Here is a 72,089-nt window from a genome sequence, read left to right as displayed (position 1 = left end):
AACTTATTACTAGAAATAGTCTTTTGCTACTTAACGACTGTAATTCAGCACCAACATTTAAAACATCAAGAGCAAAAGGATGGATCGACCTAACAATAACGAATCAGGCATTGCACCAGAAGATTTCTAAATGGGAAGTATTAAAAGAAGTAAATTATAGTGACCATAGATATATTCGAACATCCATTGCAAATGTGAAACAAGTAATATCATATCATATAACTTTGAAGGCAAACCAGAAAATCCTAGACAGATTAAGTAAAGATCCATGGTTCAAAGGACCATTCAGTCTCACAACGTCTGAGATAGACGAAAACAGAAAAATTTTACGAAAAAATCGAAACATTACAAGAAAAACATAAAACAAAATTGAAGGAGAGTAAACACAAGTTGAACTCATGGTGGTGCACGGACTTAGAAGTTGAACGGAAAAGAGTACGAGCAATGCGAAAAAGATACCAAAAGGCGACAGGAGAAATAAGGCAAACATTCAAAAAGCTGTACTGTGAGGAACGCACAGTGTACAATAACATGTTGAGCACAGCCAAAAAGAAGAGTTGGGACAGATTATGCGAAAAAGTGGAGAAAAATCCATTTTCGCTTCCATATAAAATTGTAAAGAAACAATTAAAAATACCAGGCATAATATCAAGTTTAACAAAACAAGATGGTGAACAAACACAAGATGTAGAGGAAACCATACATTACATCTTAAACGCACTCTTTGAGACGGAGAAAGTCACGGAAGCGGAATCACAAACAAACATTCAAAACAACTTCACAACACAAAACAGCACAACAGACACAAACACAAGGAACAATAGCAGACGAATCAGAACATTACGGAACAGTAGTAGACGATACACCATTCACAGAAACCGTGATAGACGAAATAGTTCAAACATTAAGGAAAGATGTAGCTCCCGGCCCAGACAAACTTAACACGCTATTTGTACAACATATATATAAAGCACACAAGAAATACTTTATCACATTATTTAATGCGTGCCTGTCGATTGGATACTTTCCAGAAAAATGGAAAATTTCTAGAATAATATTGATACCAAAAGCGGACAGCAAACTCAGAAAAGGAGTAGAGAAATACCGTGCATTCGCGATAAACTCAATATTAGGAATAGTATTAGAAAAAGTATTAAAAGACAGAATATATCACTTTCTCCATAAGAACAACTTATTCAGGAAACATCAATATGGTTTTAAACACAGCACATCCACAACAATAGCATTAACAGAAATTAAAAGAAGAATAACACATGCAAAGCTAGATCAGTTTGGAATGGCAGTAATATCCCTAGACATTAAAAATGCTTTTAACTCTATAAAACCTGAAATAGTAGTTAACAAATTGAAAACCTACCAGTGTCATCGAAACTCAGTGAAAATAACAGACAACATATTAAGGAACAGAACAATCCAATATGATACACAAACAGGACAAATACAAAAGAAACTAAGCACCGGGTCCCCTCAGGGATCACCATTAAGTCCACTATACTGGAACACAACCATAGCCGACATCTTTACAATACCAACACAAGACACACATTCAAGCATTTGCTGACGACATTATAATTCTAATAAAATTTAAATCAAGAAAAGAATTAGAAGAAAAAGCAAACAACATTTTACATAACATATATCATTGGCGAAACACACAAGGCCTTAATTTTAATCCTGAAAAATCGAAATTATTAACAATTGGAAAAGAATATGGAAGTCGCCCACCAACAATAAAAATGAATAACAATAGAATTAAAGTAACACAAGAACGTCAGATATTAGGAGTAATATTCGGTTCGAAACTTTCATTTATCCCTCACTTAAAGTACATTAAAGACAAAATACAAACAGTAACAAACAACTTAAGCAGATATTCTAGTGCCCAACGTGGAATAAAACCAGAATCATTAAAACAGGCCGCCATTGGAAACTGAACCTGGCAACGTTTAACGCAAGAACCTTATCAAGTGAGGCTAGCTTAGCAGTGCTATTGGAGGAATTAGCAGGTATTAAATGGGATGTCATAGGGCTTAGTGAAGTTAGGAGGACAGATGAGGCGTATACAGTACTAAAGGGCGGGCATGTACTGTGCTATCGTGGATTAGCAGATAGGCGAGAACTACTCGTAGGTGTGGGATTCCTCATTAATCAGGATATAGCTGGCAACATCGAGGAGTTTTACAGTATTAACGAGAGAGTGGCAGCTATCGTAATTAGGCTTAATAAGAGGTACAAGCTGAATGTGGTGCAGGCCTACGCGCCTATATCAAGCCATGATGACCAGATAGTTGAAAGCTTCTATGAGGATGTGGAATCGGCAATGACCGAAGTGAAATCACAGTACACTGTACTGATGGGCGACTTTAATGCAAAGGTAGGTAAAAAGCAGGCTGGAGACAAGGCGGTAGGTGACTATGGCATAGGTTCTAGGAACAGTAGGGGAGAGTTATTAGTAGAGTTCGCAGATAGAAATAATTTACGGATTATGAATACCTTCTTCCGCAAACGAGCAAACAGGAAGTGGACGTGGAAGAGCCCCAATGGTGAGACTAAAAATGAAATAGACTTCATACTGTGTGTACACCCTGGCATCGTAGAGAATGTGGAGGTCCTCGGTAAGGTCCGTTGTAGCGACCACAGAATGGTAAGGTCTCGTGTTAGCTTAGATTTGAAGAGGGAACGGAGGAAACTGGTGAAGAGAAAGGCTGTTAACGAGTTAGCATTAAGAGGGAAGGTAGAGGAATTCAGAATGTGGCTGCAAAACAGATTTTCCGCTTTAACTGAAGAATATGACCGTAGTGTTGAAACAATGAATGATAATCTTACAGCTATCATTACAGAGTGCGCCGCAGAAGTAGGTGCTAGGATTGTTCGACATGATACCAGCAAGCTATCTCAGGAGACTAAAGATCTGATTAAGAAACGTCAAAGCATGAGGACGTCTAACTCCACAGACAGGATAGAACTAGCAGAGCTATCGAAGTTAATAAATAAGAGCAAGGTAGCCGACATAAGAAAGTTTAACATGGAGAAAATCGAGCATGCTCTAAGGAATGGAGGTAGCCTAAAATCAGTGAGGAGAAAACTAGGCATAGGTAAAAACCAGATGTATGCGCTAAAAGACAAACAGTGCAATGTCATCAGCAATATGGATAAGATAGTTGAATTAGCCGAAGAGTTCTACAAACATCTATACAGTAGCAAATCTAATTATCAAGTTACTGAGGGAGACAGTCGAGCACAGCAATGGGACATCCTGCCAGTTACGAAGGAGGAAGTAAAGAAAGCCTTAGGAGCAATGCAAAGAGGGAAAGCAGCTCGTGAGGATCAAGTAACAGCAGATTTGTTGAAGGACGGAGGAGAGATTGTGCTACAGAAACTAGCCACCCTGTATACGCAATGCCTTGTGACCTCGAGAATACCTGAAGCTTGGAAGAACGCTAACATTATCTTAATTCATAAGAAAGGAGACGTCAAGGACTTGAAGAATTACAGACCAATCAGCTTATTGTCCGTTGCCTACAAGGTATTTACTAAGGTAATCGCTAATAGAGTCAGGACAACCTTGGACTTTAGTCAACCAAATGATCAGGCAGGCTTTCGTAAAGGATACTCGACAATAGATCACATTCACTCTATCAATCAGGTGATAGAGAAATGCGCAGAATATAACCAACCCCTATTATAGCCTTCATTGATTACGAGAAAGCATTTGACTCAGTGGAAACCTCAGCTGTCATGCAGGCATTGCGGAATCAGGGTGTAGAAGAGTGCTATGTGAAAATATTGGAAGATATTTATAACGATTGCACAGCTACTATAGTTCTCCATAAAGTCAGCAATAAAATTCCAATACGGAAAGGTGTCAGGCAGGGAAACACGATCTCGCCAATGCTCTTCACTGCCTGCTTACAGGAGGTATTACGGGGACTGGAATGGGAACAGTTGGGGATAAGAGTTAATGGAGAATACCTGAGTAATTTGCAATTCGCTGATGACATTGCCTTGCTAAGCCACTCAGGACAAGAACTGCAAAGCATGATCAATCAGTTAGACAGGCAGAACAGAACGGTGGGGCTAAGAATTAACATGCAGAAAACCAAAGTAATGTTCAACAGCCTAGCTAGGGAACAGCAGTTCGCCATTGGTAGCGAGGTACTGGAAGTAGTAAGAGAATATGTCTACTTAGGGCAGGTAGTGAGCGCAGATCCGGATCATGAGAGGGAAATAACTAGAAGAATAAAAATGGGGTGGAGCGCATATGACAGGTTCTCTCAGATCATGAATGGTAGCTTACCAATATCCCTAAAGAGAAAAGTATACAACAGCTGTATCCTACCGGTACTCACCTATGGGGCAGAAACGTGGAGGCTAACAAAGAGGGTTCAGCTTAAGTTAAGAACAACGCAGCGAGCTATGGAAAGGAAAATGATAGGTGTAACGTTAAGAGATCGAAAGCGGGCGGAGTGGGTGAGGGAACAAACGCGGGTTAATGACATCTTAGTTGAAATCAAGAGGAAGAAATGGGCTTGGGCAGGGCATGTAATGCGAAGGCAAGATAACCGCTGGTCCTTAAGGGTAACGGAGTGGATTCTAAGAGAAAGCAAACGTAGCAGGGGACGGCAGAAAGTTAGGTGGGCGGATGAGATTAAGTTTGCGGGGATACAGTGGCGGCAACTTACAAAGGACAGGGTTAATTGGAGAGACATGGGAGAGGCCTTTGCCCTGCAGTGGGTGTAGTCAGGCTGATGATGATGATGATGATTAAAACAAATTTACACACGCGGAATAGAAAGACAAATTGTATATGCCGCTCCTGTTTGGTACGAAAACAAAGTAATAATTAAAAATAAACTGAAATCAATACAAAGAATACCATTAGTTTTAGTAACAAAAGCATACAGAACACCAAACAGCACTAAACGTATTGGCAGATATCCCACCAGTATTTTTAAAAATTGAACAAGAAAACGAATTGTATCACATTTTTAATACTAGCAGAACATTTATATGGAAGGACAAAACATTTACACAAGAACAAATAGGGGACAAATATGACTTATGGAAATATCACCCCAGCAAAAAACCAAAATATGAATATCTAGAGAAAATAGAGAAACAATGCGACTATAATATTTACACAGATGGATCAAAAGACAAGAAAAAAACGGGAGCAGCATTTGCCGTATATGACAAAGAAGGCAGCTTAGTCTATTACAAACAATTCAAACTTCCAAGTTACAGTAATAACTTCGAGGCAGAGGTAATTGCTATAAAGAAGGCAGTAGAATACATATCACAGGGAACACACACACACATATCAAATTCTTACATATAGTCTGAGTAGATTGAAAGCCTTAAACAATTCAAATAAAAGAAATCCATTCGTACAACAGGTAAAAAACAAATTATTATCATGTAAACAGCACAACATAACATTTACATATGTAAAAGGTCACAGCGGAGAAACAGGAAATGAAAAAGCCGATCAACTGGCAAAAACAGCTTGGAAAACAGGAGAGGAAGTCGAATTACCAATCACCAACCAATTCATAAAACAACATGTGAAGAAAGAAATATTGGAGAAATGGAACAATGAATGGAGAGAACATGGAAAAGACACATACACATACCAATGGAATAAAAGCATTAAACACATTCCAAAACATTTTCCAACAAATCACTACACCTCACAAGATATTTCAGGACACGGAAGATTTCCATTTTACCTAACACGTTTTAACATCACAAACAATTCAAAATGCACATGTGCAATAGAAACAATAGACTTTGACCATTACCTACACAACTGTACATTGACACAAAAACATCGAAAGGAATTGGAAAAAATACTGGGCAATGAATTAACAACGAGGAAACCAGAAATAATTAAAAAAACAGAAACAATTCCAATCTTAACTGAAATGATAAAAGTAATTTTAGAAAAATCGTATGACTAATCCTCTATCCTGCCCCCCGAAGTATAACACCAAAGCCGGGAGGCTGGTGGCGCAAAGACTTTCAGGGGGGCAAGACATAATAATGTAATCAAGTTCCACAACAGCACGAATGCCAATTACAAAAGGAATAATGAAAGAATGTCCATTCCAAGTGCATTTTTTTAGTAGTTTTGCAGATCCAGGACTTGCAGAAGCATCAAGTGGGCCACACGGGAAAAAGCGTACGCAGCTTGGAGCAGCGGAGCCAGAAGTCACGAGTCAATCAATGAAGGTCCAGTGGCTGAGATCAAGTCAAGGACGAGGCGACTAATACAGCGGCGGCAACCGTTATTGAAACCTACAGCAGTTCCAGAACTTGCAAGAACAGTCCAGAAGAGGGCGAAAAAAAAGGAAAAAAAGAAAAAAAAGAAAATAAACGCCGCTGAGCTCGGCCGGTCCCCTTGGCTGAGGGGTCGCTGATGGTAGATCTTCTCCCCCCCCCCTTTTTTTCTTTTTTCACTTTCTTTCTATACATCCTTCTTTTCTTTCGGAACAAATCCGTTTTATTTTAATGTACTTTTCTTTTCAATTTCCTTCTACCCGCGGTACTTTAGTGGAGCGGGCGAGGTTACTTTCAACCTGAATCTACTACTTTATGTCCCTATCTACTGAGGGGGAAATCCGACTGTGCGGCCTGCCCGTGCCCCCCCCCCCCCTTCGCCACCAAACGCGGACCGGTGCGGTTTCGGCTGCTAGGTTTTGGTTTTGGTGCAACGCACAGCGGTGGGTGGATCCGCCGGAATCCACTCTTGGGGTTGCGAATCCCCAGGAGGGGTGCAGCAGACTTTCCGCGACATTGTGACCGTGTCGCGCCCACGATGCCCAATGCCTCGGTGGGAGGGCAGGTCCGAGAAGGGAGACGGACTCGGTACGTGGAATCCGGCTTAAAAGCAGAACTGGTGACTAGAACGACTGTTTGCTTTTGGCTTGGTCGCCGCAGTAGACGCGGTCGGGACTTTGTCGTTTTGCCGTTGATGCTGGCGCCTCGGCAGACGCGGTTCCGACTTAGCTGTTTTGCCGAGCGACGAGATTGCCTGGGCAGACGCGGTCGTTCCAAAATTCGCAAAATTTGAAAGTCACACGGTTCCCTCTCGGTACGAGGGCGTACCACCCAGCCGCGGACGCGTTGGTTTCCGATCACGAAGAGCTCGGTGCCTCGCGGGGGTATGCGGCTGGGCGATCCAAGCTTATGTTTTGGGGAAGTCGCCTTTGGCCTGAAAACACGAAAAGAGATGGAGTAAGTAGGAGCAAACTCCGAGGCCAGTAAGCTCCGAAACGCGGGAAATCCCGGCGGCTATCTGAGTAACGGTTAGTAGACTGGCGAAATCGCAGCGAGCATCAAGCCTTGCCGCGGACCCGTGCAGATATACCTTGTGGTAGCACGTGATGTTACTTCGGACATCAACCGTTACTTCAACCATGACAGTGTGGGTGTATGGATTGAAGTTTCACATACTATGCCAGGGCGATCGCTAGGGCTCCCGATCGCCGCGAAAACCGTGAAAGGATGGCTGCAGCGTGTGCGAGTACTGCTGGAGTAAGAGCCGAAGTACCGAACGAGTGCTGCGAAATATCCGTCTTGTTAGTACTGTGGGATGGTCGGGGGGGGGGGGGGGGCGAAACCTGGGTTGGGGGAGGGGATCCTAGTCGAGCCCCTGTAGGATTTTCCCTGTCTCGGACGGTCGGAGATCGCCGGCAAAACGTTCTCTGCGGTGTGTGAGTGCGCTCGACGCCGAGGGCTCACTATTGGTGCACTGAGTGCTCGCCCTTCAAGGAGGCCTGAAAAGGAACTCGGGATCAAATCAAGCCAAATCTGGTCAAAATCCCTGCTGTCCCCAATCCCACCTAATTCCCACAACCCAAACCAATTTCCAACTTCCCATTTCCAAAAGCCCATCCCATCCCACTACTTCCCAGGGGAGATCAGGGGAGTCCCCTGGGCCCACTCCCCGGGACGTGGGTCGCTAGAGTTTTCCCCATTGATTTCTTTCCATCTTCGGGTGGCAAAATCACAATTGCCCTCGGGCCAAATCTTTTATTTTGCTATTGGGCTTATACCCGCGATACATTAGTGGTGCGGGAGAGGCAAATTTTCTTATTCATTTTTTACGCCTCAACTACCATTTGTCCCTATCTACTCCCGCGATACATCAGTGGTGCGGGAGAGACCCAATCTAGGGTCTCAATCTACTCTGTCCCTATCTACTATGGTAAGGAGCCAGTCAAACGGCCGCAGAGCAAAAAGAAGAAACTTAGAAGCAACGAATCACATCAATCAACCTGTGGATCAGACACAGAGATTGAATCCATCGGCTCGGAAGAGGAGAGACAAGTTCAGCAAAGACAGAACCTCTCAAGAAACAAGCAGCCTTCAAGAGGGCCCCAGCAGGATGAAGGCAGCGACAAGGAGGAGCCTGAGTCGATGCTGACTAGACTGTCTAGGATTGACAGGAACATCTTCAGCAGTCTTGTCAAAGTTTCACAGATGACAGCGACAGATGAGAAGGTTGGAGAACTCATTGATAAAATTCTCAATGAAGTTTGCAGGCTCAACGCATTAACAATGGAAGCCACACATGAGAACGAGTTTCTCAGAAGCGAACTTGCAGAGCGTAAGGCTCAGACGCAGTTCCCCACCTTTTCTGAAGTGGTGAGGAACTCGAGGCCATAAAATCCGGATCTGGAGACGAAACCCGAACACGAGACAAAAGCCATCATAGTGACGTCAAAGAGAAGGAAGAAGGAAAAAATCCTTGAAGAGCTCAAGAAGAGTATGGACCCTATGGAGATGGATCTTAAAGGGACGACAATGAGACCCGGGAAGGAGGGCGTGGTGATCGTCTCTTCTGATCCCCCTCTCTGGAAAAAGTAGCCGAGAAGATAAGGAACGAAAGTAGTCTTCATGACCTGGAGATCCAGCACCCCAAAGGACGACTCCTCTCTTCTTCCGGTCCAAATCAAACTGCAAATTTGCTATGCGTTGTTCGCTTCATATCTTAACTATTGTAGCCTAGTTTGGCTCACAACAACTAAACAAAATATGAATAGAATAAATGTTCTGCAAAAGAAAATCGTTCCTATAATCGCAAACATTCCATATTCCGCGTCCACATATGCTTTATTTCAAAAATACGGGCTAATAAAGACTGAACACCAACTCACATATCGCATTCTAGCACCTTTTCATTCCACGTCTACAGCACTAAAAGGCTTTTTAATGAATACTGCTTGTCTTACAGCTGGTGCGAATGATGCGCGTACACGTAGCACAGAACCATGGTTCGTGCCTCATTTTCGCACTAACTACAAGCTGCAAACACTGCACTACTCTCTTCCTACCATTCTTAACAAGCATCAGGACACAGAACTTCTCACAATGAAACATTTGCAGCAGTATTTTGTAAATATGTAATGTTTTTTTCTTACTGTGTCTTATGATTTCCTGTGTTTTTTTGTTTTTTTTTATGTGATGTTAATCAGAGTACGACATCGTTCAATCTATTATGTGTTGTCAGAATAGGTTCTTCAATGTTAAAAATCTATCTCATTATAAACAGTGATTCAAATCATCTGCTTATCAGTTATATATTGTATTGTATTATATCTGCTATTGTTTTTGTGATCTATTTATTGCGTTTCCACTGTTTGTCGTTTTGTAAAAGCCAAGTGAAGGTGTCAGTGGCCACGTCAAGCTGCCCAGAGCAGCTTTTAGCCCTGAAAGCCTTCCAGTGTAAACTGGAAAATAAACCTTGAGTTGAATTGAATTGAATTGAATGGAGATGAAGATCGTCGGGGTAGACCAGGACATGGTAGATGAAGAGATAGTCACAAGAGTCATCTGCCAAAACAACTTGCAATGCTAAGAAGAGGACATTGAGATCAAAACTAAGTACAGAGGACGCTATGGCAAGAACGTCATCATCGCAATTAGCAAGCAGGCGTATGAAGGTTAGAAGGACAGAACGCACATAAACATCGGCTGGGAGAGGTGTGCCCTGTACGACAATGTTTTTGTTACAAGATGCACCAAGTGTCCCTCTCTTGATCATTCGGGAAAATTCTGCAGAGCACCAGAAAGGTGCGTCAACTGTTCAAAAGTTGGGCACTCGGCTACAGAATGTGACAACGAGGCATTCTGTTCGGCGTGCAAAAACGAGGGACGTTCAGAGGAAGAGGTCAACCACCCTTTGCTTTCAGTCTACTGTGAGCTACTGCTAAAGGAAGGTTCAAGAAGAAAAGAAGAGAATTCTGCAGAGAATGTTCTAATCGTCATCACCATGGCGGGATCTACTTCCTATGTGTGGAAACACCAAGACGGTGCAAACGGCAGACCGAACAGGAGAGGAAGTGATGAAAGTAATTCAGGTTAATTTGGGGCGGGCCTTTAAGGCCAACCAGTCACTTAGAGATTATTTTGAAGACCAGCAACATGATGTGTCTTTAGTACAGGAGCCATATAGTCTAAATGATAAAATAATCCCATTTCAATCAAGCATAAAATAATTGCAAGTAAGAAAAACCTAAAAACAGCAATTTTAGTGCATAAAGATAATATACAAATATTTCCCATAAAGGTTGAGGACAAACTGATTATTGCAAGAATAACAAAAGGCGATAAAAAATCTGTAGCTGTAAATGTTTATTGTCCTCCTAGCGAAGACGTAACAAGGTTATTGTTGAAAATAGAGATGGCGATAGCACAATTTTCAACAGAAAATATTCTAGTTATAGGAGACTTCAGCGCCAAGAATGTATTGTGGGGCAGCAAAGACACGGATCAAAGAGGAGATGATGTGTGTGAATTGGCCATAAGAAATAACCTCAGAATTTTGAATGACTCAAATTCTCCACCAACGTTCAAAACTGTAAGAGCACAAGGGTGGATAGATTTAACAATGGTAAATGAGGCATTGAAAGCTAGTGTTCAAAATTGGGAGGTATTAAATGAAGCAAATGATAGCGTTCATAGATATATTGAAATCTTAATAGGCAAAGTGAAAAAATCGACAAGATATCATATAACTTTAAAGGGGGAACAGGAAATACTTAAAAAATTAAAAGAGGATGAATGGTTTGAGGCAGAACATGACCTCAATACATCAGAGGAAGTAGAAAAACTTGTAGAACAATTTTACCAAAAAATTACGAAATAAATTTTCAAGCAGATGGAAAGAAAGCAAGCATAAATTAAACACTTGGTGGAATGTAGAATTGGAATTAGAACGAAAGAAAGTACGTGCGATGAGAACTAGATATCAGAGAGCCCAAGGAGATTTAAGGCAGCTGTATAAAACACAATATTATAAAGAACACACAATTTATAACAATATGTTGAGTGAAGGTTGGGAAAAAAGTTGTTACAAATTATGCAGTAGTGCATCAAAAAATCCATTTACGCTACCATACGAAATTGCCAGGGGGCAGTTAAAAACTGCTCAGATTTTAGAGAGCATCACGAAACCGACGGAGAAAACACAACTTCAGTAGAAGAAACAGTCAAGTATATTTTGGAGTCTCTGTACGAAAGCAAAATCGAGGAAGAACAGCCAGCTGATTCACCCGGAGAAAGTGAATTAGAACCAGACAAGCTGTTTACAGAAAAAGAAATTTAAAACGTGGCCAGGAATCTCAGGAAGGATGTGGCCGTCGGGCCGGACCAATTAAGAACAACCTTCATTCAAGAACTTTTTGCTGCTCATAAACTTTTCTTTGTGAGGTTATTCAATGCCTGCTTAAGAGTAGGGTATATGCCTAGTCATTGGAAACAATCAAGAGTACTTCTAATACCTAAAGTTGGAGCTAAGGAAAAGCCGGGAAAAGGAAAATTCTGACCAATTGCAAGCAACTCAATTTTAGGGAAAATTCTACAAAAATAATAAAGGACAGATTATATATCTTTCTTAATAGCAGGAATTTATACCCAAAACATCAATATGGGTTTCAGCATATACGTCAACAACAAATGCATTGTTAGAATTAAAGAAAAGAATTGAACATGCGTCATTAGACAAGCCAGGAACTGTAATAATCTCGTTGGATATAAAAAATGCATTTAATTCAATTAAACGTACAATGATTGTAGAGAAACAAACAACTTAAATGCCATTCAAATTTAGTGAGAACAACAAATTCGATATTGTCTCAGAGGAAAATTATTTATGAGGATCAAGGAGTAAGGGTCACAAAAAATTTGGCATCGGGCTCTCCTCAGGGCTCGCCGTTAAGCCCACGTTACTGGAATTTATTGATTTCAGGGATATTTGAATTGAAATTGCCAGGGGAGGTGCACCTACAGGCGTTTGCCGATGATTTGATTGTGGCAATTAAGTTCAGATCCCGTCAACAAGCAGAACATTTGGCTAATTTAACGCTTAAAGTTATAGGAGAATGGGGGAAAAAGTAAATTTGGAATTCAATCCTGAGAAGTCACAAATTATGCTTATTAAGGAAAACTATGGAAGCCGACCTCCAATAATTAAATTAAACAACGAAAAACTTAAAATTACAAACGAATTAAAACTCTTAGGAGTAATTTTTGATGAGCAATGTCATTTTACCACATCTAAAATATGTGAAAGAAAACGTCCAGTCACTAACGGCCAATTTAGCAAAATTTTTAAGAGCAAATAAAGGGATGAAAGGGCAGCACTTAAGGAAGTTATATATTCTAGGAATTGAAAGAATGATAGTATACGGAGCCCCTGTATGGTACAGTAATAAAGTGGCTATTAATGGTAAATTAAAATCAATACAACGAAGTCCGCTAATTCTCATAACCAAGGCATATAAGACTACAGCAAATGTAGCTCTTAATGCGATGGCTACCATACCTCCAGTCCAATTAAAAATTCAATTAGAAAAGGAAATGTACGAAATAATGCAAGGAAACAAAACATTTCAGCTCAAGGAGCAGACTTTTCGAAGAAAAGATATAGAAAATAAGTTTGATTTATGGACATATCATCCAGCAGAAAGCTAGCTTACAAATATACGGCGAACATTAACTCTGAAGTTGATAAAAAATTTACACAGATGGCTCACAAATGGAAGAAAATATAGGGGCAGCATTTGTCGTCTTTAATTCCACAGGGGTACAGATTGAAGCTAAGCAATTTAAGCTTCCTCAGTATGCCAATAATTTTGATGCAGAAGTAGTGGCAGTAAGAAAGGCTATTGATTACATAAAGGACGATAATACAAGCAATATCCAAATACTTACGGATAGCCTTCCTACACTGAAGGGAATTAAAAATGGAAATAATACTAATCCGGCAATACAAGAGATTAAAGCAGAACTTAGTAAAAAGCAAAATAAGAACATCATTTTAACCTACATTAAAGGACACAGCGGGCACAGAGGAAATGAAATAGCAGATACATTGGCCAAAAGTGCGGCAAAGATTGGAGAGGAGATAAAAGTACCAATTTCCAAGCAGTACATCAAAAAGCATTTAACGAAGGGTATGCATGATACATGGAATCAAACATGGAATCAGGAGGGAAAAAATAGCTATGCTTTTCAGTGGATCAGAAGTACCAAGAATTTGCCACAGCATTTTCCAACTAATCATCGCACATCGCAGGCAATCTCCGCACATGGGAGATTCCCTTTTTATTTATGTAGGTTTGAGATTTCGAATTCACTAAAATGTACATGCGGAGAAAATGCTATAAGCTTTGATCATTATCTTGAAAATTGCTCGATCACAAGAAAGGAGAGAGAACAACTGATTAGTAAATTAGGCCCTAACTTAGCACTTAGGAAACCAGAAATAATTAAACAATTGGATACTTATAATATACTTAATATCATGGTAAAACTAATATTAGAAAAATCATACGAATCATAAATGAGAATGAAGAAAATTGCTAAAAAAAAAGTAAATTAATAAACAATCAATTATTCCGTGTACTTCAACGTAGACGTACCACTTAAATAAACAGTATAAGATTTAAAATGTAAGGAAACTGTAGGAACAGTAAGGTGTTGACTGGTTGGTCTGTTAATTGGCGAAGAGGGCTAAGGTTGAAATGGACAAAAGAATTTGGGACAACACAAGAAACAATGTGTGTGTGAAGTGTTCATCATAATGAAGGTCGGCAACAGGCAGCTGTGCGACAGTATGTGTTTCGTGTTTGGTGTTTGTGTGTGCGAAACAAAAACAGGCATCAGGAAAGTATCATCATAATGAAGGTCGGCAACAAGCCAGTGTGCGACTGTGTATGTCCTTGGTGCTTGTGTGTGCGAAACAAAAACAGGCACCAGGAAATCAGCCCAAGAAGTCGGCAACAAGCAAATGTGCGACTGTGTATGTGTTTGGTGTTTGGGTGTACGAAACATAAACAGGCATCAGGACAGTATCATCATAATGAAGGTCGGCAACAAGCAAGTGTGCGACTGTGTATTTTGTGTTTGGTGTTTGTGTGAGCGAAACAAAAACTGGCATCAGGAAAGAAGTCCAAGAAGTGACAAGGACAGATCAGGAAGAATTCAACTTGGAATACAGTGAAATATCGGAATGTAAAAAAAAGAAATAAGAATAAAAACAGCTGGAGGCCGGGCTTGCTCTCTTGGCTCGGGTTCGCTGATGATGGTATCTACTTCTCTCCCTTTCCTTCTCTCTTTTATACCACCACTTTTCCATTCCACCTTTTATTTCATTTATAATTACAAAATAAAAATTTTGGAACTAGACCGATTTTTTTTAAAGTCTATTGGCTTCTTCATCACCCGCGATACATCAGTGGTGCGGGAGAGACCAAATCTAGGGCCTCAATCTAGTCTGTCCCTATCAACTGGGGGGGGGGGGGGGGGAATCCGACTGTGCGGCTTGCCCGTGCCCCCCCCCCGCCACCAAATACGGACCGGTGCGGTTTCGGCTTGCTAGGTTTTGTTTTGGTGCAACGCACAGCGGTGGGTGGATCCGCCGGAATCCACTCTTGGGGTTGCGAATCCCCAGGAAAGGTGCAGCAGACTTTCCGCGACATTCTGAGCGTGTCGCGCCTACGATGCCCAATGCCTCGGTGGGAGGGCAGGTCCGAGAAGGCAGACGGACTCGGCACGTGGAATCCGGCTTAAAAGCAGAACAGGTGACTAGAACGACTGTTTGCTTTTGGCCTGGTCGCCCCGGGAGACGCGGTTCCGACTTAGCTGTTTTGCCGAGCGAGGAGATCGCCCGGGGAGACGCGGTCGTTCCAAAATTCGCAAAATTGAAAGTCACACGGTTCCCTCTCGGTACGAGGGCGTACCACCCAGCCGCGGACGCGTTGGTTTCCGATCACGAAGAGCTCGGTGCCTCGCGGGGGCATGCGGCTGGGCGATCCAAGCTTAGGTTTTGGGGAAGTAACCTTTGGCCTGAAAACACGAAAAGAGATGGAGTAAGTAGCAGCAAACTCCGAGGCCAGTAAGCTCCGAAACGCGGGAAAGCCCGGCGGCTATCTGAGTAACGGTTAGTAGACTGGCGAAATCGCAGCGAGCATCAAGCCTTGCCGCGGGCCCGTGCAGATATACCTTGTGGTAGCACGTGATGTTACTACGGACATCAACCGTTACTTCAACCATGACAGTGTGGGTGTATGGATTGAAGTTTCACATACTATGCCAGGGCGATCGCTAGGGCTCCCGATCGCCGCGAAAACCGTGAAAGGATGGCTGCAGCATGTGCGAGTACTGCTGGAGTAAGAGCCGAAGTACCGAACGAGTGCTGCGAAATAACCGTCTTCTTAGTACTGTGGGGTGGTCGGGGGGGGGGGGGGGGGGGGCGAAACCTGGCTTGGGGGAGGGGATCCTAGTCGATCCCCTGTAGGATTTTCCCTGTCTCGGACGGTCGGAGATCGCCGGCAAAACGTTCTCTGTGGTGTGGGAGTGCGCTCGACGCCGAGGGCCCACTTTTGGTGCACTGAGTGCTCGCCCTTCAAGGAGGCCTGAAAAGGAACTCAGAATCAAATCAAGCCAAATCTGGTCAAAATCCCTGCTGTCCCCAATCCCACCTAATTCCCACAACCCAATCCAACTTCCCATTCCCACAGCCCTCTACTTCCCAGGGGAGATCAGGGGAGTCTCCCCGGGCCCGCTCCACCGGTCGTGGGTCGCTAAAGTAGAGTTTTCCCCATTGATTTTTTTCCACCTTCGGGTGGGAAAAGTACAATTGCCCTCGGGCCAAATCTTTTATCTTTTTATTGGGCTTATACCCGTGATACATTAGTGGTGCGGGAGAGGCAAATTTTCTTATTCATTTTTTACGCCTCAACTACCATTTGTCCCTATCTACTCCCGCGATACATCAGTAATGCGGGAGGGACCCAATCTAGGGTCTCAATCTACTCTGTCCCTATCTACTATGGTAAGGAGCCATTCAAACGGCCGCAGAGCAAAAAGAAGAAACTTAGAAGCAAGGAATCACATCAATCAACCTGTGGATCAGACACAGAGATTGAATCCATCGGCTCGGAAGAGGAGAGACAAGTTCAGCAAAGACAGAACCTCTCAAGAAACAAGCAGCCTTCAAGAGGGCCCCAGCAGGATGAAGGCAGCGACAAGGAGCAGCCTGAGTCGATGCTGACTAGACTGTCTAGGATTGACAGGAACACCTTCAGCAGTCTTGTGAAAGTTTCACAGATGACAGCGACAGATGAGAAGGTTGGAGAACTCATTTATAAAATTATCAATGAAGTTTGCAGGCTCAACGCATTAACAATGGAAGCCACACATGAGAACGAGTTTCTCAGAGGCGAACTTGCAGAGCGTAAGGCTCAGACGCAGTTCCCCACCTTTTCTGAAGTGGTGAGGAACTCGAGGCCATAAAATCCGGATCTGGAGTCGAAACCCGAACACGAGACAAAAGCCATTATAGTGACGTCAAAGAGAAGGAAGAAGGAAAAAATCCTTGAAGAGCTCAAGAAGAATATGGACCCTATGGAGATGGATCTTAAAGGGACGACAATGAGACACGGGAAGGAGGGCGTGGTGATCGTCTCTTCTCATCCCCCCTCTCTGGAAAAAGTAGCCGAAAAGATAAGGAACGAAAGTAGTCTTCATGTCCTGGAGATCCAGCACCCCAAAGGACGACGAATGGAGGTGAAGATCGTCGGGGTAGACGAGGACATGGTAGATGAAGAGATAGTCACAAGAGTCATCTGCCAAAACAACTTGCAATGCCAAGAAGAGGACATTGAGATCAAAACTAAGTACAGAGGACGCTATGGCAAGAACGTCATCATCGCAATTAGCAAGCAGGCGTATGAAGGTTTGAAGGACAGAACGCACATAAACATCGGCTGGGAGAGGTGTGCCCTGTACTACAATGTTTTTGTTACAAGATGCACCAAGTGTCCCTCTCTTGATCATTCGGGAAAACTCTGCAGAGCACCAGAAAGGTGCGTCAACTGTTCAAAAGTTGGGCACTCGGCTACAGAATGTGTTCAACGCGGCATTCTGTTCGGCGTGCAAAAACGAGGGACGTTCAGAGGAAGAGGTCAACCACCCTTTGCTTTCAGTCTACTGTGAGCTACTGCAAAGGAAGGTTCAAGAAGAAAAGAAGAGAATTCTGCAGAGAATGTTCTAATCGTCATCACCATGGCAGCATCTACTTCCTATGTGTGGAAACATCAAGACGGTGCAACGGCAGACCGAACAGAAGAAGAAGTGATGAAAGTAATTCAGGTTAACTTGGGGCGGGCCTTTAAGGCCAACCAGTCACTTAGAGAGTATTTTGAAGACCAGCCACATGATGTGTCTTTAGTACAGGAGCCATATAGTCTAAATGATAAAATAATCCCATTTCAATTAAGCATAAAATGCCAATCAGTCACTTAGAGATTATTTTGAAGACCAGCAACATGATGTGTCTTTAGTACAGGAGCCATATAGTCTAAATGATAAAATAATCCCATTTCAAACAAGCATGAAATAATTGCATAAGAAAAACCCAAAAACAGCAATTTTAGTGCATAAAGATAATATACTGTAAGAGGGGGTTGTGGCTCAGCAGTGCCTTGGTCGACTTCCAACGTCCAGCAAAGGTCCACGTAAACGTTCGGGCTGCGAGCGAGCTTCACGCCTCTGAATCGTCGTCGTCTTTCACTCACACAGCTTCCCACAGCGAGCGAGCGCGGCTGCTACACTACAATTACCTCCCGGCGAAAAAGGAGGCATCCTGCCGACTTAGGGAGCACACATGGTAGGCGGATCGTAGTAAGGCTTGAGACGGTCGATGTGCACATTTTCACGGCCGCGACGGTGCGCATCTTGGGGCTGCGAAAGCGGTTCAATCATGTAGTTAACAGGAGAGGTCTGGCAGACGACACGGTACGGGCCTTGGTACTTTGAAATCAGTTTCGTGGAGAGACCGGGACTGGTTGAAGGAACCCAAAACCACACGAGCGAGTCTGGGGTGTAAGATGGAGGTGGACTGGTAGGGGCGCGAAGGTGCTTCTGGCGGTTCTGATCCTGCGTTGTAAGTGATCGGGCAAGCTGGCGGCATTCCTCAGCATAGGTCGCCGCTTGAGAAAGGGTAAGAGACTCGGAAGCATCAGGGCGATACGGAAGCACAGTATCCATGGTACAGGTAGGCTCGCGGCCGTAAAGAAGAAAGAAGGGAGAGAAGCTAGTTGTGCTCTGTGTAGCAGTGTTGTAAGCATACGTCACGAATGGGAGAATTCGGTCCCAATTTGAGTGGTCAGAGGCAACATACTTGGCGATCATGTCGCTCAATGTGCGATTTGAAACGTTCAGTAATGCCATTCGTTTGAGGGTGGTAGGCCGTTGTAGAGCGGTGAACAATGCGGCATTGGCGAAGCAGGGCTTCGACTGTGTCTGAGAGGAAAACACGGCCGCGGTCGCTGAGAAGTTCCTTAGGGGAACCATGGCGTAGAACGAAGTGATGCAAGATGAACGACGCAACGTTGTCTGCAGACGCAGATGGTAAGGATGAGGTTTCGACGTAACGGGTAAGGTGATCGACTGCCACTATGACCCAGCGGTGTCCAGCCGGAGTGATGGGAAGGGGCCCGTAGAGATCGATGCCAACGCGGTCGAATGGTCGCGTGGGGCAAGGCAAAGGCTGCATCGGAGCAATGGAACGGCGAGAAGGGACTTTACGACGCTGGCATTCCGGGCAGGAGCGAACATACTGTCGGACAAAACGGTACATTCCCCGTCAGTAGAAGCGGAGTCGAAGGCGCGTGTAGGTCTTCACCACAACGGCGTGAGCACACTGGGGGTCGCCGTGGAAAGAGGCGCATATGTCGGAACGGAGGAGCCGAGGAATGACAAGGAGCCATTTGCGCCCGTCCGAAAGGTAGTTAGTTGCGGCGGTAAAGTAGGCCGTCCCGTATGGCAAAGTGGCGGACTTGTCGACGAAGAGTGCGGGTCGCAGGTCGCTGAGATGGTGAAGACAGGAGAGCGACGAGGGAAGCGATCCAGGGGTCCTGATGTTGTTCAAATGGCATGTCGGCAATATCAAGAGAAGAGGCATCAGTGGTGGCGAAAGATGTGGAGTCTAAGTCACAAGGTAGCGGGGAGCGCGATAGTGCGTCGGCATCAGAATGCTTACGGCCAGATCGATAGATTACTTCAATGTCGTACTCTTGTAAGCGCAACGCCCAACGAGGAAGACGTCCTGAGGGGTATTTGAGGGACGATAGCCAGCAGAGGGCATGGTGGTCGGTAACAACAGACCGTATAGGTAAGGTCAGAACTTTCCAATAGCCCAAATTATTTCCAAGCATTCCTTTTCTGTTGCGGAATAATTCCGCTCAGCCTTTGTAAACGTGCGGCTGGCATACGCAACAACATGGTCGGCGAAGCCGGGCTTCCGCTGTGCCAGAACGGCTCCGAGGCCCACGCCGCTGGCGTCAGTGTGAATTTCAGTGGGCAGGCTGGGGTCGAAATGGCGGAGGATCGGCGGGGACACAAGCAGGCGGCGAAGCGTGGTGAACGCCGCATCACAGTCTGGTGTCCAAGACGAGAGGTTGCCGTCGCCAGCAAGCAGATCGGTCAGAGGAGAGAGGATGGAAGCGAAATTGCGCACGAAGCGGCGAAAATAAGAACACAGCCCGATGAAGCTACGCAGCTCTTTCAGGGATGTGGGTCGAGGGAACTCGGCGACTGCGCGCAGTTTTGCAGGATCGGGAAGGACGCCTTCTTTGGAGACGACGTGGCCCAAGATGGTAAGCCGCCGGGCTCCGAAGCAGCACTTCTTCAAATTCAGTTGCAAGCCGGCGTCGGTCAAACATTGCAGGACACGCTCGAGGCGGGCCAGGTGGGACGAAAAGTCTCGAGAAAAGAATACGATATCGTCCAGGTAACAGAGGCACGCGTGCCACTTGAGTCCGCTGAGAACTGTGTCCATCATGCGCTCGAATGTGGCCGGCGCATTGCACAAGCCGAACGGCATGACGTTAAATTCGTAGAGGCCATCGGGCGTAACAAAGGCCGTCTTTGGCCGGTCAGCAGCATCCATGGGTACCTGCCAGTATCCGCGGCGGAGGTCCATTGAAGAAAAGAATTCCGCGCCTTGCAGACAGTCGAGGGCATCATCAATACGGGGAAGTGGATACACATCCTTTCGCGTAATCTTGTTGAGGCGACGGTAATCAACGCAAAAGCGGATGGATCCGTCCTTCTTCGTCATCCTCACGAGAACAAGGGGGAGGCCCAGGGGCTTTGAGAAGGCTTGATGACACCGCGCTGAAGCACGTCGTTCACTTCTTTGGTAATGACGGTGCGCTCAGGGGCCGACACGCGATATGGGCGCTGGCGCAAAGGGGCATGCGTGCCGGTGTCGATGCTGTGTGTGACGACGGATGTGCGGCCAAGAGAGGTGTGTGGGAAGTCGAAGGACGGGCGGAAACGTTCAAGTAACTCGACGAGCTGTGCACGTTGGTGTGGCGAAAGGCTGGCATCGATAGATCGGGAAAAAACAGAAACGGTGTCTTGGTTTGGCGCAGCAGGATGCGAATCAATGGCATCTATTTGGACAGGGGCAGGTTCTTCGGAGACGGAGTATGGGAGAGCATGGTCGACTGATTCGACCTGTCCCAGGCATTCGTCACGGAGAAGCGTTGACGGGCAAGAAAAGGGGTTCGTAACGTAAATTGCGCTTTGGCCATCGCAGATAGTGAGAAGAGCGAACGGAAGGAGGAAACAGTGGCGACGGGCAGCAGCAACAGTCGGAGTAAAGAGAACAGTGAATCGGGAACGGAGAAGCAATAGAGGGGAACCAGGGCGGCAGAGAAGGCAGGGATGTCAGTGTCTTTTGCGACCAGCATTTTACTAGGTCGGGGAGAGGTGTCGCACGGCTGGGTGGCACAGAGCGGAGACAGTTCAATGCTGGCACGGGCACAGTCGATGATCGCATGATGAACGGTTAGAAAGTCATAGCCCAGAATGACATCGTGCGAACAGCGGGACAGCACGAAAAACTCGGCGATATACACAACATCCCGGATAATAACGCGAGCTGTGCATGAGGCTAGAGGTTGAATGCGGTGCGAGCTTGCAGTGCGGAGGCAAAAGTTCGAAACAGGCGTCGTCACTTTACGGAGTCTTCGGCAAAGGGCGGCGCTAATAACGGATACAGCAGCGCCCGTGTCTACAAGGGCGAGAACGGCGACGCCATCAATAAACACTTCAATAACATTTGCGGAAGACGACCGAGGACTTGGAGAGTTCGATAGAATCGCAGTTCTTGCCTCCGGAACTGCGGCTGTTAGTTTTCCTCTGGACGGGAAGGTGAGCGTCGGCGCATGGGAGAGAGAGATCGGCGACGCGGAGAGGGCGACCGGCGTGAAGAGTAGGAAGAGCGGTCAACAGGGAACGAGTCCGCAGGGGTGCCGGAGGAAACGGGTGGTGAAGGAGGCATAGGGTCGTAGCGGTATGGGCCTGCCCCGTCTCGGAAACTCGGATCGTGTTGGCGACAAAGCTGTGCGACGTGGCCCGGCAAGCCACAGGCATAACATATGGGGCGGTTGTCGTGTGTGCGCCATGGGTTCATGACGGCGCGGCGTGGTGGCAGACGACGACGAATAGGTGCCGGCGGAGGTGGCAGCGGCGCGACAGGTGGATGGGAAACATAGGCGTCGTGGCGTCGTGGTCGGGCGGCAACCTCGGCATATGTGAGAGGGGCAGACACAGGTGGGAGCCGACGGCTGGAGGGCAAAGCGTCGGCGACCTGCTCTTGGATGACGCGTCGAAATGTGGGATCAAGGGATGGCGCAGAGTCGCTAGACACAGGTAGCAGTTACAGTTGGCGGGCCACCTCTTCCCGTATAAAGGCCTTGATCTCGGGAAGCAGCGAGGCCGGGTCAGAATCTAAACTGCAGACAGCCGGCGCAGGAAGTGACGCGTCGTGCACGCCGGAACGACGAGTAGAAGTTCTCTGCTTCCTGAGGACGTCATAGCTCTGGCATAGCTGTATGACATCCACCACTGTTTGTGGATTCCTTGCCAGCAACATCTGGAACGCGTCGTCGGAGATACCCTTCATGATGTTATTAATTTTGTCGGACTCCGGCATGGAAGGGTTGACGCGCTTGCACAGGTCGAGGACGTCTTCTATATAACTTGTGAAGGTTTCGGTGGTGGACTGAGCGCGGGAGCGGAGGCGTTGCTCGGCGCGCAATTTGCGCACAGCCGGGCGGCCAAATACCTCCGAGAAACTGGTCTTGAAGGACGACCAGGTCGGCAAGTCGGCCTCATGATTTCTGAACCACAAGTTGCCTACGTCGGTGAGATAGAACAGGACGTTACCAAGTTTGGTGGCATCGTCCCACTTGTTGTGGGCGCTGACGCGCTCGTAGGACGACAACCAGTCGTCGACATCCTGGTAGTCGGCACCGCTGAAGACGCTGGGATCGCGCTGCCGGAGCCCGCCAGAACAGAAGATGGTAGGCGAAGGGATGGGGGTTGTCTGGCTGGTGACTTGGGGCATAACGGACGGCGAAGGTAAGGTGCGGCTACGGAGCTCCAGGATGTGAGGGGGAACGTACAGCAGCCTCCACCAAATGTAAGAGGGGGTTGTGGCTCAGCAGTGCCTTGGTCGACTTCCAACGTCCAGCAAAGGTCCACGTAAACGTTCGGGCTGCGAACGAGCTTCACGCCTCTGAATCGTCGTCGTCTTTCACTCACACAGCTTCCCACAGCGAGCGAGCGCGGCTGCTACACTACAATACAAATATTTCCCATTAAGGTTGAGGAGAAACTGATTATTGCAAGAATAACAAAAGGCGATAAAAATTTGTAGCTGTATATGTTTATTGTCCTCCTAGCGAAGACGTAACAACGTTATTGTTGAAAATAGAGATGGCGATAGCACAATTTTCAACAGAAAATATTCTAGTTATAGGAGACTTCATCGCCAAGAATGTATTGTGGGGCAGCAAAGAGACGGATCAAAGAGGAGATGAAATGTGTGAATTGGCCATAAGAAATAACCTCACAGTTTTGAATGACTCAAATTCTCCACCAACGGTCAAAACCGTAAGAGCACAAGGGTGGATAGATTTAACAATGGTAAATGAGGCATTGAAAGCTAGTGTTCAAAATTGGGAGGTATTAAAGGAAGCAAATGATAGCGATCATAGATATATTGAAATCTTAATAGGCAAAGTGAAAAATCGACAAGATATCATATAACTTTAAAGGGGGAACAGGAAATACTTAAAAAATTAAAAGAAGATGAATGGTTTGAGGCAGAACATGACCTCAATACATCGGAGGAAGTAGAAAATCTTGTGGAACAATTTTACCAAAAAATTAGGAAATTACGAAAGAAATTTAGAAGCAGATGGAAAGAAAGCAAGCATAAATTAAACACTTGGTGGAATGCAGAATTGGAATTAGAACGAAAGAAAGTACGTGCGATAAGAACTAGATATCAGAGAGCCCAAGGAGAGTTAAGGCAGCTGTATAAAACACAATATTATAAAGAACACACAATTTATAACAATATGTTGAGTGAAGGTTGTGAAAAAAGTTGTGACAAATTATGCAGTAGTGCATCAAAAAATCTATTTACGCTACCATACGAAATTGCCAGGGGGCAGTTAAAAACTGCTCAGATTTTAGAGAGCATCACGAAAAACGACGGAGAAAACACAACTTCAGTAGAAGAAACAGTCCAGTATATTTTGTAGTCTTTGTACGAAAGCAAAATCGAGGAAGAACAGCCAGCTGATTCACCTGGAGATAGTGAAGTAGAACCAGACAAGCTGTTTACAGAAAAAGAAATTGAAAACGTCGCCAGGAATCTCAGGAAGGATGTGGCCGTCGGGCTGGACCAATTAAGAACAACCTTCATTCAAGAACTTTTTGCTACTCATAAACTTTTCTTTGTGAGGTTATTCAATGCCTGCTTAAAAGTAGGGTATATGCCTAGTCACTGGAAACAATCAAGAGTACTTCTAATACCTAAAGTTGGAGCTAAGGAAAAGCCGGGAATAGGAAAATTCCAACCAATTGCAAGCAACTCAATTTTAGGGAAAATTCCAGAAAAATAATAAAAGACAGAATACATTTCTTTCTTAATAGCAGGAATTTATTCCCAAAACATCAATATCGGTTTCAGCATACGTCAACAACAAATGCACTGTTAGAATAAAAGGAAAGAATTGAACATGCGTCATTAGACAAGCTAGGAACCGTAATAATCTCGTTGGATATAAAAAATGCATTTAATTCAATTCAACGTACAATAATTGTAGAGAAACTGAAACAACTTAACTGCCATTCAATTTTAGTGAGAATAACAAATTCGATATTGTCTCAGAGGAAAATTATTTATGAGGATCAAGGAGTGAGGGTCACAAAAAATTTGGCATCGGGCTCTCCTCAGGGCTCGCCGTTAAGCCCACGTTACTGGAATGTAATGATTTCGGGGATATTTGAATTGAAATTGCCAGGGGAGGTGCACCTACAGGCGTTTGCCGATGATTTGATAGTGGCAATCAAGTTCAGATCCCGTCAACAAGCAGAACATTTGGCTAATTTAACGCTTAAAGTTATAGGAGAATGGGGGAAAAATAATTTTGGAATTCAATCCTGAGAAGTCACAAATGATGCTTATTAAGAAAAACTATGGAAGCCGACCTCCAATAATTAAATTAAACAACGAAAAACTTAAAGTTACAAACGAATTAAAACTCTTAGGAGTAATTTTTGATAATGCAATGCCATTTTACCACATCTAAAATATGTGAAAGAAAAAGTCCAGTCACTAACGGCCAATTTAGCAAAATTTTCAAGAGCAAATAAAGGGATGAAAGGGCAACACTTAAGAAAGTTATATATTCTAGGAATTGAAAAAATTATAGTATACGGAGCCCCTGTATGGAACAGTAATAAAGTGGCTATTAATCGTAAATTAAAATCAATACAACGAAGTCCGCTAATTCTCATAACCAAGGCATATAGGACTACAGTAAATGTAGATCTTAATGCGATGGCTAACATGCCTCCAGTCCAATTAAAAATTCAATTAGAAAAGGAAATGTACGAAATAATGCAAGAAAACAAAACATTTCAGCTCAAGGAGGAGACTTTTCGAAGAAAAGATAGAGAAAATAAGTTTGATTTATGGACATATCATCCAGCAGAAAGCTAGCTTACGAATATACGAAGGACATTAACTCTGAAGTTGATAAAAAAATTTACACAGATGGCTCACAAATGTAAGAAAATATAGGGGCAGCTTTTGTCGTGTTGAATTCCACAGGGGTACAGATTGAAGCTAAGCAATTTAAGCTTCCTCAGTATGCAATAATTTTGATGCAGAAGTAGTGGCAGTAAGAAGGGCTATTGATTACATAAAGGACGATGATACAAGCAAAATCCAAATACTTACGGATAGCCTTTGTACAATGAAGGGAATTAAAAATCCAAATAATACTAATCCGGCAATACAAGATATCAAAGTAGAACTTACTAAAAAGCAAAATAAGAACATCGTTTTAACCTACATTAAAGGACACAGCGGGCACAGAGGAAATGAAATAGCAGATACATTGGCCAAAAGTGCGGCAAAGATTGGAGAGGAGATAAAGGTACCAATTTCCAAGCAGTACATCAAAAAGCATTTAACGAAGGGTATGTATGATACATGGAATGAAACATGGAATCAGGAGGGAAAAAATAGCTATGCATTTCAGTGGATCAGAAGTACTAAGAATTTGCCACAGCATTTTCCAACTAACCATCGCACATCTCAGGCAATCTCCGCACATGGGAGATTCCCTTTTTACTTATGTAGGTCTCATATTTCGAATTCAATAAAATGTACATGCGGAGAAAATGCTATAAGCTTTGATCATTATCTTGAAAAATGCTGGATAACAAGAAAAGAGAGAGAACAGCTGATTAATAAAGTAGGCCCTAATTTAGCACTTAGGAAACCAGAAATAATTAAACAATTGGATACTTATAATATACTTAATACTATGGTAGAAGTAATATTAGAAAAATCATATCAGTCATAACTGGGAATGAAGAAAATTGCTAGTGAAAAAAAAAGTAAATTAATAAATAATAAATTATTGCTTGTACTTCAACGTAGACGTACCACTTAAATAAACAGTGCTAAAGATTAAAAAATGGAAGGAAACTGTAGGCACAGGGAGGGTATTGACTGGTCTGTTAATTGGTGAAAAGTGCTAAGGCTGAAATGGACAAAAGAACTTGGGACAACAACAAGAAACAATGGGCGTGTGAAGTGCTGACCAAAGAACACAGCTGTAAGTAACCGCAGGTGGTGTGAGTGTGTGCATTGAAAATAGCAATGAAAGAACAGTGTACTGACTGTAGAATAACGGCGAGAAAACCTCAATGTATGCGTCCGGTACACCGATCATGATGAATAGTGAAGTGAAAGTGTGTTTGTGTTGAAGTGAAGTGTGGAAAAACAAAAGATTATCAAGTATGTCAAGTGACTCGTGCAAGTGTGGAGAATTGAAGTCAACAAGTGTTTGTGAGTGTTCTGTGCTGTGTTCCTAAAAGTGCTTCAAGTCTACACACAGAGAGTGCAAGAGCTTGAAGACAAGTCAAGAGCTCCAATCATTATAATGAAGGTTGTGTGAAAAGCAACCGTGCGAGACCGGGTATGTGTTTGGTGTGTGAGTGTGTGTAACAAAAATAGTCGTCACTGAAATGGAAAATAACTACACAGGAGAACAGCGAGTGAATAACAATCATGTGCTAGCCATGTGTTATCATAATCTTGTGAACTAATCTAGTGATTAGGTTTGTGACCGTGTTTGTGGCAAAGTGACAAGGAGTTATGATTCACCAGGGTGGAAATTTGGGCAAGTCGGTATTGATCCATAACATAAGAGTAGCGCAAAACCAGGACGACGGACACAAGGGGAGAGAACACACACCAACAACACGGCGCTAATTTCCGACTGACGAAGAAAACCAAACCAAACCATGTGAACGGAACCTGAGCAAAAGTAGCGCATGCGCTGACCTAAGATAAAAAATCGAAAAAAAGGTGCGAGAAATGCGATAAAAAATGTGAGATCACGGATGTTTTGAACCCAAGAAGGCCAGCTCTCGTTTAGACAAGGAAATAGACGGAGTACTAACGCAGTTATCTTGTAAGGCAGCAATCTGTGCAGCTTCCACAATTTCGCGAGTTAGCTTATCTCTACTCTTAGCAACGACAGAGCATTTGTCCAAAAAAGGCACGCACTTGCAATCTTTGCAGTGCAAAGCTAGATTGCTGCCGGTATAAGTCTTCATGTTATTATTGTGCTCTCGAAGCCTATCGTTCAGGCACCTACCGGATTGCCCAATATACTGCTTGCCACAGGAGAGCGGAATGTTGTACACAATGCCCTCAGTACATTTAACAAATCTTTTCCTGTGGCGGATGGTACACTGCTGCTTTTGGGAGCTATGTGCGGAGGGCACGGACCTTTTGCGTAACACACTGAGGTTTTGTGGAGCTGAAAACACCACGCGAACGTTTGCCTTTTTGTCTATTTTCTTGAGATTGTTCGCGAGACAATGGACGTAAGGAATGACAGCCACCTTGCCTCTCGTTTCTTCTGTAGTGTTAGGTTCTTTCCGGAGCTTCTTTTTCAGGAGGTTTTCGGCGACTGAACCCAGGAAATCTTTAGGGTACCCTGCTTCGAGGAACCTCGCGAGTTGTTCATGAAAGCTAGATGCGGATTGATGGGGGCATGACTTTTCAAAGGCGTTTTCCATGCAGAGGTTAATAATGCCTCGTTTCACGAGTTTAGAATGAGCTGATGTGTAAGGTAGAAGCGGTTTGTTGGCGCGAGGTGAATAGCACCAGCAAACGTGGTTGTCCATGAATTTAAGCCGAATATCGAGAAACCTTATCTCTGAGTCAGTAGGCATTTTGCTAGTCAATAGTAGCGGGTGAAAACACCCTTGTACAATGGTCAAAATGTCTGAAGTAACGGCCTCGAGGTTCGAAGGTGTGCAGTTAACAAGGAAGAGAAAATCATCAACAAATCTGAAGACTAACCACACAAGAGTTAGCAAGTCGGTCTTGGAGGATCCTGTCAAGGTGTGCAAGGTATAGGTTACTAAGTGCGGGGGCCAGGCAGGACCCAATGCATATTCCCTGCTTTTGGATGAACGGAACGTCTTGAAAATTTATGAAGGTGGAGCGCAGATAAAAGAACAGCAATTCTAAAAAACTATCAACAGACAGCCCAGATTCATTTTGAAATGACACCGCACCGTAATGAAGGATCGATTCTTCAACTATGGTAAGTAGGTTATCATGAGGCAAGGAGAAATACAAATCTTTAACGTCAATGGAGAAGCCGAGAAGGCTCTTGTCGGACAACAATTTCACAGCATTAACAACTTGTTCTGAATTTCGTACAAGAAACGGGTCATTGACAGGCAAAATATTAAGTTTTTCTTGGAGAAACAGAGCTATTGACTTCTGCCAAGTGTCTTGTTCAGAAATTATTACCCTAAGGGGAGCATCAACCTTGTGAGTCTTTGCGCTGAAAAACACTTCTAAGAAGAGACGCTTGCTATTTTCAATGCTCTTTGCCACTTTTGCAAGATTGAGCTTGTTACATAGCTTCATGGCTTGTGCCTTAAGCTTGGGAAGCGAGACCTTCTTACGAGCCTCAAAAACCTGTCACAGCACGGTGGGCTTTCTCATTGAATGTATCATGCGAAAATACAGCAAAACCTCCCTCTTTGTCAGAGGGGAGGACACAAAGTGACTGTTCGGCTAGAAAGGACAGGACGCGATTCACATTGACTTTCGAGGGGCGAGGCTTACAGTGAGAAAGGACGTCCACACCATCGGCGATGCACCGACCAGAGTCCTCTTGGTCGGCCAGGCGGGATACACGTCGCACCATGGAGAGCAGTTCATGCGGAGCTTTCGGAGATTCCCTTGCAAACTTGGGACCAAGGGCCAACGTCCGCATGACGTCCTGGGGAATCGTGACGCCGTCCGTCGTCCTGGTTTTGCGCTACTCTTATGCTATGACAACGAGTTCAGACATTAGTGAAAGCGCACCAAGTGAAGTGCAGCAGTGCTTGTGCTTTTTGTGTTGTGTGTGTCGAAGTGTTATTAAGGTGTTTGTGGCAAAAGGTGACAAGGAGTTCAGTAACCAGTGAAAGTGCACCAAGTGAAGTGCAGCACTGCTTGTGCTTTTTGTGTTGTGTGTGTCGAAGTGTTATTAAGGTTATTAAGTGGACAGTCAATGGAAGATGACCGAAGTCAAATCAAGAACTTCAAGTACCACAACTAAGTCCTCGCTGGACTACATCTGGCTGTATGGGTCAACGTTACTAGATTACCTCTTTCAGTTTACAAACTCCGCTGGGATGCGGCGGCGAAACGTGGCCCCCTTCGGTTCCCACTCGCGAGGTGGCGCTTCCGACGCTGTTGGCCGACGCTGTTGACCTTTCATCGATGGCTATGTCTGGGAAGGGTGCAACAGAACAACAACGGAGAAGAAGGGAGGAGGAGTAGGTATGCTGATACATCAAGGAACAAATTGGCAAAGAATAAAATCAACTTGCAAAGAACATGTCTGGGTATCAGGTACAATTGCTGGCAAAAGGACATGGCTAGGGGTAGTTTATTTAGGGACCGGGGACAAATGCAGGCAAGAAAACAAGGATCTAGTTAAGTGCCTCAATGACGATATAAAGCAGATTGGAGACGGTGTCGATATTATTTTGCTTGGAGACATGAACGGCCACATCGAGGATCTGGATGGATACACAGATTGTAACGGGAAGTTAATGCTAGACTTGTGTGAGCGGCACAACTTAGTTATTGTCAATAGAGAAACTAAATGTGAGGGACAAATCACGTGGGAATCCCGTAACAGGCAAACAACCATTGACTACTGTCTAATGTCGCAGGGCATCTATAGCAAGCCCGCAATAATGGAAATAGACGAAGAGGGGAAGGACAGCCTAGGAAGTGATCATAAACGTATTAGTCTACAGTTGGGAGCCCTAGTCAAAAGAGAAATGCAACGAAGTCCAAAAGACAACGCAAAATTAAATGATGAAAAAATAGCGCTAATATCAGCCGATATAGAAGAAGTAATTGAGAAAGTCCACATGGAAAATTGGGATTATTATCAGTTGGAACTGCTCATCGCTACAAAAATGAAACAAGTGAAAGGAGTTAACCGCTGGAGAGGAAAGAGGAAGCCACGAAGCTGGTGGAATATGGAAACTAAGGAGGCCATCGTACAACGACGGGTGGGTTCAAGGGAACACAGAGAAGCAAAGAGGGCGCAGTTATCTGTAGAGGAAATAGGAAAAAATTACCGACGATTACGTTACTTCCTAATGCGAAATTTGAGCGCAGCAAAAAGCTGTTTCACCTTTTCGATAGATTGAGGCAAAGAAATCGAGCAACACATGTATGCGCTATCACAGAGTTTTTTTTTATTTTTCACACGTATTCCTTTAACAAAGATTCCACTAACAGTTCTTGACAGTCATGAATGAAGCTTTGTGGTCGGAGAAATAGACTGATATATGTTCGACTTGGTACACCAATGCTTGATTCTCAAAGACGAGATCTATACAAGTGCCTCGCGAGGTTGTCACAGCCGTGGGACGCGTTACGAGCGAGAGGAACGGGATGTTCTCCCGCATAAGTGTTAGGAAATTGCTGTTTGTCTTTATGTCAACATTAAAGTCCCCCACTACTAACATCGGTGTGGATCGATGGACGGTTAATGCGAGTTGCAGGAAGTGCACGACGTCTTTCGTGAGTGCGGTAGGGGCGAAGTAGGCAGCTACTACCAGCAAGCCGTTGGGCAACTTTGCGGCGCACAGTTCGGCAACTTCATGTGACGTGCCAAACATTTCGACTGGTATTGCAGAGAGACCTGTGCGCAAGTAGATAGCGACTCCCGCCGCTCTGTTGTGGTCTCTGCGAGCACCACAGCAGTATAGGAAATCTATGATTTCGAGAGGCTCTTCGGGATCCATCCAGGTTTCAGCAAAGCAAAGTACAGAGGAATGGCGCAGAATGTGATCGTGGTGTACGTCCTTGGCATGTGCGGCAAGGGAGCGTACGTTAAGAATGTGGTTGTGAATGATGAATCAAGTGCTGCCAGAGAATGACGCGTCCATTGGCTGTCTGCGTGTGTTACTGATGTGTGGTTAACATGTTAAGCTTCGCCTGTAAGAGTGGAACGCGACAGCGTCTTGCAACGCTGCCAGGGAGTCCACAGAACGCCATCGCCAATTCGGCTGTACGCCTTGCTGGACGGTAAATTTATTTTTTGAGGAAAGGAAATGTATCTCTCTCCCATATCTGGGTGGACACCTGCACCTCGCCGTAAGGGGAAGGGGGAAGATGGGAGTGAACGAAGACGCCGTATTAGCTAGACGCGCCTTTGTTCATTCCAAACCATTCAGCTGGCATTACGGAGTGGCTAGCGTGCTCGTATCGCACTCCGGAGACCCTGGTTCGATTCCCCAACTCGACCAATTTCGTTCTCGGTTTTATAGATTTATGCGGTCTAACTAGAAAGGTTAATTAGGCTATTTCATATTTACATTATTGCATTTCTATCCATCGTGTTCTGTCATTAACCTGTCAATTGTTGGAACTGTCTAGGATGTTCGACACAACGTATATGAAACGAGCAACGTCTTACTGAGTGGGGAAGTGCGTGGTGGTGGTGGGAACGCGGCTTCGTACTTATCTGTTTTTTTTTTTCAGCAGCGTCTCCTTCCGCGGACGCTGTTGTCGCTGCGGCGCGCGTCTTTCTTTTCTTTTCTTCTGACCTCTTCATTCTCTTCTATATTAATTAGGCTAATTGATTAATTAAGCAATTAACTAAACTCAGTCCAACTTAGTTGCAGCATCACTATACGATTCCTTTGATTGGTTGCATGGTTACTAGCCAAAGTACAATTGGCCCCATTTGAAATTCGCGCACTGTGACGTCACGAGCATTTCGACCAATTGAAAAGCATGACATTGGGGGCGGAGCTGGTTACGAGGCCGACGCCGACGCCGACGCCGACGCCGACGACGACGCGAAACCCAGGAACGGACGCCAAAGAGCTGCGCTCTAAAAAATGGGAATCTTATCGACAAAAGAAACAGTAAGTTCAGGTCCTAGTCCAGGCTAAAATAAAGCAGTCCTCTGATAAATGGCTGGCTGAAGTTCGCGAGGCAAATAAAGGGGGGCCAAGAAAATTCTGGAACCATATAAGCTGGTTGGGAAAAACAAATCAAAGAAAGCAGGAACAGATTATAGATGCTGAGGGAGAATGTTTGGAGGGAGACGATGCGGTGGACTACATTCCGTCATTTATAGCTGCGTCTTTTAACGACGCCAATGGGTTAATCTCCCCAAGTGAGGCGGCAACACAGGACAGCACAAAAGAGAACAGCTTAGAACTGACTAGTCTTAACTGGGAAAAGGCGGAAGCGAATATTCCTAAAACCACATCCGCAGGGATAGACGAAATTCCAATTAAGCTGATTAATAAACTTGGCCCAAGAAGCAAGGACGCGCTGATAAAAGCATTGGAGGCAGTCATAACAAATCAGCAAATTCCGCACAGCTGGAGACAGAGTAAAATGAATTTGATTTATAAAGGGAAAGGAGATAAGATGAACATAAAATCCTTCCGTCCGATTACGATAACATCTGTTATGTACAGGCTGGCAATGCAGGCGGTGAAATTAAAAATGCAGTCATGGGTAGAAGGGAATAGGATACTCGGAGAACTTCAGAATGTGTTCAGAAGGGGTAGGCGGTTAGATGATAGCCTTTTCGTGCTTACCCAATGCATAGAAATAGCTAAGGCGGAAAATAGACCTCTGTTTATAGCCTTTCTGGACATGAGCGGTGCATACGATAACGTGAACAGGGAACTCCTGTGGAGCATATTGAAAGATTTAGGTATTAAGGCGGAAGCCTTTAATGTCTCATCGTTGTAAGCAGCAGTTGTCGACAGAAAATGTCACGCTTTTCAATTGGTCGAAAAGGCCATGACGTCACAGTGCGCGAATTTCAAACGGGGCCAATTGTACTTTGGCTAGTAACCATGCAACCAATTGAAGGGATCGTATATTGATGCTCCAAGTAAGTGGGACTGAGCTTAGTTAATTGCTTAATTACCCAATTAGCCTAATTAGCTTTACTAGTCAGGCCATATAAATAAACAAAACTGATTAAGAAATTGGTCGAGCTCAGGAATCGAACCCCGGTCTTCGGCGTGAGAGACGAGCATGCTATCCACTCCGCCATGCCAGCTCGATGGTTTGGAATGAACAAAGGCGCGTCTAGTGAATACGGTGTCTTCTCTCACTCTCATCCTCCTCCATTCCCTTCCGGCGAGGTTTAGCTGTCCACCGACAAATGAGAGACAGATACATTTCCTTTCCTCAAAAACTAATTTACCGACGAGCGAGGCGTAGAACCGAATGGGCGATGGCGTTCTATGGACTCCTTGGTAGCGTTGCAAGACGCTGTCGCGTTCCACTCTTAGGGGCGAAGCTTAACATCTTAACCACACATCAGTGACCACACTTTAGGTCAGAAAAGTGCCCCCCCCCCTGGATTTTGTGACACAGTTACTGCGTAATTTCCTTTCCTCAAATACAATTTTCATTTTCTTCATTACGGCTCCTCTTTATCTATCTTCCTTCACTCCCACTTCCTCCCTTCCTCTACGGTGCAGTCCAGGTGTCCACAGAGATGACAGAGAATTACTGCGTCATTTCCTTTCCTCAAAAAGCGTTGCGTTCAAAGGGCAAGGCATCGCGCCCAACGGGTGGTGGGGTTCCGTGGACTCCCTGGCAGCGCTACAACGCGCTGTCGCGTTCCACTTCTAAAGGCGAAGCTTAAGCGCCATTAATTAGCAGTTAATTAGTATTCAGGCATTAAGCAGTGATTAACCATTAATTAGTGATTTGTCATCACTTAGAAATTAGTACTCAATTACATGTGAGGCCACCAGTGCCACAGAAACAGCGAAGGTGGTGCGGAAGACGCTTCCGCCTCTACCCACTTTAGACAGTCAAAGTGCCCCTGAATTTTTTGGTGATGAGGTAATTGATTTTCTACAGGAAATCTACCGAGATAATGAAGTTGAAATTACATGGGAAGGGAAAAAAAGTACCAGAACTGTGGGGGTGCACAAAGGATTAAGGCAAGGTTGCCCTCTATCACCGCTGCTGTTCATGCTTTACGTTATAAATATGGAAAGAAGGCTAGAAGAAAGTAATCTGGGTTATAATCTATCGTACAGATTAGGCGGAAATGTAGTTGAGCAGCGACTCCCGGGTGTAATGTATGCGGACGATATTGTACTGTTAGCAGATAGCCAGGAAGATTTACAAACGTTGGTTAATTGCTGTGGAGACGAAGGAGACGCTCTAGGATTCAGTTTTAGCGCAACTAAATGAGGTGTGATGATTTTTAACGATACAACTGATCAGGTGCTTACAATACAAGGCCACGAAATACCCAAAGTGGCAGAATACAAATACCTCAGGATATTACCTCGGGATATACAAATACCTCGGGATATACAAATACCTCGGGATATACAAATACCTCGGGATAAAGCATGAACAGGCTCTTAGGGCAAAAGGACGAAGAGACGCCGGCATAATGAAACATAGGGCATTATGGGGGGTACAACAAATATGAAGTACTAAGAGGTATTTGGAAAGGAATAATGGTGCCGGGACTTACTTTCGGCAATGCGGTTCTGTGCTTAAGGGCAGAAGTTCAGTCGAGATTAGACGTAAATCAGAGAGCTGTTGGAAGATTAGCACTAGGTGCCCACGGCAAAACCACAAACGAGGCAGTACAAGGGGTTATGGGCTGGGCATCGTTCGAGGCACGGGAAGCTAAGAGTAAAATACTATATGAAGAACGCCTGAGGAAATTGGACGATAACAGATGGGCAGCTAAGGTATTTAAATATTTATACGGAAAGAACGTTGACTCACAGGAGCGGAAAAGAACTAGAAAACTAACCAGCAAGTATGCCGGTCATGAGGACGGAGAAAGAAAGAGCATTAAACTACAGGTTAAAAACGCGGAAGTTAAAAATTGGATGAATTCAATGGAAAAGAAATATAGTGTAGAACTATATCGATTCTGGAAAAGGCAGATCAGGAAAGAATTTTTCTATGATAACTCAAGAGGCAGTGCCCTACTTTTTGAAGCTAGATCAGGGTGTCTTAGAACGCGCAGCTACAAAAAGAAATTTAACGAAGAAGATGACACATGTGCAGTGTGTGGTAGATCTGTGGAAACAATTGAACACCTCATAATCAAATGTGATGGTATCCATCCGGATGTCGATGCAGGCACAGTCACTCTTTCTGAGGCCCTAGGGTTTAAAGATAACAATGGTCATGTAAATAAATCTGCAGTGGAAGTCAGCAAAAAGCGATTGGAGGATTGGTGGCTGAAAAGCAGAGATGTGGCATAAGGTTAGAATAGTAGGAAACCGTAGGCAAAGGTGATGGAGAATCTTAATGAGAATTGCCAACACAGTAAAAAAAAAATAATAAATAAAGAAAAGCTGAGCATGGTGGGAATTGCCACCACCCCGTTTCAAAGGGGGCGCTCCTATCCATTCATCCATCCATCCAGCCCGGTCGCATCGTCACGGAGCCAGCGCGCGGCGTTAACCAATGGCGTTAACAGCAATCAATTCCGTTTAAAGGGAGCTATTTCCGAGATAGCGAGCAAACACTATTTCGATTGTGCAACTAGGATATCGTTTGAGCCCCTAGAGCGATGCCACTTGGACGAGATTTCGCTGAGATGCCCACATAGTGCTACGCGGGAGAACTAAACATTCACCTGTGAAGATTAATCACGTTGCTGTTCTTTTGAATTCAGTTCTTTATGAAATTGAGTGTTGCGGTCGTGTTTGTTCCAGAGCACTCAAGGCTGTGATGCGCGTTATTGAAAAGCAAAGTACCGAACTACTTCAGTGAAAGCTGGCCCTATTTAAGGCTATACAACGAGAAAAACGACGATGACGAAAGCCAAACTAAAAACAATTCATTGAATTGATACACGAAACATAACTGAGAACCTGTTTTCAAAAGACAAAGTTACAGTCAAACTGAAAACAATTTACTGAATCAATGCAGCAAACATGAACTGGGAACCAGTTTTCCAGAGCCAGAATTACAAGAGACGCGCTTTCTTGTTAGCTACCGCTACCTTTTCCTTGCATTCTAATTTATGGTTAAAATCTCGCGAGAAAAAGTGCATTCTAGTCACAATGACGAAGTTTAATACCTGGCAAGTGAATGTAGACATGTGGTCGGCACAGCCCAAGCGAGCAAGGCTGCACTTTTCGAGCTTTTCGAGCACCTTCCAGAATATATTTTCACAAGCACCAGCCTCATCTAACGTGGCAGAAACTACTTCATTGACAACTTTCATAACAGTCAACATTTTGGCTGTTGGGTGCTTCATACAGCTTTCTTTGAAACTTCTGTAAGTTGTCAGGTACGCATCAGAGCCAACAACGGGCAGTGGACTGTTTATGTCTTCTAAGCACAGAATGCATGTTGCGTGCTTTTCAAATTTATGCACCACATATCCACTCAAGTAGTAGACAACAGCATCATCCACTCCTCCCTTGAAGTAGGAGTGATCGTCATCCTGCTCTCCAGGCTCATTGCCTGCTTCAGATGTCATCTCCAGCAGCTTTTTTTCTATACACTCACGTAAGGAAGCATGTTTGCTGCGGTAAAACTCTCTTGTCTTCTTCAGTGTGTCCTGTACGCTGACAGGCACACTCCCAGGTACACCTTGCACACTGCCGCGCAACGCAGTCTTTATCGGAGTGTACAAACTGAGAAGCCGCAATATCTGAGTAAAATTGACGACCGTAGGATGAGATTCGTCTCCTCCGAATGAACGGACAAGTCCGAAGTGGCGCTGGAAAAGACACAGGGCTTGTTAATTTACAAAGAACTTCACCACCGATAGCTAAACACTCAAATACCAGCAGTAATCACATTCTCACCTCCAAGGGGTCCTGGTTCAACTTTGCTGTCAAAACATAGTGTGCACCCTGATCCAGCAAGAACTCAATGATGTCAAGCGTTGACAACAAGGTAACACGCAGAGATTCAGTTGTTAGTTTCGACGCAAAGAGCTTGAGACCTTTTTCCACGGAGTTCTTCTCTGTGGTATTCAACATTTCCAAGAAGTCTCTGATGACCTGAACGAATAAGGTAAAATGTCAGCACATGATGAGCATCGATCAACATGCATGAAAGGGTATCTTGGCTTACCTGTATTTCCTTTGAGTGGCGTTTGATGCCTCTTTCAGGTAGCTTTATGTTCAAAGCATCAAACAGGTCATTAAGCAACTTGGTAAATGCTTCTGTTCCCTCAGAAGCCCTCAGGTCTTCAGCACCCGCTTCTCTGTATATGCGGATGCCTATAGCTGTTGCACGACTGAATAGCTGTAAAAAAAGTGCATTGATGAATTAGTTAAAAAATAACCAAAAATGGTATACGCTGTCTATAAGGGTACAACCTGTTTAGCAAGTCGGACGCTCATCTTCTGGAGGTTGTCTGGTGCAACACGTGCTCTAGTCAGCTTCGGCACTACTCTTGCATGTTTTCTTTCTCGCATTCATACAGCGAAACATAATGTGCGAAGTTGATCTGATGATCCCCAGCCTGAAATAACCAAAAGAGTTTTTTGAGCTCCCTTGCAAATCAGTGCACATATTTTCCCTTACCATTCCGTAGGTGTGCTTTTTCAGATGATTTCTGATGCACTTGACTATATGCGGCACATCACAGATAAAGAAGATCTTCTGTGAAGGCTCCCAGGGGTGCTCGATGCTGTGGCATGGTGACATCATATCTCCTGACACTCCAAGGTTCATCCACATTGAGTGGTTATTACCTGCCCCATCACTTATAACAGCAAGCACTGCGGCATTATGCTTGTGAAGCTGCAGCACAGCACTTAACAAAAGCTGTGCAAGGATACGCCCTGGTGCTGCACCTCTTGTGGCAAAAGATGCTATGGGTTGAACCCAGCCCTCAAAAAGCGAGACAAACATCAACACCAGAGCGTGGTCAGCGAGTTGGTCAGTGGCGGCATTTGTCACGTCACCATAATCAACGAAGCCATCCATTTTGTATGACGTTTTGCTGAAAGCAACACATTGCTTGAGCTTTATTTCATCAAGGAGTAGGACACCACACCTTCGAAGGCGGCTCTTCTCATGAAAATGCTCTCGAATACTCTTCAGCGAAACCTCATTGAAACCGAATCTGCAAGGGATGCCACTAATGCTCTCGAATACTCTTCAGCGAAACCTCATTTAAACCGAATCTCCAAGGGAAGCCACTAATAACCTGAAGAAGGCGTGCTCTTGTAGGAAGCGGCAAAAGCTGCATATCAGATAATAGCTTGTAAGCTTCCGGGCTTCAAATTTGCAGGAGAAGACACGTCATTAACCACTCTTCTGTGTATCTCCTCCCATTTTTCGATTTTGGCTTTGCTGCCTGAAAAGCAGTCTTGAAAGCGAGTTGCTGCTTAGCTGGAAGAATGTCAAGTGCTTGTTCCATCGTCTCCTCGGTCAAGTTCTTAAGTTGTTTTTTTGATAGTGGCTAGTTCTTTCTTCATTTTCTCTCTCTGAATAGTTGCTCGTATTGCCTTTCTACGCAGAGACCTCACTTTGGTGTTTCTATACGTCAACCTGTTGCTTGTCTTGCGGCGCCGTGAAAAGAGCTTATGGAGACTCCTGCATTCCTGGCACGTTGCTGTCAGACACAGAACTGTGCACGATTTGCGATGCCATGTTTCACCATTTTTAATGGCCACAGCTGATGACAAGACATCGGGATAATTATCAGCAGGGCAACCTTCACAAGAATTCAGCCTTTCAATGCGTGAAAGCAGGCACTTCAGGTCATCGCGTGATTTCAATTCGATATCTACACCAGTAGAATACACGGCTGATGGCACACGCTGCCCCTTGGCACTGACAGACACGGTCAGGTGTTTCGACACTACCACAGACCTGTCGATTTCTGGTAAGTCTTCTCTCATTACCAGCTCGTACACCACAATTGTAGTGCCAACGACATCAAGCGACCAACCCTGGATCCGTTGGCCTGCTGCTGCCATGTCCGACAACTCAGTGAACAGCTGTGTGTTGCTCTCCAGCACAACACTGTTGTCAATGCCACCACTGCTTTCGCTAGAGACGCAGAAGTTCGATATTGCAGCTTCTTGGTCGTTTTCGTTTTGCTCTTTCTGACGCTTAGGCCGAGGCGGTGCACGCACGGTAGGGGCTTTGCGTTTTCGCGCTGGTTTTGGCAAGTACTTTATTTATTTTTATTTATTTCAATACCCTAAAGGCCCAATGCGGGCATTACATAGGGGGGGATTCATGAAAGAAAACAACAGATATAAAACACAGAATACAAACGGCTGAAAACAGAAGTAAACAAGTTAAGAAGGCAGGTACAAGTTAATAAGAGGAACAAAAAAAAAGGGCTAATATGAGGTATTTGAAAAAAATTCACATGTAGCAAACCGCGCAAAAAAACAAGAAAAATCCCGGCTTCGAATGTTGCTAAACACAGCATCTAACATTTTGCGGAACGTTACGGCCAGCACACACACACACTAGAGCAACCAAAAAAAAAAAAAAAGAACGCACATCAACATATGTTAGAATTTTCTAAATAGGACCAAAGAGCTGTTTGAAATGAGGATGTTTCAGCGATAGTCGCAATGCTAGAAGGAAGCGAATTCCACTCTTCGATAGACAAGACCAATGGTGAGTATTTGTATCGTTCTGTCCGAGCGAAAATAGGTTTAATCTTCTGCATGTGATCTACACGAGCCGATGTGTGCGGTGCCGGGAGAAGATGAGAGCTTGAAAATGGTGTGTTGCTGTGGTAGATAGTATGGAAAAAGGATAAACGGCTGAATTTTCTGCGCATGACCAGAGGCGAGAGATGGAGCGATAGTTTCAGTGCTGTTACACTTTGATACCGAGAGTAACGGGAAAGGATGAAACGAGCAGCTTTGTTTTGAATAGATTCCAACATGTTGATGAGATAGACGTGATGAGGGTTCCAGATCACCGACGCGTATTCTATCGCAGGCCTGATCAGCATGTTGAATGCGTGTAGTTGTGTGTCCTGGTTGGCTTGGTGCAGTCGGCGTTTAAGAAGACCAAGTTTTTTTAAGGCTTTGTTAGTGATTTGTTCAATATGAGTGCTCCAGGATAAATTAGAGTTAAAATTTACACCGAGGTATTTTACCGACGCTGCAGTTTCAATGGTAGTATTATTAACTGAGTAGGCATTAGGGCTCATGTTGGCAACGGAAGTAAACTTGAGGTGTTTAGTTTTATCGGCGTTAATTACCATTTGCCACCTGCCGCACCAATTAGTTAGCTCATCAAGATCAGTCTGGAGAGCAACGATGTCGCGAGGGCTAGATATTGCTCGGTAAATTACACAATCATCTGCAAATAATCGTATTGTTGATGTTATGTTCGACGCGATGTCATTAATATATATTAAGAAAAGCAGTGGACCCAGCACCGAACCATGAGGTACTCCTGAAGCAACACCTGTACGTCTTGATAAGAAGCTCCCTAATTTAACTGACTGAAAGCGGTTTGTTAGAAATGCGTTAATCCACTGCGTAGTATGTTGATCCAGCTGCAAGTTGCGTATTTTTATCATCAGACGGTTATGAGGCACGCGATCGAAGGCTTTAGAGAAATCAATAAAGATGGAGTCAATGTATAGGGAAGAATCGATTGCTTGATGAAGGTCCGTTGTTAGCTCAAATAACTGTGTCTGGCACGATAAATGTTTGCGGAAGCCATGCTGGTTGTTGTGAAGCAAGTTGTTCTGGTTAAGATGAGTCATAATATTTGTGTATATTATGTGTTCGAATACCTTGCAACATATCGAGGTTAATGAAATTGGCCTGTAATTATTAGGAACGGATCTGTCTCCAGATTTAAATACCGGGATTACATAAGCGGACCTCCAATCTTCTGGCACACATGTTGTATCGAGTGACTGTTGGAAAATGAGTGATAGCAGGAAAGCTGTGTGCTGGCAGGTTATTTTTAACAGCTTCGCGTTGATACCATCGGGTCCTGGGCTAGTGTGGTGGGGTAGGCGGTCAATTGCACGAGCCACGCCAAGCGCAGATATGTGAATGGGTGAAAAAGGAATCTGGATATTGGCCTCAGGAAGCTGCAGTGGATTGCAAATGGGCAATTCATCTGTAAAAACTTGTGAGAAGTGGTTGTTAAATTGTTCTGCACATTGTTCTATAGGTAGAGTGCTGCCGTCTACACCCAAAAAAACAGGAACCGTACTAGCGCTTTTAGGATTAACAGTGTTCCAAAATTTCCTAGGGTCTGTTATTATCAAACTAGGAAGTGTAAAATTAAAATATTTGTTTTTGGCTTCCAAAATTTGTTTTTCAGCTATTTTAGAAATGCTTTTGTAGTTTTCCCAGTCTGTAGTTTCCTTTGTTCGAACGGCTTTCCTAAATGCTCTTTTCTTCCTATTTAGTGCCCTCTTGACATCTGTGGTAAACCAAGGATCGTTAGTACGTGTGCTTATCATTCGTTTTGGCACGCAGGAATCTTCAACTTCTTTTAGCTTGGCACGAAACAACTTCCAATTTTCACTGACCGTGCGATTATGAAAATTGGCCTGAAAACTATTTGTGAAAGTTTCCAGCAACAGGTTCATTTTTTCAACGTCCGCGCGTGCGTAATTGTAGATAAGCTTTTTCATTTTTGTTTGGCGCTCCGTGGAAGAGAAAGGGAACAGTGCACAACTTTGTGGTCACTTAATTCTTCCAAGACGTGGATCTCCGAGAGCTCAGGATGGGTTGTTAAGATGAGGTCCAGGATATGCTTACCGCGAGTGGGCTCGTGAACAATTTGGGTGAGCTGGTGATATTGAAGTAAGTGAAGGAAGTTAATGTTGTCCTGTCGGTAATTATTGGAGTCAACGGTTAGCGTCGTCCAGTTAATCGCAGGAAAGTTAAAGTCACCTGCTAAAAATAGGAGGCAATTCGGGTGCTTTACAAGGATCTGCTCGATAGCGTCGTTTAAGAGTTCAATGAATTCAGGTTGGCTACTTGGTGGTCTATAACAGGCGCCTATAATGCAAAGCATATGGCCAAGTTGAGAGGAAACCCAGACTATTTCTAAGGGTGAGTCGATAGGGATAAGAGATGCATGGAAGTCTTCGTTAATCGCGATCAGCACTCCTCCTCCTCGTCGAGAATCAGCCCTATCTTTCCTAAATAGTACGAACGATGATGGGAGCGCGATGTCATGACATGAAACGTCTTCTGTTAGCCACGTTTCCGTACCCACGATGATATCAGCAGAGCAGGTATGTGTAATAGCTTTAAGTGCATCTACTTTGTTGTGTATGCTGCGGAAGTTTGCCAAGACCAATGAGATTGGTTTGGTTTTGATACGGTTGATTTTCTTTGCGGTAGACTGTCAATTCTCGGGGGGCATATGCCTTGAAGGAAGTTTATTCACGCTGTCTGTTGCAGAATCATACCGGTAAACACCATTTTTCATGTGAAGTTTGTCAAATCTTACGGAATAACGCTCGTTTTCTTTGATATTTGCTTTGGCGAAGTCGCGCAGCTTTTTTCGTGCATGAAGAACTTTTGGGGAGAAATCTTCGTCTAGCCAAACTTTTGGTTCCGTGAGATCTTTTAATTTATGTGCGTTTCGAAATGCTTCAAGTTTAGATTTAAAGTTCAGGAACTTAACTATGATTGGTCGAGCTTGATCAGAACGCGGCTGGCCAAGGCGATGGGCACGTTCGATGTCACCGCACTGTATCTCGAGATGCTCGCTAAAGAAGTCCTTAACTATTTTTTCTGTTTCTGCATAGCCTTCGTGTTCTTCTTCAGCGAGTCCTTTAATAATCAAGTTGTTCCGTCTCATTCTGTTGTTCATATCCTCGACTACACCTGTAAGATCATCGTTTGTTTTGCGTATGTTTGTCTTGACGTCTTCTACAGAAGAAGACACGGTGTCGATGTTGTTCTTCATATCAAGTACAGCGGACATATTTTTCTCTATTACAGCAACACGGTCCTGGATGTTGTTTATGCCCTGTTTGATTTCTTTTAGCGTTTCTGTCGTTTCAGCATGGCATTCTTTTAGTAGTGCGAGCACATCATCAACCTTTGGTCCGGGGTTTGCTTCGACATCACCCGCACAAAGCAAAAGTAGGGACAGGCATGTAGAAAGCAGGAATGCAGTGGGTCTCGGGCAAAGTTCACGGACTAGTCCCGCCCCTGGTCTAAATCGATAGTCATGTTCACACACATGCACGCGACAGGAAGAAAATGAGCCGATGCGAGCGCGATACGTGCACAAATCCACACCCATTGAAACACATCAATTGGGATCAACGGCCACAGGAATATGCTAAAAATTGAGCAGTAAGCAAAAAGGCCTACCTAGAAAGCAGAGAGCACAAGTCACCGATATGCTCTTGTGGCCGCGAATCCCAGAAATGCGAAGGCGGAAGGTGGCTTTATAGGCGTCCCTGGCGATGAATCTGCTCCAGGTGGCGTTGTCTCCGTCGATGACGTCACAGGATGAGTCTCGTTCCGCGGTGTCACGCAACGGAGACACCAGATGACAGGTAAGGCTTTCGATGATACGATGGGTCGATGGCGAGAAGCTTGCACGATGCCCAGTCTTGGTAAGCTTGCGGCAGGATACGAGTATCTAGAAAGCAGAGAGCACAAGTCACCGATATGCTCTTGTGGCCGCGAATCCCCACAAGAGGCAATGAGGAAAACTTCGCGGCACAGCATCTTCCTTAAGAGCCCGCTTGTCACGCGGTATGAAAACTACATCACCATGAACTTTATGCACGAAGTCTTTCACGATATCTTCCCCGTGAAAGTGCAGGTCGCAAACTGAGCAAGAGCTGGTCAGCTCCTTATCCAACCTTGGTATAGCCCGTCGCCACCGTTGAAGCCGCACATCGTCAGCGGGCGGCTTAAAAAAATGTCTTTTTTCGGCCGAGGATTTCGTAGAATCGTAGCCACTTCGGCAACCAGTCACAAAGCAATGAGGCATGTTTTCTCACATTTAGGAACAGTCACAGGCTGACACGACATACACACACTTACGATGATCAACGATGATGAAATGCAGTCGGACAATATTTAGAAAACATGTTCCTGCCTTGAATTTGGAGCGGACAAGTCAAGCTGCGTCGCACGGTCCGCAAAGCACGCAGGTCGATCGAGCGCCCTGACGCTGCACGTTGGACGCTACTATGATAACTTGCAGCAGAAGCACACATCGGGGCACAAGCTGCGTCGACAGATCTCGCTGAGACTCACAGCGAAAGCGATCACTACGCAACACAGTTGAAGGCAACAACGAAACACTCAGCAGCCTGCGTTGACTTCGCACTGACCGGCACCGCCATCCCGCCGTCAGACCGGTCAAATGGCGACGAGCGCGCCCCCGCTCGGCGGTCCAGCGAAGGGTGACACCCGCGGCACGGCCACCTGGATCGAGCGCGCATGCTCCGGCCGTTCCATTCGGACGGAGAGAGCGTAGTTGCGAGGAGGGGCGTGGCCGCTCCTTTCGCCGCACCGCGGCGCGCGTTCCCGACTCCTCGCCTCCCGTGCTATGGCTTTGCACGAGGCGATTCGCGGCGCCTTAGACGTATTGCGTGAAGAGAACTGGTGGAAAACCACGATGAAGAACATCTACACAAGTACACAAATGCCTCCAGCGGCTGGTAATTTTTTTTATTACTAAGCTCCAGAGGCTGCGGCCGCATATTGCCAGAAGCGTGCAGTCATGATGTTATAGGAAACGAGAGCTCCCCGGAAAAGAATCATATCTGCGGTATTGGGCGCTGCAGGTCAATGAAAGCATGAAAGTATGGAAAGGTATTAATTACTTCTTTATATAAGAAGTAATTAATGCCGCCACTGACAACGCAATAATAAAATTTCCAGTGAATTAACGTTTGTCCATGACGTACTAGCTCGGTCAGAACGCATTTACCAGTCAAAAACGGCCTCGAAGGAAAATGCAAATTGTACTATTATGAAAATGGGGAGGCGATGTTGCACGCTGAGCTGTAAATTTTTATTTTATGCTCATTAGGCGAGCCCAGCACGGTTCCTCTTGAGACCAAGAAGGACGCTGCCTTGAAGCGTTTGCTAGCTGCTCAACTATAGTCTTCCACGGGAAACTTTGCTGCACCCATTTTTTGCAAGCATTTGCTTAAGGCTTATTGCACTGTATTGGACTAAAAATCACTGTGTTTTTTCAAGCTCTCACTTTCTGTGCGAAGTTTCCGAATTTGCTTTACTTTTCCTGAAAAAGTGCACCCTTAACTGCTTTATTCCATGGCGGTTCAAGCAAGCGGACGCGCGTCGCATCGGTTCCGCAGACTTTGACCAAATTCGACCGGACCAAATCATTCTCGCCACCGGATTTTCTTCGGAACGGAAAGATATCAAGTGCTGGATCCCCAGGATTGATATTTCAAGCGGTAGGACCAGTTTCCGGCTTTCTACCAGACTTGAAAGTTATAAAGCGGGCGCCGGCCCGCTAACCCTAACGGGCCACTCAGCTCGACATCGTGAGAGCATGGGCCGCTAACCTTGTCGACGACGCCGACGCCTAGCATCGATGCCGTTTCAACGACGGACCATATGGTGGGGCCCAGCCAAGACAGCGATGTGCCATTATAATCACCAAACGTCCTTCTCAACGAATTACAAGAGATGGATGAAGACGACTTCGGAGACGCCGACTTGGGAAGTGAGGACGAGATCCCGTCCGACTCCTCGTCGAAGCCAGCCGGGTACAACAACGATGCCAGCTGGGAGCTTTCACAATCCAAGCGCCAGAGAAAACTTCAAAGGCGAAAAGAACGCAAAGGCACGGGAACCGGCCCAGCCGCCAAACCTCACGATGGAAAATTACCTGGTGATGCGACCGGCTGCAACAAGAATGAATCAAGGGAGCAGAGCAGGCCTAGGCGAAGAATGACGCCACTCCCCAGAAGCGACTACAAGATCATTATTGGACCTAAGAAAGGACTCATGGTGAAGTCCCTCACCACCCACCAAGTAGCGCGCGCCATTGTCATGGCGTGCGGCCAGCAATGCAAGGACGAGGACCGACTTGTAAGGCTTCGCACCGGATCCAATATCATTATCGTTAGCACCCCGCACGAGCAAACGGCTCAGCTAGTGCGGCACAACACCCGTTTCAAGTTCGACGGAAAGACTTATGATGTAAACGCTTACGTGGCGGCACCGGAAGACGTCCTTCGCGGCGTCATCCACGGTGTAGACCCAGGTACCCCTCCTGAAGAACTCAAAGCACACTTGCGAGTCAGAACTCAAGGAGTCACCATACTTCAGGCAAGGATGCTTGGAAAATCCAAGACGGCAGTGCTCACGTTCGACGGCCCAGTCTTGCCGAAATTTGTCATTTATTACGGAGAAGTACCATGCTACCCGTACCGCCCCACTAGGCAAGTGTGTTACGTCTGCTTCCAGCAAGGACACCGTTCCGACGTGTGCCCCACACCGAATATTATTGTGTGCGGACTTTGCGGAGTTTCGAACCCGCCCGACGACCACGAGTGCGCGCCCAAGTGCATAATCTGTGGCGAGGCACACCGGACCGGATCCAAGGAGTGCCGAGAGAGATTGAAAAAAGCGAGGCCAAAACCCACAGGAGGAATAGGACGGAGCGACCAACGCGGGCGACCACCCAAGCGATGGCTCAGAGCCGATCGAGGTCCAACTCCTTCCCGCCTCTACCACCAGCCGGCCCACAGGAGGGGGAGAAGCAAGAGTAAAAGAAAAAGCTTTCCCAGACAAGCGGCAGCAAGGTGAGCTGGGCTTCTACCACTGCTTCGCACTCGGTAGGAAAGGGTAGTGACATAAACAACACAAACAATAAAGACAGTCGCGTCAAAGAACCGAAGGACGCGAACAGCGATGCGCTCAGACGCGAGCTAGAACTCGCTCGAATCAAACAAAACGAGCTCGAACGCAAAGTTGAGGAACTCACAAAAACACTGAAGGAACAACAGCGGGAACTCGACACATGACTAGAGCCCTTCCAAAACGACAACCACAGGCATCGAACGAAGGAGACCTTGAAACACGAATGCAACAGATGCAAGTACAATTCCAAGGGAAGATCTCAGAGATCAGAAGCGTTTTTAGAAAACAAAAACATATCGAAAACATTAGGGAAAGGGCGTACAACCGTCCAGCGCTAACAGCTTTCGCCAACGAACAAGGCAACAGCAGTAACGCGTAAACATGATCAGTACGTATCGCCAAGAACAAGAACACTTAGATATTTGGCAATGGAACTGCAGAGGCTACCGCAAAAAGCAGGCCCTCTTAAAACAATATATAAACACACAACTCACACCTCCTGATGTAACTGCGCTCCAAGAGACTGGAATCAAGCCGACCTTACAAGGGTATGAGGTTTACGAGAGTCAAAACGAAGGTAAAGCGGCCGTCCTAGTCAGCAAAACCACTACCGCCATCAGGCACGATACCATCGCCGACACCGACATTGAACACGCGCTTGTTGAACTCATTCCGAAGAAGCGAAAGGGACGCAGCACGTTTTTACTGAACGCGTACAGCCCGCCGAGACAAAGAAAAGCCAAACTCTTCGAACTGTTTTATAGAGCGCACAAGCTGGCCAAAGAAAATGTACTCATCATCGTAGGAGATTTCAACGCCATGGACAGGAGTTGGGGATACCAGAAACAAGACATCAAGGGAAGAACATTAGTGGAAGTAGCGGAATACTTTGGCTGCAGTCTAATCACAGATCCTGCGACCCCCACGAGAATCGGGAATAGCGTGAGCACGGACACATGCCCGGACCTCAGCATCGTAAGGAAGAGCAGGGAGTCACAGTGGGAAAACATGATGGAAAATCTAGGCAGCGATCACTTTATCCTCCGGACACGAATAGCATCCGACACCATAAGACGCCAGATTGGACAGGCGAAAATCACTGACTGGAACGCGTTTCGCGGGGCTTGCAACAAATATGAAGGCGGTATCCAATCACTGGAGGAATGGAGCGGCATGCTGAGAGAAATGCGACAACGATGCACAAAAAGTCTAAGGAGAACGACAGCAACGCCCGAAGTAGACGCCCACCTCCTCAGGCTATGGGAAGCGAGACGCAGTCTCACCAAAAGATGGCGGAAGCAAAAACACAACAGGAAACTAAAACTAAAGATAGCAGAAATTACGGTAAAGGCGGAAGAATACGCGATGCAACTCGCGAAACAAAATTGGCAACAACTCAGCGACTCGCTTAGGGGATCTCTAGGCACAGCCAGAACCTGGAATCTCTTAAGAGCACTAATCGATCCGACCAAAATAAAATCAGAAAACAATAAACCCATCCACAGGTTCATCCACTCCTTCGAGGGATCAGACATCGCCCTACTGGAGAAGGCACGAGAAAAATGTTTTGGCGATCACAATCCCCCGCGATACCAAGGAACGTATCGAGGAGCCGAAAACGAGAAACTCGACCGCCCCATAACTGTGGAAGAGGTTTACGCGGCCATAAGAAACACCACCAGAAACACGGCAGCCGGAGCGGTCAGAATCGACAACGCCCTAATCCGCAACCTGAGCGACGACCTCATACAAGAGCTCGTCAGCTTTCTTAACAAACATTGGGAGGCGGAGACGGTTCCCGAAGATTGGAAACACGCCGAAGTAATAATGATACCTAAACCTGGTAAAAAGCTACAAATTGAAAACCTCAGGCCCATATCACTCACGTCGTGCCTTGGCAAGCTTTACGAACGGGTTGTAACTTTAAGACTTCCAAATTACATGGAAGATAACGACTGTGTACCACATACCATGTTCGGCTTCAGAGCGAAGCTCTCGACGCAGGACGTTCTCCTCCAAATACAAGAAGATGTCCTGCGAAACGTACCTCGGACGGGAGAAAATGTCATAATGGCCCTGGACATCAAGGGGGCATTCGATAATGTCAGCCACGAAGCGATCCTTACGGGCCTAGACAACCTGGATTGCGGACGCAGAATCCACGGCTTCGTCAAAGCCTTCCTGTCCGATAGAACTGCCACCATCGGCATAGGAGACCTTCGATCGGACAAAATTCGCACTCCAAACAAGGGAACACCCTGTTGAGGGTTTGCGGGGTCGCAGCGGAGCACCAGACAGAGACGACCAGCGTGGCAGGCTTCTAGTTCCGGACTGCTCGTGCCGGGCCTGCGCTCCGAGCACGCGCTGTCGTTCTTTATTTTTTTCTATCGCGGGAACGCCGTTCTCAGCGCCTGCGCTTTATAGCGTCGCCGGGCGCTACAGGGCCCCCCGCCCAGACGGAACGTCGGAATGTGCGCTCGGTAAAAGAAAAGAGAGTAGAAGTGTCCAGTAAGTTCATGTCAGGAGCCGGGAAGAGCTGTCGGGTGGAGTGCGCGGGCTCAGGTGGACGAGCCTGGCTGCTGCGCAATGGGCGAATGATGCAGGGTGTCCAGCTGACAATGGACATCGGGGCAGGAGAGGCCATGATTGGGCCGGCACCGACTGTAGTGCTGCCCGCTGGCACAAGTGTCATCAGTGTCGGAACGTTGCAGCAGATGCCGATGGGAATCTGACGCGCCGAGTACACGATCACAAGCACAGGAGCGGGCGAAACAGCTCCATGGACTGAATGCAGCTGTGCTGCGACAGCAGCAGCTGTAACACTATTTGGCACAGGTGTGACTGTTGACACAACGGTGAGAGCCGTGACGATGGTGGAGGAAGTTGCGGGGCTCATTGTCAGGTGCTTGGGTGAAGCGGGATCGACAGTCTGGAGCGGTTGGCCAGGGATGATGCACGTGTGAGCATGGTCGGCTGTAGGTGGCTACAAAAAGGTTGTTGCAGTGACAGGCCATGCAGCTGAGACTGCGACATCAGATGGCTGGCTGGCAGCAAAAGACACAGGTGGTGGTTCGACAGTGGCTGCACTACTCGGTGTGGGTAGCTCGACCATGCGGTGCCGAAGGTGGCTCAAGTCAGGCACCAAAGCAGACGCTTGCTGCGGCGGTATCGAGCTGCCAGGGTCAGAATCCGAGAAGCGGTTGACCGTACTGAGGGCTGGGGGTGGGGCCTCGTGGGCAGGCGGTGTGGTCGCCAGGGTAGTGGGGCTGGTATGTGGCATATGCTTCGGTGGCGGCGTCAACCTCACAGCAGAGGCCTGCAGAGGTGTTGGCGGTAGTGGCGAGGTAGATGGAGATGCCGGAAGCCTCGGCACGGCGGCTGCCGCAGAGTCGTCCATGGCTGCAGGACGCTCTGGCGACAACGCCACTGAAGCGCAAGGAGGCAGAGCCAGAGACGCGGGTCGGATAGTAGTGGGAGCAGGACGCGAGGCGGAGCTCTTGCGGATCCCACCTGGTGTGGCGTCGAGAGAGACAGCCGGGCTGGAGACGCTGGACGGGAGTGGCGGCGATGCGGCGAGGGGCTGCTGAGGCGGGCCGGGTTCTGATGAAGGCTGCGTGGGCGCGAGCGAGCCCGGTGCAGGGCCAGAGGCTGGCGGCGGCGAAAACGGGTCCGCTGCGTCGTAGAGCGGCGGCGGAACGTAGTAGGCGCCGAAGTACGCCAAGACGGCCGCACGCAGCTCATCGTATGGCCGGCCGCCGAAAGCAGCGTAGGTGAGCCGACGCAGGAGGTCGGCCGGGAGGATGTCACAAAGGACTTCGTGTTTGAACGGCTGGATGGTGATGCCGTTCAGGTACATCGCAGCCTTCAGTTGGGCGAACCACCCGCCGACGCCTGCAGGCCGGAACGCCGGGAGCGGCGGGTCGAAACTTGGGTGCTGCCAGTACGCCATGCTGGAACGCCGCTGAGATGGAAGGCACGGTTCGCCAGGTCACCACTGTTGAAGTTTTTGCGGGGTCGCAGCGGAGCACCAGACAGAGACGACCAGCGTGGCAGGCTTCTAGTTCCGGACTGCTCGTGCCGGGCCTGCGCTCCGAGCACGCGCTGTCGTTCTTTATTTTTTTCTATCGCGGGAACGCCGTTCTCAGCGCCTGCGCTTTATAGCGTCGCCGGGCGCTACAACCCCAAGGGTCAGTTATCTCACCCCTACTCTTCAACACAGCTATGATAGGTCTAGCTCGAAAACTAGAGAACATCGAAGGCATCAGGCATGCAATGTATGCTGACGATATAACCGTCTGGACAAACACGGGCTGTCTCGGAGAGAAGGAAGAAAGGCTACAGCAAGCGGCCTCTTGTGTAGAGCAATACCTCGCAGAAAGAGGACTCGCATGCTCGACCGAGAAATCGTAACTGGTGAGAGTCTGGAGAGGCGAGCAAAACCGGACCGTCCCAACCAACGAGGACCTAAAACTCAACGTCTACCTAGAAGGGACACCCATACCGGAAAAGACAACAATAAGAATTTTGGGCATGTGGGTTCAATCCAACCAGCGCAGAACTCACACTTTTACATTACTGAAAGCAGCAACGCTACAAGTCGCACGCATGATCACCCGCGTCACCAACAGGCGACATAGCATGCGTGAAGAGGACACACTAAAACTAGTAAGAAGCCTAGTAGTTAGTCGAATAACGTACAGCCTACCCTACCAGTGCCTCAACAAAAACGAAATACAACAAGCGGATGCCCTGCTACGCAAAGCGTATAAGACAGCGCTCCGACTACCACGCTACACGTCTACAGAAAACTCATGGCCCTCCCAGTCAAAAATTCCTTCAGCCTATCGGTCTGAAGGCTGAAGGAACCCGTAATTTGGGCTTGTTGGGCCTGTTGGTGATGGGCCTGTCGGGCCTGTTGGTGATGGCCTGTCGGGCCTGTTGGTGATGGCCTGTCGGGCCTGTTGGTGATGGACCTGATGGTGATGGACCTGATGGTGATGGACCTGTCGGTGTCAGACCTGTTGGTTCTAATGGCGTCGGCCTGTTGGCACAGATCCTGCTTGCAGGTATCGGGATAGTGTTAGGCCTAATGAGGGACGCCAGTCCTAATGGCGCACCATAGATAAGTTTTTTCATCACTCAGAAATGTGTGCTGCACATTGCGCATGATAACATAGCTTCTTCGATTAGTGCATCGCAAGCTGTTGCAAAAAGGCAGCGCCTGCTACTAATAATATTTTCCAATTAAGCTGGCCAAAAGGGTCTGTAATGCCCTACGATATATATACTGACAACCAGATTTAGGGGAAACGAAAGCTTTATTATAAAATAGAAACCTGTAAAGAGGAAGATGATCAGCAGTCAGAGCAGCAGAACCGAGGCGAGGCGCGAGATGAGAAGACGACGATCGGCAGCTGAAGCAGCAGAGCCGACGCGCGGCGCGAGACGAGAGCGTGAACTGTTCCGGGACCGGACCTGTCCTTGCCCGCTCTAACCGGCCTTCACAACTGTCAATAAAGGCCGTTACATCTTGGTGGAGGTGCGGGGTAGCGGAGAGACGTCTTTTCGGGTGATTTTGTTGAGGCGCCAGTAGTCAACGCAAAAGCGGATAGAGCCGTCTTTCTTGGTGACAAGGACGACGGGGGAAGCCCAAGGACTGTGTGATGGTTGTATGACGCCACGCTGCAGCATATCATTGACCTGGGTGTCGATAACCTGGCGTTCGGTGGCCGAGACGCGATATGGGCGTTGGCGCAACGGCGAATGGGCGCCAGTGTCGATCCGATGGGTAACAGCTGAAGTGCGACCAAAACGGTGGTGAGAGAAGTCAAACGATGACCGAAACTTATCTAGCAGGGCCGCAAGCTGGGTCTTCTCCGGTGGCGAAAGATTTGTGTCGATTGAGCCCACAAAGACGGCCTCGGGAACGGGATCAGGAGACGGTGAGGAGGAAGTAAGTGAAGACACTTGCAGGCGGCAGGAGTCGTCCTCAGAAGGGTCCCAGGCGACGACGGAAGCGAAAGGCTGGACACATCCCAAGCATTCACCACGAATAAGAGTGGAGGGGCACAGGAATGGATTCGTCAGGGGCAAGGCGCTGCAGCCGGCTGAGACGGCAAGCACGGCGAAAGGCAGGGGTAGACAGTGGCGAGAAGCAGAGGAGTCGGACGGGATGAAGATGACAGGGCCGTTGGATCCAGAGTCGCAATGAACAGAGGCGAGCACAGCAGAGCACGGCGGGATCATGACGTCATCAGCCACAGTCAGCTTGGAGCACAAGTTAGTGGAAGCGTTCACAGAGTCGTCGCCGAAGGGAAGAAGGGCGACTTCGGAACGAGCGCAGTCGATGACAACGTCATGTTGAGAGAGAAAGTCCCAGCCTAAGATGACGTCGTGAGACGGCCATGGGAAGACGATGAATTCAACAATATACAGAACGTCCTGAATAGTAACTCGGGCTGTACATGACCCCAAAGGCGCAATAAGTTGCGAATTAGCGGCGCGAAGCATAAAACCATATAGCGGAGTCATCACTTTTCGTAACTGGCGGCACAATTTCTCACTTAGTACAGATACAGCAGCACTGGTGTCAACAAGCGCGAAAGCATCGGTGCCCTCCACAGAAACCGCGATCAAATTTATCGGAGAAAGTCGAGGTCTTGAGCTTGGTGACGAGCAAGCAGTTCTTGCCTCCGGAACTGCGGGCACTAGTTTTCCGAAGGGGAAGAGGGACGACGGCGCATCGGGGAAACCGACGACGACGCGGAGATGGAGCACGGCGGCGAATAGACGGCCTGAGATCGGAGGAAGCAGTGGTCTCAGAAGGCGAAGTGCGGTGAAAAGGCTGGGGAGGGGCGTAGGCGTAACCTCGAGGGTCAGTATTGGCAGCAGGGGACAACACTTGGCGGCGGCAGGGACGCATCACATGGCCAGGAATGCCGCAGACATAACAAATGGGTAGGTTGTCCGGTGTCCGCCATGGACGGAAACGTTGTGGTGGTGGCCAGGCAGGACGAAATGGTGTCGACTGGGGTGGATGCTGGTACGAAACGAACGTTTCTGGGCGGGGACGCCTGACGGCTTCGGCATAGGTAAGTGGCAAAATAAATTTATACATCATGACCTCCAATTTTTCGTTGCACATCCCCCAGCTTCTGTGAGAGGAGCATGCGCACGGCTTTCAGTCTCTTCTCTGCAAGCTCCTTTGGTATGTCTCCCATGTAGATATGAAACAGAGCTGCACAATAGAACACAAAATAGGCCACATTTGAACACAACTAGATACATGATAAATGCAAAAGTGAGATTCAGAATTACCACTCTCATTGTAAAAACACAGAAACGAATGTTCGCCATTAAAGAGTCCATGAAGCCTACTTTCGTGCATACCCTTGTTGTAGCATTTAATTCCCAACACATTAAATTACAATACCCAAAACTTTCAGTTGGTTCCGTGCGGCAGATATCTTTAAAACGATTTTCGTTTCCTTTGCGAACTGACTGCTTGTCTGGCAACCTCTGATTGCTGACGACACATGGGCCTACCCACTCCGCGTCTGCTGTGTGTTGTTGGATGCATTGAGATGCTTGCATGAAAACCAAAGACAGAGATTACTCGAAACAACGGGCAATGCTATTTATACATTCTGTGCAGATATGTCAATTGCACTATCTTTGTCGCAGCAAGATCGGAGAACGCGCACAATGACTTGCCACCAGTCGTTGAGAACGCTAATTTCACAACCAAATAGATAAATCAGGTTACTGGCAGAACGGATCTTAGCGAGAGCCACACAAACAGTGTGGAGATCTCTGAAAGTGCTGTGATAGAGCCTGCATGAAGAAACGTATGGGCATAACACACCTTGCAAAAACTAAACGTCACTTTTGCCCGACTTTGCAGTTTTGGATGCAATAAGGACATTGCAGTTGTTACAAACCTCGGATACAATGAACAGGATCTCCATGACTATCACGCTTTCTGTAAGTGAGCGCGACTGTATTTGGCTGAAGCAAAGTTTGATTGCCTAGGTGTTACTCAAAGCAAAGAAAAAAAAAGCACTAGCACCTTTCAGAGAAGACTTTTTCCGGTGTAAGTGCCGGTTTCGCCTCTGTTCTGCCAAGAGACCGGCACTTATTTGAAAGCACGCCAGTCACGCTGCGGCTCTTCAGTTCATCAGGTGTCCAATACACCTGAGTAGCACCGTGGCAGAACATTGAGTCTGTTGGTGCTCTCAGGAGCATCTGCCAGGCACCAGGCTCCATCCAGAGCCCACTGCCTGCATAGACCTGCAGCAAACGTGGAGAATTTCGCATTTGTACACATTAACAGCAATGAATCAAGGGATTTTAAATATTTCATAACTTAAAACAAACAGCTGAAAAACATAAAAATTATGTAGGCATGAATGCACTCTTTTACAGCGAGCAGTGTCCAAAATCAGTAGATTTTTTATTTCTAGCCTTATAATTCGAAAAAAAAGGAATTGCTTGCGTGCAACATGAAATATATAGCACAATCTTCTCACAGTTCTAGCTTCTCTTCATTCCGAGTCAAATACCGCCAAAAGTTGAAATAATGTTCTCTGCCCCAATTCAAACAAACTTCAGAAATGAGAATAAATTTCACATACCAACAACTAGGCATACCTGACAGAACAAGGCAGCCTCCTCATGATCAAAAATTATTTGAGTACTAAGAATTTCCTCAGGACAAGAATAACTGCAGACCCATTATGGCATCGTCAGGTAATGAAGTACAAAAATGACAAATTAGAAATGCTGACCTGTGCCTTACATGATATTGTCTGAAAAAACACATTTATGCTTTGCACACTACCCTTTTCGGCACACTTACTGGGACTAGTATAAGTTTCTACTGTAAGCTAGCATCATCCTCTAAACTGTACCCATTTCACTATGTACCAGCCCCAATTTAATTAAGAATCATTCACTCACTCTACTATGGTATTTGATACACTATATGACTTAAGAACACGCACAATCACCTTTCCATCATCCCTAGCAGAACCTATCACAGTGTCCTGCCCACCAGGCAGCTGGAGCTGGCAGTCCGCGGCGCTCTCCATCTCCTCGGCTGAGCATACTTTTTTGACAAGAAAAGGAAGTACACAAATATCAATGCACCTCAGCAGCACATATAAGCAAAAGCAAACTGAGTTCAGTTTGACATTGTGGGCTATCAAGTAAATGAAAAAAATTAAGTATTTTGCTCTCAAGGTAACAGTGAAAGCTTTGCACAGTAGAACCTCGCTGCTGAGTTGATGGGTGCTGCATTTTCCTGGCTGCTACACATTGTAGTGGTCTAGATCTGGCATGATGATAATAGGGTTCCATGCATTATAAACCCTGCTGTTCGTTGCATTGTAACTTCGGCCACATTCCTACACAGTAATAGTTGTGAAATAACACCCCATGCCAGCCTAAATGAGAAACAGTGGCAGTCATATGTTTACTTCTAAAGCGGCTTTACTTGGCCTGGCATGTCTAGCACCACTGTGTTAGGCAGACGGCATTCAGACAGGCTGTGCCATCATCATCCACAGTGGTTGCACTTTTTTGAAGCAGTAGCTTCACTGCTACAGGTGCACGGCTCAGGTCGCCATGTACGCAACATGACCTTCAAGTCTGCCACAAATAAAATAAACAAACAAATAAACCTCACAATCAGTGGGATTCAAACTCAGGTCCATTGGGCGAGAGCCAGGTGCGCTAACCACTAAGCTTCAGACCCACGGTGTGACAATTCAATAAAACTGGAGATATACAGGGTGTCCCAGCTAAAAGTAACCAAGCTTTTTAAAAAGAGGATGATCCCTAGCCGAGTGAGACCAACTGAGGGTTGTTGATAGTCGCGTGTCCTAGTCTGCAGTAATTTTTTATTATGCAAACGTGATTAATTAGCAAAGACTAATTAGCTAACTTTTTAATTATTGCTTTCAGGAAGAAATTGTCAATGCAGGAGTTGTAGATCCCATAGAAAAATAATCGTTTGCCTTGTTTGCAGCTAAGTACCACTGATACAACTTCTTTTATCTGACTTAAAAGAAAGCCCGCGAAATACAAAAAGAACCACGTGATAGTGAAGCAGTTACAGCGCTCCCAAACGAGCGATCAAGCAACGACATCCGCTTATGTTTGCAACGCTGTCCCGTACAGCTTTTGGCGTCTTGAGGAGGTGGCGAGATATGCACCAGGAACTGCTTATGCGTCATGGAAAGTGAGCGGGTGCTGCTTTTCAAGGAAGTGAAGCGCGGCTCGCATGGAGCGCTTTTTCACGCGTAACCTCGCCTCGAGTGATAGGAATGTGGCCGTGCCGCTAACTTGCACCGTCACGCGCTGAAGAAACGGTCGCCCTAGCGCCGATGCGAGAGTTAATTACGTATATCTCGCAACCATCACAAAACACCGAACCCCGTTCGGGACAACGTTGCAAAGATAAGCGAATGTCTTTGCTTGGCTGGTCGTCTGGGAGCGCTGAAACTGCTTCCCTATCACGTGGCTCTTTTTGTATTTCGCAGGCTTTCTTTTAAGTCAAATAAAAGAAGCTGTATCAGTGGTACTTGGCTGCAAACACGGCAAACGGTTATTTTTCAAAGGGATCTACAACTCCTGCATTGACACTTTCTTCCTGTAGGCAATAATTAAAAAGTTAGCTAATTAGTCTCTGCTAATTAATCATGTTTGCATAATAAAAAAAAAATACTACAGACTAGGACACGCGACTGGCAACAACCCTCAGTTGGTCTCACTCGGCTAGGGATCATCCTCTTTTTTACAAGCTTCGTTACTTTTAGCTGGGACACCCTGTATATGTGCTTCTTGTATACTAACTGCTAGGTTACACAGCCGCTCATGCAATATCATGGTAATTTGTGATTCGAGCGATTCATGATTGATCAGTGACAGGCGATTTCGAGAGGAGTTTGAAGAGGAATAACAAGAGGAAAACGAAGAATACAAAGAGGAAGATTAGCGCTCCACACGCAGAAAATCTAACACCACGGGTATAGGAAAAAATCAGCTGTGGTTTAGCTTCGGTTAAACCTGGTGAGAAGCAGTAGTTTCACGTAGCTACGTGCGGCAAAGTCCAAAGAAACAACAATCTTTCAACAAGCCGAGAAACTAGAAACAAACAAAGCTTTGCAAAGCGCAGCCACATGAAGCTACCGCTTCTCGCCATGTTTAATCAGAGCTAAACCACAGCTAATTTTTTCTTCACCTATCCTTGTTTCTTTGTAATTGTGCTGCTAGTGTTAGTGTGGCTGGCGCGATTGATTTTGTCCTTCCGCACCTCATCACATCTTTTGTGACTTCTGGATGCACACAGCAGTGGCAACAAAGAGGACGAGGGCTAGCCTCCGCTGGAACCAACCATTATGTTGGCTGTAGCGGCATTAGACATTCTCAGAAAGTATGTTTGCAATGATCGCAACAGCCACATAGCCCCGTAAATTCTGGAGAAATGAGTAGTCCTCACCGGACGTAAGAAAATGCAGCAGACAATGCTGCATGATTTTTTCAAGTGCCAGCACTGCAATAAATGTGTTTAGTTCTTCATTCCTGTCATTTTTAAATTTGTCCTACTTCCTGCCTCTAATGTTTCCTCGCTCTTGCATTTTTTTTTTGTAGCAAGAGCTATTGGTCGCAAAGTAGCATTTTCACTGCGGCGGTGGTCACACCGTGGTCACACCGCTTCTTGCGCCGCTGCCTAGCAACCGTTGCCAGATGGAGCCGCGCCATCTGGTGCAACGTCAGAGGAGGAGGAGAGCCAGAGATAGCAGTAGGCACAGCAAGAGACCTCCCAGGTCTACGTATGCATTCACTGGACACCCAGAAATCACGCACAAGGGACCGGGAACAGGACTGCCCACGAGGCTGCTGGCGCGCAGCTAGAGGAAGACCGTCGGCATTGCCTTAACGTGAGCCGACCAACTCGGACCACCCTTATCGTTCTCCCATCCCGCTCATAATACCTGACTCTATCATCACACGCCTTTAACAAGAGCAGAGGGGTTTGTCATGGGACTTTGTCCCAGACATTACTCCATCCATTCCTTCTGGACTTTCTCGCCCGGCCCAAGTTCTCGCTCACAAGGTGCGAGCCGGTGCAGCGTACACCCCGGACATCCCGAGTCGATGGCACCGAACCAGGATCGGCTGCCCCGATTGCCCTGCTGACTCTGTTGATTTGCACCACCTGATCTGGACCTGTCCTGGCACTGCGAGCCTCTGCGCCTGCTACACCTCTGCCTACCACATCCAGACATACGATGACTGGACGGCCCCCAGTACCGACGCCAAGCGCAAGCTCAGTGCCCTGCTAGACTTCATGTCAGAGACCGACACCCTCACCTTCACCTAACCAACCCACTTCCCCCTTGGGCCTCAGGTCATCCTTGTGATTAAAGATTTATGAATGAATGAGCAGCGGCCTGTATAAGAGGGCGGTTCGTTGAAGCTGTTGTGGCCAGAGATGGAGAGCGAGTCGGAGAGGCTGAAACAAACCAAGCTTAGCTGTTGGAACGAAACAAGGCAAAGGCGACGAGACCGAGGAAGAACGTGCAGAACGTCTGAATAGGCGACGCCGTAAAGATGCAGCTCGACGAGTTCGCCTAGCCTCTGAAGGTCCATTACCTCTCGCTACGTATGTCTGGCATAGCTGAGCTAAGCCACAGCCAATTTTTTTTAGTCCCGTGAGGAGTACATCAGCAGGGTTATGCTGTATTAAAACTTGTAGAAACATTAATACTATGAGAAACACATCTCAGTGAAGAGTTGATCGGCTGCTACACTAACAGTAGTAAAGCTTTTTGACGGGCTAGTTGGTACATATTCATATTTGAAAGGGTGTGCGCTAAAAAAGACGTACACAGGAAAAAGATAGAGACGACAGGAAAGAAGCGCAACTTCCAACTTTAATGACGACAAAAGAAGCCAGGCGCACATATATATCCACTGATAAACAGATATGAGCTGCGTGATGGAGCGTGACCCCATCAACCAAACATAAGACAGCGCAAAAAATGCATATCTAAGTGACATTAAAAGAAACCCGAGAAAGTGAACATATCAAACACCTGCCGAGGTAAGGTAAAAAAGTGGGATTCGTATCGGCTGACAACAATGCATAACAACATGGGAAAACAGAGCTGTATGAAAGACGACACTGAAAAAGAGGATAATACCATAAAAAAGGCTAACAACATGATGAAATTTTTAACAAAGAACAAGTGAAAGATGGAGATAAAAACCGTGTAAAGGGTGGTAAATAAAGGCACATTGGAACATCTAGAAGGACAATAAAACATAGAGAGGCGAACGGGTTAATAGTCTAGATGTACCCATCCAGAAAGGCAAGTTCATTTCTAGGTAGGTTAATGGAAGGCGTGCTAACGCACTTGTCTTTCCTGAGGTGAATAAAAAAGGCCTCGATTACTTCTCTTTCTGTCTTGTCCTGAGCCTTAGCTAGAAACTTGGTTTCATTAAACTTGGGGTAGCAGTTCTGGCAACTGCTGCAGTGTAACGGAAGGTTACCTCCAGACCTGTTCTTCATGGTGACGTTGTGCCTGCGGGCGCGCTCATTGAAACATTTCCCGGTTTGACCCACATACACTTTGCCGCACGTCAAGAGAATCTCGTACACAACATTGGCAGTGCATTGTGTGTACACGGTTTGATGCTTGATATTACAGGCCTTCTTAACACGCTTCCTGGTCACCATCGGACATAATTTCGCCAGTTTGCAAGTAGCCGAAAAAACTAGCCTAACCCCGTGACGAGACGCAACTTTCTTTAAATTGTGTGAAAGACCATGCAGGTAAGGTATAACCTGCACAGGTTTCCGTTCTGTTTGATGTTTAGCATGCTCCGAGGCGGTCAAAGGAGCTGAGACCGGATGCCTCGAAATATTCTTTTCAGGTAAAACGCATAAGCCTGCTTGTCCACTACGTGCCATTGTGTCTGAAAGGGATACGTGGCAAAAAGTTGTGGGTGACTTCCTTCGGTGCCAACTGGACAGAATAGCTGGCGCTTACCCTTACCGCGTTCGAAGCTCAAAGGAAGTGGTGCAGGTACTGGAGGGAGGCAAGGTATCGGCCACAACTGGTTTTTCAATTGACGTTGAGGACTTATTTTACTCTGTGCCTCACGACGGGTTGTTGGATGCTGTTCGTGAACATTTGGAAGAATTTGGCGAAGTCAGGTTTCAAAATTCTGCCGGTGTCACAACTGAAAAATTTCTGGACCTACTATTGTTTTATTTGGATTCCACTGTTATTTGCTTCCAGGATGAGTTTTACTTGCAAAAAGCCGGAATTTGTATAGGTTCCTCAGTCGCACCGGTCTTATGCGGAATTTTTCTGGCGTCATTTGACCGGCGCCTTGAAGCTAGCTTGAAGGACACAGGGATAACACGTATTTTCAGATATGTCGACGATTATCTTGTCCTTCTTAACGCACCTTCATACTGTGCTGCTGATACACTTGTAGTCCAAATTCTCACTACCTTCTGTTCTTCATCGAGGGGTCTAAAATTCACGCATGAACGAGCAGATCATGATCGACTCCAGTTTCTTGACTTACAGCTTATTTTTACAAATGATCATGTGTGTTGGTCTTATCAGCCGCACTCAAAGAAGTCACTTTTGCCCTATGATAGTGCCCACTCCAAGCTGGTAAAGCTTGGCATAGTATCTCTTTGCATGAAATCTGCATTAGAAAAATCCTGCGGCCACAAGATAGGTGAAAGTTTCCAGTGCCAGATCGACCGAATTTCTGCTGCAGGTTACCCTGCAAATCTGGTCACGAACATGTCTGAAAACCTTTTGCAAAAAATTAAAAACTCGGAGCATGCTAAACATCAAACAGAACGGAAACCTGTGCAGGTTATACCTTACCTGCATGGTCTTTCACACAATTTAAAGAAAGTTGCAGCCGCCGCGGTGGCTCAGTGGCTATGGTGCTCGGCTGCTGTCCCGAAAGACGCGGGTTCGATCCCGGCCGCGGCGGTTGAATTTCTTTGGAGGAGAAATTCGAGGCCCGTGTACTGTGCGATGTCAGTGCACGTTAAAGAACCCCAGGTGGTCGAAATTTCCGGAGCCCTCTACTACGGCGTCTCTCATAGCCTTAGTCGCTTTGGGACGTTAAACCCCATAAACCAAACCAACCAAACCTAAAGAAAGTTGCGTCTCGTCACGGGGTTAGGCTGGTTTTTTCGGCTACTTGCAAACTGGCGAAATTACGTCCGATGGTGACCAGGAAGCGTGTTAAGAAGGCCTGTAATATCAAGCATCAAACCGTGTACACACAATGCACTGCCAATGTTGTGTACGAGATTCCCTTGACGTGCGGCAAAGTGTATGTGGGTCAAACCGGGAAATGTTTCAATGAGCGCACCCGCAGGCACAACGTCACCATGAAGAACAGGTCTGGAGGTAACCTTCCGTTACACTGCAGCAGTTGCCAGAACTGCTACCCCAAGTTTAATGAAACCAAGTTTCTAGCTAAGGCTCAGGACAAGACAGAAAGAGAAGTAATCGAGGCCTTTTTTATTCACCTCAGGAAAGACAAGTGCGTTAGCACGCCTTCCATTAACCTGTCTAGAAATGAACTTGCCTTTCTGGATGGGCACATCTAGACTATTAACCCGTTCGCCTCTCTATGTTTTAGTGTCCTTTTAGATGTTCCAATGTGCCTTTATTTACCACCCTTTACACGGTTTTTATCTCCATCTTTCACTTGTTCTTTGTTAAAAATTTCGTCCTGTTGTTAGCCTTTTTTATGGTGTTATCCTCTTTTTCAGTGTCGTCTTTCATACAGCTCTGTTTTCCCATGTTGTTATGCATTGTTGTCAGCCGATACGAATCCCACTTTTTTACCTTACCTCGGCAGGTGTTTGATATGTTCACTTTCTTGGGTTTCTTTTAATGTCACTTAGATATGCATTTTTTGCGCTGTCTTATGTTTGGTTGATGGGGTCACGCTCCATCACGCAGCTCATATCTGTTTATCAGCGGATATATATGTGCGCCTGGCTTCTTTTGTTGTCATTAAAGTTGGAAGTTGCGCTTCTTTCCTGTCGTCTCTATCTTTTCCCTGTGTACGTCTTTTTTAGCGCACACCCTTTCAAACTACACTAACACTGATGGCTAAAAAGATAACTGGTGAAATAATGAGGGCTAAGTGACAAGTGACAACCGTGGCCGCAGTGGCTCAGTGGTTATAACGCTTGGCTGCTGACCCAAATGACGAGAGTTCGATCCAGCTGCGGCAATGGAATTTCGATGGAGGCGAAGTTCCAGGGGCCCGTGTGCTGTGCGATGTCAGTGCACGTTAAAGAACCTCAGCTGGTCGAAATTTCCGGAGCCCTCCACTACCACGTCCCTCATAGCCCGAGTCGCTTTGGGACGTTGAACCCCCATAAACGAGCCTTAAAGACACAGCAGAACACTGCGGAGCGAGAGCAGTTCAGAAAAATCGCATATCCTGCCAAAAATGAAAGGGACAGTACAGCAAGCCTCATAGGCAATGCAAAAAGAAAAAAAAAGACGTCAGGTTCAATTAACTGCGCATCTGCTGAAGGACAGCAGGAACACTGTGCCAGAAAACTTTTCAACCTGTACACGGTACAATGCCTAACAACTTTGAATGTACCAGACGACCAGAATAATGCTAATATATTTTGTTAATTCATAAGAAAGGGGATGTCAATCAATTAAAAAGCTTTTAATTATTAGATAACTATGGGAAAGAAACATGAAGCTTAATGAAAAGGCTTGAAATGCAACTGAAGGCAGGACGGCAAGCTATCGAAAGGTATAGATGTAATCACACAGTAGAGTAGGAGAGCGACACAAAGTAGAGATAAAAAGTACAGAAAGAAATGGGGCCTGGGAAGGGTATGTAACCAATTTCAAGAAAGGTCAATGTAGCACATACAGTCAAAGTTATGGGCACAGCAGAGATGGTGGAAGGATGAGAGTAGAAGTTTCAGGGGATAAGGCGCCCTCAAGTGGCACAGGACAGGGTTAACAGGCGCTCATTGGACAAATCCTTTGTTTGCAGTGAACATTTTCTTAGGCCGATTTGATTATGAAAAATAAAAAATGGCATGCATCACAAGAAGGTTCGCTCACCAAACTCGTCTGGCCCACTGCCACTAGCCCCATTGATGGATGTCATTGCTGGGGCCAGTTCTGTGAATTAGGTATAATTAGAGTTCATGTCCTTACACCAAAATGCACATCAAAGGTACCGTAAAAACCCGCGTATAATACGAGGTTTTTTCCCATAATTAGCGTCCTAAATTTCCGCCTCGTACTATTTGCGGATCCGAACAAAAATTTTCGAAGTTGCTCGATGTTTTGGTTTCGTTTTTGCGGCGTGGCTATGGCTTCGCTTCGCTATTGGCGCGTGGCTACGGCTTGGCTTCGTTACTCTCGACAAACGACGTCACGACGTCGTTTCTTTGTTGATCCGTTGGGTGCGCCGGGGGGTCACGGTGTGCCGTGCGCCTGTTGACAACACACGTGCTAGCATGTAAGGCACGCTTCGTGAAGTGGATATTGTTTTAGAGAGCACGATGTCACGGTCTCGAAAACAGTACTCGGCTACTTTCAAGCGATTTTGGCTGCGGAGAACATCGGCAACGGTGCGGCCGGGAGGCAGTTTGGTGTCGTCGAAGGAAGCATTCGTGGATGGCCACAACAGAAAGAAGCCCTTTTCGCGTGCAGCGGAATGCGACAAAGCTTTCGCGGCCGTTTGATGGTTGTGTAAACAAACCGTTCAAGGACGCAGTCAGGCGGTGCTACGCAGAGTGGATGCGCTCAGGTGAGCCTGCAGTGACGCCAACCGGGCGGCTGAAGCGGGCTTAAGAAGTGCGGCATCTCGAACGCCCTCGATGGCACGGAAGATGAGTACATTTGGGATGATTTGTCGGACAAAGAAATGTTCGAAGAAAGCGCTACTGAAGAACAAAGTAATTGAAGTGAAGTGCGGGATGCGATTTGAATAAATGTCTTCTATGAGCTTGTGTTACTCGTATTATACGCGGGTGAAACTTTTTTTCCCATTTCGCGTCTCTAAATCTTAGCCCCGTATTATATTCGGGTTCGTATTATACGCGGGTTTTTACGGTATATTCACACAACGGATGAGGTCGCAAAAAGATCTCTAGCATCACCTCAAGTAAAGGCAGTGTCCGCATGCTGAAAGCATTCACACATGAGATGAAAACAGCAGATCTTGTCCTAATAGAAAAAAAACGCCCTCCTCTTTCCATCTGCAGACACCAATTGGTTGGCGTCAATTCGTGACGTCAAGCCACATAATGCACAGTTCACCCTCAAGATTTGCAATTCAGTCCACCGTGCGAATTCACCTTAAGATGACTTCCAAGAGCACTTACTTTAAGCTCTAAGATATACATGCATGGTGACACCTACAACATGCAATTTGATGAAGTAGCTTAGCTAAGAAAAAAGGGATGAGCAGCACACATGTGAGCTACTCAGGAACAAGAACCAGAGCTAATGTTTTAAACAGTTACTAGGCACATTACCATAGCATGAAAATGCACACACACCTCTCAACTGGCATGTTAGAAATACAAAACACTTCAGTAAACTATCTACACAACAATAGCACACCTTGCAAACATACACCACCTGGACTTTGTGTTTCCCAAATATAAGACATTCATTTTGTGCACAAAATTGCAACAAATAAACAAAGTAGCAGTGCCACCTAATTGGCCATTTAGAAACAAGGAGCAGAGGTATTATGAACAGCAGAGTTAGTTGTTGGCCTGGTTAGCATCACTGATTTAAGTTCATAGTTTTCCAGCCCTACGGAACACACACACATACATGAGCCGCCACGGCAGTTCAGTGGTTATGGTGCTCGGCTGCTGGCCTGTTAAGACACGGGTTCTATCCTGGCCGCGGTGGTTGCATTTCGATGGAGGCAAAATGCTACAGGCCCGTAAATGCAAACTGCATGCAGGAGATCTAAAGAATGAGGACAGGTTCCAAACTTGTCAAGCACTGCAGTGATTGTACAGAGATTTTCAAGTGTGAAGATCCTTAGCAGAAGCAAGCCACTTGTGAAGGGACAGAGACGCATCATATTAAAAAAGCTGGTTCACAATGTGCGAGCAATACTTCAGTTGTATCATATAACACAGAAATGATGTTTCTTTCATAGTTTTGATGATAAAGGTGTGGTAAGTTTGTTTTTTTCCTGCTCCGCTGGTCTGAAGGCATTTAAGCAGTGTCTGCGCCGTTAAATAACCAGTTGTCAGTGAGTGCTGTGTTTTATCCTTCTTCCCAACTTCAGTAAAACGGCAAGTTGAAGAAAACAGCGCAGCAACAGGCACAAGAAAGAAGATGGGACAGGTGCTGACTAGCAACTGAAGGTTTATTGAAAAGGAACACTTAAAATATACTCTCTTCACAACCAAGAGCGTGCATGAGCTGCGCGAACAACACTGATAAGCTATCAACTTCAGTCATGGTGGTCAAGATTCAACAGTTCACAGCCATGAACGGCCATCCGTCCTTGTTAATGATTGTTAACTATTGTATCCTGACCACCATGACTGAAGTTGACAGGTTATCAGTGTTGTTTGCGCAGCTCATGCACGCTCTTGGTTGCGAAGAGAGTATATTTTATGCATTCCTTTTCAATACACCTTCAGTTACTAGTCAGCACCTGTCTCATCTTCTCTCTTGTCCCTGTTGCTGCGCTGTTTTCTTCAAGTATCCTTCTTCCCTTCTTTGGTCATGCACCGTTGCACTGGAAAACTACAAATTTAAAGTACTCTCAACATTTGCCTGAACAATTTAGCACGTCTAAAATATGCTTATCTTCTGGTAGCCTCCAGCTGCTCACAATGATGGTCTCTTCTAATTCATGATGTGACAAGCAAAGCTGCATCCCTGCAAAAAAAAGAAAGAACCAAAAATTTCCTAATATAAGCATCTTGGTGGGCACACGTCTAATAACAAATCTTTTACAATCCTCAATGAGCACAGACATTGGACAGCTCTGTACAAAGAACTTATGTCCAGTCACTTAGCTCAAACCAAAATAGTGAGAAAAAAATCCGCCCTTCCCTGGCAGCGCGAGCATATTTTAACAGCCTGAGCAACAAATTGTTCTGAAAGTGGCTAAAAATGCATTCATTACAAAAAAGACATCGACTATTCATGCCAACTAAAATTCCTCAAAAGCAAGCAAATAATATACAAACAAAAATTCCCATTCCCGCATCTCACAGCAATGGCCAGTGCTGCTGTCTGGCTTGAATCCTGCCTTACAAGCGGACCTACTGGTGTCAGCCATGGGGACGGCCATTCAATTGCTTAAAACCACAAGGGCGTTTGTAGATGAAGACGCGGCTGGAGGTGGTTGCACATCACTCCCTTTGTCTTCCCTCAATTGTGCCATGGCAGGTGGCCGACAAAGTAAACTGAGCGAAGAGGGCAGGCCCAGCCTATAGTCTTTTTCAGCCTCACTGCTGTGCACAATTTGAAAGGCAAAGTTGCTAACGGCCGATTCTTCGTGGGCTACATAAGCTAGATCACAAACTGATGATGGGTGCAGGGGTCAAGTGGATGCAGCTAGCACAGGAAAGGGCTAATTTGGGGAATATGGGAGAGGCTGTCGCCCTGCTGCGAGTATAGTCCGGCTGATGATGATGAAGGATGATTGAATTCCAATGAATATTTCACTTTTCTTACCCTTGGTGCAAATCGCTGCACAGTCCCATAAATGTTGGTTATAAGAGTATACATCTGATTAAGAATGAGAGGGAAAATACTACACTACTGGCATGATGCAGCAGCGTCAGTGTTAAGTGAAAGAATAAATTCTGGTTCCTTGCTTACAATGTCGCTGGATCTATGCTATCTTCCAGTAGAATGCATGAGAACTGGTGTAATGCCCTCGCACAAAGTGCAGACGTTAAGGAACATGCACAACTTGTTCTTCCAGAGAACGAAAAATTCCAAAGTAGTGGTAATGACCATCGCTCATCACTGCTGGATCACTATGCCTCTGCGTCTTTAGTAATTTTTTAGAATCCGTGGGTAACTCTGGATGGTATGGCTTCAGCACTTTAAGCAGGGTATGCAGGTGAGAAGCAGGCAATTGGCTATTAATTGCCCACACGCGCAAGTCGTGCTCTAGACATTGAGTAGCGGAACCAGACTCAGGTGTCATCCTATCTTCATAACCCACCAACTCCTCATTGTCAGAAATTCGCGACAACTCTTACGTTGCACTTTCTATGTCAGGGATGCTGCTAGCGGTGCTAAAATCTGACAAGTGAGAACTGCGGCTTTCAACTGCGTCCTCGACCGGCGCTGATAAAGAGGATAAAATAACATTATGCGATGAAAAGGCATCTTGAAACTGTTCTGCTCCTGTTGCGCACAATCTGCTGCCATGACCATTATCAAGACTGACAACTGCCAAACAGGGTAGCATTTCGTGATGCGTACCCGCAAAAGCCGGCTCTCACCATCGTGGGTACCCTTGACGAAAACAGTTTTCTAGTTCGTCGTGAACAGCCTCTGCTGTTCTTCGGCGTCGTTGCCGAAATGACACCTCGATTAGCAAACACTTCATTCTCTTCATGATACAACGAATGTAGCACTTTATCAAACTATCACGCAGGGCATGGGTAACATATATACACTACTGGCTTTGTGCCAACCAACACAGGTCACAGCACAACAATGCAAGTCTAGAAATCACTCACCATTGAGGTCATCCTCTGTGCAAGCGTTTGTTGTTTCAGCTGAATTCCAGTGAAACCACAACGAAACACAGCAGTGCGGGCACGACGACCGCCAAAAAACTGTACTAGAAGAACAAAAAACGTGAAAATCTTGCCATGACTGCCGCTGACACGCGAGTTCTCGGACCAGCGCACGCCGCAGGATTGGAATTTGTCTCTCGGCGCGGCCGCGAGTAGCCGCGGTTTGGATTTGGACCATTAGACTGCAGGGCGTCAGTGAAACCAGAACTAAATTTCTTCGGCAGTTTTAATTTTGTCTGCCTGTTTAATTAAAAACAAAGTAATTCCAGCTGTTTAAAAATATTTCAGATAGAAATATATCTTTCTACCTTAGTGTCACCATTTGCATACACACCACATGCAAACTTGCAATCGAAGTAAAAATTAATAAACAAATTAATACTCTCACGGTGAGGGGAAGTGATCTGGTACCGACTTTTCTATTTGGGCTTCAGAAATAGCCAGACAGGGCAGATTAACCTATAGCATGAATGTTATAGCAATGCCATCGTATGTTGTTCAACATTTATTCATCATTTGACAATATTGCTGCAATGTGAAAAGACCACTTCAGAGCAACGTTATCAGCAAGTTGCTTGGTAACATTGCAGCAACATTATCTAATGTTGAAGAATGTTAGCGCAACATAGTACAACATTGGCAATGTTGTGGCAACGTTGCAGTTACATACTGTGCTACTAGGGATAGCAGCGAGGCTCTATGGTGAGGCAGCTATGACATATAATGTTCACCAGCTGCTGCACCTTTCTAAGGCTACGCGCATGTTTGGCCCATTATGGGGTGTGTCCACGGTTCCTTTTGAAGATGGGATTGGCCGTGCACTGCGGCTTGTGTCAGCAGCCAAGCTGGTGCCTATGCAGGTCGCTGAACGGTGCATAATGCAGCAGTGCTATCGAAGCTCAGAAAGAAATTTGGAGCTCCCAGCTCATTTGGCTTTTGCCAAGAAAAATATTGGCGCTTAGCACACAAACAGCTACCAGACATGTGCTCTAGGTGTGCCACACCCTGTTCCTTCATTTCCCGAGCAGCTAAAAATGATTTTCAATTCACACTTTGGCTGCATTCCTCAGATGTCTAGGTACTTTCGAGCACAAATTGGCAGCATTATTATACACAGTTCGGATTATTTGACTCCAAAAAAGACCAGCTCTTGTTATGTTAAAATGGTAGACGGCTCATATTGTTATGTACTTGGAACTTATGAGATTGCAGGCTGTATATATTTTCACTCCCAAAGGCTTCTTGTTTCACCACTTGTATTTGATGTCCTACATATCATGCAGTGTCAGCACCCACCGGCTGATCAGAATAATTGTTTGCACTCCCTTGATGATGTGTCTCTGCAATGTGTTTTCTTTAGTATTAATAATGTTTCATACTTGTGTGAAGTGCCCAACCAGAAGGAAAGAGATTGATCTGGTAGTGATGTATGATGTGCAGTTCATGAAGGTAGTTTCAGTGTATTTTTATTTTTGTATTCCTTTAAGGTAGCTCTTCAGTGTGTTTAAGTTTTTTCAAACTTGTGGCCATGAAATTCATTGCAGTTAGCAGCATTTACACCAATCTTCAGATTGTGACGGGAGGTTGCTCCATATTGTCACATTGTCAAAAGTTCGTCGTCAGTTATAAATTCAGCACGGCCACAAGCGGCAGGCATTGTCTTCGACGACCGCCAAGCACGCTTGTTGCTACACCGCTGCCGAGTCGTTCAGTTCTTTGTGGGTGTGAAACAGCCCAACAGTGTTTCTTTGGAAGCCGTTTTGCTGTCTACCTGACTGCCAAACTGCAGCCATCACAACTACGTGACAATATTACACTAATCTCAAAGTTTCTTTTATTCTTGGAACATTTATGCTTCAAAGTATTTAGTGCAAATAATGCAAGAGAGAACACATTGCCATGTATGCTGACAAAGTCTGTTGATGGGATTTATAAGACATAAGTAGAGGCCGGATTTTTAGGCACCAAGAAGGCATGTTTTAGGCGCCAAAAATAGGTGGTTAAGATTTGATTTTAGGCACCTAAAAAGAAAAATAGGCACTATAAACTGCATCAAAATTGCACTTATCAGATCCGAACATCAGCACGCAATATCTGCCATAAAGTAAAAACAGCCGGAATGATTTGAGATCTTAACCATTGTGTGCGAACCTTGGAAGCACTCTTTTTAAAGCTGTCGTGAAGCTTTTCGTACAACACGCATGCTTCAGCAGAGCAAAAGAGATGGTTACAAAGCCTTTTAAAATGCGTTGGCATACCTGGAAACAAACAATTTGCTTGTCGTGCACAATAGTAAAACAAGAGGCCGTGCATTTAGCAATTGACGCAAATGTGACTTTAAAGCATCCGACATGTGTTCAGAGTCATCCTCATAGGAATTAAACTTATCTATTGCAGGCATGCACGGTGCTTTAACATTAATAAATGTGTCGCCATTTGTGTAAACTGCGTTTTATAGTTAGTGGCTCCAAGTGTCGGAAGTCACGCGGACTTAAAATGGTGCTTGCTATTAAAAGGGTCTGGAAACCATAAGTACGAGATGCTAAAAATGTAGCCGCTTAGTGCTGGTGATGCTTTATATGCCGAAAATAATTATATAGTTCAGCACGGGCCTACGTACATCCACTGGGGATTCATAATAAATAAACACCGTTCATATAGTAATCACTGCTAAAGTCATGAAAGCAGTAGCACACAAGCAACGTCTCCATGTTGGTGGGCTCAAAATTGTGCCTCTTCTCATTGAGAACAAGCT

The 72,089-nt window shown here is 45.9% G+C and overlaps 2 protein-coding genes across 2 annotated transcripts; both read right to left on the bottom strand.

Annotated features, from left to right (window-relative positions):
• Positions 1-22,239: 22,239 nt before the first annotated feature.
• On the bottom strand, positions 22,240-23,048 carry LOC149367396 (uncharacterized). Its single transcript, XM_089567255.1, has one exon. It carries the CDS (start codon positions 22,949-22,951, stop codon positions 22,262-22,264), a length of 690 nt encoding a protein of 229 aa, XP_089423381.1. The 5' UTR covers positions 22,952-23,048; the 3' UTR covers positions 22,240-22,261.
• A 13,620-nt stretch (positions 23,049-36,668) lies between these two features.
• Positions 36,669-38,076, bottom strand: LOC149367395 (uncharacterized). The gene is made up of 4 exons (XM_089555465.1): positions 38,038-38,076; positions 37,790-37,963; positions 37,519-37,716; positions 36,669-37,430 (listed from the first exon to the last, which is right to left on the bottom strand). Exons 1-4 carry the CDS (start codon positions 38,059-38,061, stop codon positions 36,669-36,671), a joined length of 1,158 nt encoding a protein of 385 aa, XP_089411591.1. The 5' UTR covers positions 38,062-38,076.
• Between the last annotated feature and the right edge of the window lie 34,013 nt (positions 38,077-72,089).

This window comes from Amblyomma mixtum, chromosome 1 (genome assembly GCF_055824585.1).
Source record: "Amblyomma mixtum isolate Tamu chromosome 1, ASM5582458v1, whole genome shotgun sequence".
NCBI classification, from domain to species: domain Eukaryota; kingdom Metazoa; phylum Arthropoda; class Arachnida; order Ixodida; family Ixodidae; genus Amblyomma; species Amblyomma mixtum.
The sequence above is the reverse complement of the archived record's forward strand: the minus strand, read 5'-3'. Positions and strand labels throughout refer to the sequence as shown.

Coding starts and splice junctions, on each gene's coding strand:
- LOC149367395 (XM_089555465.1), bottom strand. CDS start 38,061: ATGAGCGTCCGACTTGCTAAACAG. Junction 37,717..37,789: donor GCCACTCAAAGGAAATACAG/GTAAGCCAAGAT, acceptor TTATTCGTTCAG/GTCATCAGAGACTTCTTGGA. Junction 37,431..37,518: donor TGAACCAGGACCCCTTGGAG/GTGAGAATGTGA, acceptor TGTCTTTTCCAG/CGCCACTTCGGACTTGTCCG.
- LOC149367396 (XM_089567255.1), bottom strand. CDS start 22,951: ATGCCCCAAGTCACCAGCCAGACAACCCCCATCCCTTCGCCTACCATC.